The sequence below is a fragment of the Paroedura picta genome, chromosome 3 (assembly GCF_049243985.1).
Source record: "Paroedura picta isolate Pp20150507F chromosome 3, Ppicta_v3.0, whole genome shotgun sequence".
In the NCBI taxonomy this organism is placed as follows: domain Eukaryota; kingdom Metazoa; phylum Chordata; class Lepidosauria; order Squamata; family Gekkonidae; genus Paroedura; species Paroedura picta.
The window spans coordinates 170,025,107-170,095,114 of NC_135371.1; the positions used below are offsets into that span (position 1 = coordinate 170,025,107).

The 70,008-nt window shown below is 45.3% G+C and overlaps 11 protein-coding genes across 11 annotated transcripts in view; 3 read left to right on the top strand and 8 right to left on the bottom strand.

Moving 5' to 3' along the window:
- The first annotated feature begins 772 nt into the window (after nt 1-772).
- Nucleotides 773-1,714, top strand: LOC143831434 (olfactory receptor 1L4-like). The gene has a single exon (XM_077324425.1). It carries the CDS (start codon nt 776-778, stop codon nt 1,712-1,714), a length of 939 nt encoding a protein of 312 aa, XP_077180540.1. The 5' UTR covers nt 773-775.
- Nucleotides 1,715-5,933: 4,219 nt separating this feature from the next.
- On the top strand, nt 5,934-6,872 carry LOC143831435 (olfactory receptor 1468-like). Its single transcript, XM_077324426.1, has one exon. The coding sequence runs from the start codon at nt 5,937-5,939 to the stop codon at nt 6,870-6,872; it is 936 nt and encodes a 311-aa protein (XP_077180541.1). The 5' UTR covers nt 5,934-5,936.
- A 9,559-nt stretch (nt 6,873-16,431) lies between these two features.
- LOC143831436 (olfactory receptor 1E16-like) lies at nt 16,432-17,364 on the top strand. The gene has a single exon (XM_077324427.1). The coding sequence runs from the start codon at nt 16,435-16,437 to the stop codon at nt 17,362-17,364; it is 930 nt and encodes a 309-aa protein (XP_077180542.1). The 5' UTR covers nt 16,432-16,434.
- A 5,103-nt stretch (nt 17,365-22,467) lies between these two features.
- Nucleotides 22,468-23,405, bottom strand: LOC143831437 (olfactory receptor 1L1-like). Its single transcript, XM_077324428.1, has one exon. The coding sequence runs from the start codon at nt 23,401-23,403 to the stop codon at nt 22,468-22,470; it is 936 nt and encodes a 311-aa protein (XP_077180543.1). The 5' UTR covers nt 23,404-23,405.
- Nucleotides 23,406-32,302: 8,897 nt separating this feature from the next.
- LOC143831243 (olfactory receptor 1L1-like) lies at nt 32,303-33,241 on the bottom strand. Its single transcript, XM_077324304.1, has one exon. The coding sequence runs from the start codon at nt 33,236-33,238 to the stop codon at nt 32,303-32,305; it is 936 nt and encodes a 311-aa protein (XP_077180419.1). The 5' UTR covers nt 33,239-33,241.
- A 6,534-nt stretch (nt 33,242-39,775) lies between these two features.
- Nucleotides 39,776-40,714, bottom strand: LOC143831438 (olfactory receptor 1L1-like). Its single transcript, XM_077324429.1, has one exon. The coding sequence runs from the start codon at nt 40,709-40,711 to the stop codon at nt 39,776-39,778; it is 936 nt and encodes a 311-aa protein (XP_077180544.1). The 5' UTR covers nt 40,712-40,714.
- A 4,661-nt stretch (nt 40,715-45,375) lies between these two features.
- On the bottom strand, nt 45,376-46,314 carry LOC143831439 (olfactory receptor-like protein DTMT). Its single transcript, XM_077324430.1, has one exon. It carries the CDS (start codon nt 46,309-46,311, stop codon nt 45,376-45,378), a length of 936 nt encoding a protein of 311 aa, XP_077180545.1. The 5' UTR covers nt 46,312-46,314.
- Nucleotides 46,315-51,808: 5,494 nt separating this feature from the next.
- LOC143831440 (olfactory receptor 1L1-like) lies at nt 51,809-52,747 on the bottom strand. The gene has a single exon (XM_077324431.1). The coding sequence runs from the start codon at nt 52,742-52,744 to the stop codon at nt 51,809-51,811; it is 936 nt and encodes a 311-aa protein (XP_077180546.1). The 5' UTR covers nt 52,745-52,747.
- A 4,092-nt stretch (nt 52,748-56,839) lies between these two features.
- Nucleotides 56,840-57,778, bottom strand: LOC143831441 (olfactory receptor 1468-like). Its single transcript, XM_077324433.1, has one exon. The coding sequence runs from the start codon at nt 57,773-57,775 to the stop codon at nt 56,840-56,842; it is 936 nt and encodes a 311-aa protein (XP_077180548.1). The 5' UTR covers nt 57,776-57,778.
- A 6,119-nt stretch (nt 57,779-63,897) lies between these two features.
- LOC143831244 (olfactory receptor 1f45-like) lies at nt 63,898-67,567 on the bottom strand. Its single transcript, XM_077324305.1, is given in 3 exon segments — nt 63,898-64,660; nt 64,662-64,829; nt 67,506-67,567. Coding segments are annotated over 3 exon segments (993 nt in total).
- Nucleotides 67,568-69,903: 2,336 nt separating this feature from the next.
- Nucleotides 69,904-70,008, bottom strand: part of LOC143831442 (olfactory receptor 1L6-like) — an 8,054-nt gene continuing 7,949 nt past the window's right edge. The window contains exon 2 of the mRNA XM_077324434.1: nt 69,904-70,008. This exon is cut by the window's right edge and continues 2,118 nt beyond it. The gene's annotated coding sequence lies outside the window, so the exon portion shown is untranslated.

The window sequence follows — 70,008 nt, forward strand, 5'->3', positions numbered from 1 at the left end:
CCCTCCTTTCGTGAACAGTGGATACTGCTGTTATTTGCGTGGTGTTACTTATTTTAATTCATTATTTTTATTTCTTTTGATTTCTAACCCGCCACTCCTGGAATGCCGGCTTGTGGTAGATCCCAACAGCTTAAAATTATAATATAAGACAACATTAAAACTTTTAACAATCACCTCATATTATAAAATACATATCAGCAGCATTAATAACGATCCATCACCAGATGGGTGTTCTTCTTTGGCCATAGACGGCAGGGACTGAAACGGCCTGAGGTTGGAATAAAAGCTCTGTGCAGTTTACACCTAGGTTTCCTTGGTGACTCATGGCAGTCAGATCTGAAATAGTTTGCACTATAGGCCACTATGTGTTCTACAGTCGGTGAAGAAAACTAGTCTGCCGGAGGAATATTACATATTACATGCAACCGCAGCCAGAAATCCCAAAACTGTACTCAAAACGGCACCCTTTCAAATGGATGTGTTTGCTTGCCTGTTCAATTTTTCCTGTGCAAATCAGACAACTAGAATCATAGAATCATAGAGTTGGAAGGGGCCATGGAGGCCATCTAGTCCAACCCCCTGCTCCACGCAGGATTAGCCCTAAGCATCCTAAAGCATCCAAGAAAAGTGTGTATCCAACCTTTGCTTGAAGACTGCCAGTGAGGGGGAGCTCACCACCTCCTTAGATAACTAGATAATGGTGGGAGGATTTTGGGTCTAGGCACCTATCAACCAAAATGCTTCTTATTCTCATCCTTACAGCAACATCTCACTAATGAATCCAAAGAATATAACTCAAGTCTCCGAATTCTTCCTCCGTGGGTTCTCCTCCCAGCCAGAGGTTGACAAAATCCTCTTCCCTATATTCCTCCTGATGTATTTGCTCACTCTCCTGGGGAATGTAACCATCATCGTGTTGATCCGCTGTGACAGACGCCTTCTCCAAACCCCCATGTACTTCTTCCTCAGTCACCTTGCATTGGCTGATTTGGGTTTTGCCAGCTCCATCGTCCCCAAGGTGCTGCAGAACCTGGTATCTCAGAGAAAGACCATCTCCTACCATGGGTGCCTCATCCAGATGTTTGTTGCTATCTTCATCGGCAACGCGGACAGCTACATTCTGGCTTCCATGGCCTACGACCGCTTCGTTGCCATCTGCCGCCCACTCTACTATTCCTCCATTATGAGCCGCAAACGTTGCCTCCAAATGGTCACAGTGTCTTGGACCATCACCATGTTCCACTCATCAATTTATACATTTTTGATGTCCCGTGTTGAGTTCTGTGACCCTGGGGAGATTCCTCAGTTTTTCTGTGATCTTTACCCCGTTCTGGGGGTCTCTTGCTCTGATTCAACCACCATAGACCTAGTCTTGATGACCGAGGGGATAGTGGAGATCCTGGGGCCATTTGTGCTCATTATTGCTTCCTACGTACTCATCTTCTCCACCATCTTAAGGATCCCATCAGCTGGTGCAAAGCTCAAGGCTTTTTCGACATGCGGGTCCCACATTTGTGTGGTGGTCATGTACTTTGGTGGTATAAGCTTTGTTTATTTCAAGCCCAATTCAAATGTAGTGGAACTTCAAGACACCTGGGCTGCTATGATCTACACCATGGTCAACCCCATGGTGAATCCCTTCATCTACACCCTCAGGAACAATGAGATGAAGGCGGCCCTGAAGAGAGCTATCATTAGGAAGCGTTTTCATTAGTTCTGTGATTGGGCACCCCTTAAGGCAGTGGTCCCCAACCTTTTTATCATCGGGGACCACTCAATGCTTGACAATTTTACTGAGGCCTGTTGGGGGGGGGTAGTTTACTCCTCTACTCTCAACCACTGCCCTAACGCTCTCTGATCGCTATGGTAATGTTTAAACATCCCTTCAAAATAAGATACAGACACGCCACAACAATGAACATAAGGAATATTTTATTTTCATGGAAATTTTAACTCATGACAATGACAAATCAATGAGAACCCTGAGCTTGTTTCTCTGCAACGAGATAGTCCCATCTGGGAGTGATGGGAGACAATGACACCCGAAGTGTGTTGTAAAGGGCCAGGGGGGATGAAGTAAAGGGCCGGGGGGGGGGGGAGAAGGTGTCCTTTGCAGCCCACCTCCAATTAGTCAACGGACCACATGTGGTCTGCGGTCCACAGGTTGGGGATCGCTACCTTAAGGTACAGATACTACACCATATATAGCTGAGGGACTTTTTTTGTTTGAGGCTGACTCACTCAAAACATTTACAGGTCCCCCCACCCCAGACTGAGAGGTCAAACCTACCCAGGGATTGTCAAAGTTGTTTGTTGAAATGCTGTTCTAGTTGGTATGTGATTGTTATTTGTTGTGTTGACATTGTTCTATGCAAATGTTCTACAGTGTTTTATGTATACCGCCCAGAGCCGTAGGGAAGGGTGGTATAAAAATCCAAATAAATAAATAATGAATGAATAATAAACATTGGTCAACCAGTTCCTCTGGCAGCCCAGCAACAGGGTACAGAGGCCAAGTGAACATCAGAAAAGACCTGCTGGATTAGATCAGTGGTCTGTCTAGCCTAGCACCCAGTCAGTGGCCAGCCAGTTCCCCAACATCAGGGAAGAGAGGCTGAGGCCTTCTCCTCATAAGAACCTTAGAAAAGCACCACTAGAATAGTCAACAACAGGACACAGAGGTTGACGCCTTTCCCTGATGTTGCTAGGATTCAGAGGAATAGTGCCTCTGATTGTGGAGATTTCCTTTTGGTCACCATGCCTCATAAGTATTTGAAAGGTTGTCATTTGGAGGAGGGCAGGATGCTGTTCCCATTGGCTGCAGAGGAAAGGACGTACCATAATGGGTTTAAACCACAAGTACAACGATATAGGCTAGATATCAGGAAAAAAATGTTCACGGTCAGAGTAGTTCAGCAGGGGAATAGGCTGCCTAAGGAGGTGGTGAGCTCCCCCTCACTGGCAGTCTTCAAGCAAAGGTTGGATACACACTTTTCTTGGGTGCTTTAGGATGCTTAGGGCTGATCCTGCGTTGAGCAGGGGGTTGGACTAGATGGCCTCTGTGGCCCCTTCCAACTCTATGATTCTATGATTCTGTGATTCTATAACCACTGATAGACGTATCCAGTTCTCCTGCAATTACAACCAATCTCCTGATGAGAGGTCGGTTTCCAGAAAGGTAATGGCAGCTTTGAAAAGGAAACTGTTCAGCATAGAGTATATATAGTATACTGAGTGGTATGCCCTATGGTATATTATAGAGTCTAGTAAAAATGGAAGTCCTTTCCCTGGTACTGCCCTCAAACTCCAGGAATTCCCCAAATGAGAACTGCCAACCCTAGTTCAAGTGTGATCAAAACTATGTGACTGGCAGACCACCTTGCTTTTGTCAGGTAGGACACTTGACAAAAGTTTTACCTCCACCATCATTCCCAAGGCATTAGATAACCTACTGTCTGAGAAGAAGACTCTCTCCACCAGCGGCTTTAAGAGCATAAGAGAAGCCCTGTTGGATCAGGCTAATGGCCCATCCAGTCCAAAACTCTGTGTCACTCAGTGGCCCAAACCCAGGGGCCATCAGGAGGTCCACTAGCAGCCTTAAGAACCTAAGAGAAGCCCTGTTGGATCAGGCCAATGGCCCATCCAGTCCAACACTCTGTGTCACACAGTGGCCAAAACCCACGGGCCATCAGGAGGCCCACCAATGGCATTAAGAACATAAGAGAAGCCATGTTGGATCAGGTCAGTGGCCCATCCAGTCCAACACTCTGTGTCACACAGTGCCTAAAAACCAGGGGCCATCAGTAAGTCTATTAGTGGGGACAGAACTCCAGAAGCCATTCCACTGTTCCTCCCAAACACCAAGAATGCACAAATCACTACCCCCATGAAGCCCTAAGGGTTCTTGGTGACCCTGGAAAGGTTTCCCAAATGGGTGGGAGTTAATTAATTTGTAATATATTTTAAAACATTTATTGGGTGGTATATGTCCAGTGGCCAGTGATGGACCTGGAAGGGGTGGGATGGGGAGGGTATGTCCACCCTCCCCAACCATATTCCCAACCATATTCTGAACGATCCTTGCCACTTTTGGGGTTTCTCAAAGCCTGAAGAATGTTTCAAAGCTTTTTCAATGGTAAAAAAAATTGAAAAAGGCTGATCTATGCCTTGTGGCTAATGGACCTCTACTCAAGGTGTAGATCCCTTTTGAAACCCCCTGTGCTCGTGAATTCTACATATTAATGACTCTTTGCGTCTGGCAAATTACTTGTGGATCTCTTGCTACCATTTTATGGCAATTATATGTGTCTTAAAAAAAAATAGACGGTGCTGTAAACAGGCAAATTTTTTAGACCTTTGGGGGTTAGGTCTCTCAAAGCTATTCCTCAAGGATGACTTGCAAGGAAACCAGGCTGAGCCACCCTCTAGGTATCACAGGGACCCAAGGGCCCCCAAACATGAACAATAACTGGTGTTGTGCCATTGTCGTTTCATGCCAGGACAAACTATTTGTCAGATCTGCTCAGCAGAAGGAGGAGGTCTGAGTTAACCAGGAGGGAAAGGCCACATATTCCCTCCTTTCTGATTTCTCCATGTCATGCTTCCTTTGCTCTTCAGTGCCTACAGACCTTCACACTCTGCTTCTGCTGCTGTTGCAACAAAGGGAAAACAGCTTTCTGGAATAGCATTCAACAGAAGGGTAAGCAAGAACAAGTCAAGCACTGGAAAACGGCTACCTCAAATGAAAGCTTCATTATTGCTTCTTTAGGTGATCTCGTCAAAGGAAAAACCTCTTGAAATCTTCTCCTGAGAGCGAAGGTTTGCTGTGACATCCACAACAAAGTTCTGTTAATCATCGTTACGATCTTGATAAAGAAATTGGGGGAAGTTTAGTCTTTTTTTGTACATATGGGCTACGCATTCCGGGTCTGTGTCCTGCTTCATGAAGATGACATGGACACCATCCAATGCAAGACAATGATCTCCGCTGCATCCAGCATTTCTGAGACATCACTATGGTGAATGCAGAGGCTCTTCACACAGGGCATCCACAAAGGAATTTGGGGCGCCCTTTCCAGCTTCAGCTGCCATTTCCAAGGTATTTCCCCCCATCATGCTATTGGAGAGTTTTGTTTGGGATATTTTTTTTTAAGTTAAAAGTAAAAAATGAAAACTGGGTATCCAGAGTCAATCATGGGCTGCATCTAGCACTATTATGCCCCTCTGTTCAGCAAAATTGATTTATTTTGGAAAATATTTGTGGATTTCCTTGTGGCTCCAGCCTAAGGAGGAAGAAGTTAGAGGAAGCTCCACTTAAGATGGAGAAGGTCTCCTTAGGCTGATGGAAGGCTACCTGGGCGATGGTTAGAGCCACTTCAATAAATCAGAGCCGTAGATAGCTACAGAGAGAGACTCGGGATGCTACAAGGGTCAAGCTACAGTCAATAACATTTTTGGATCAAAAGAGATACGTTTAATACATGACATGCACAGTAAAATGAATACAAAAGGCCGGATTAATAGGCTACAGTATGCATTACATACAGACTGTTATAAGTTCTTATACAAAACTGATGAAAATGTCAAATACAACACCAGACGATATATGTGTTTTGGCCTCAAAGGCCTTCATCAGTGGTCAAGAGTATCTAACATAGTTAGATAGGCAGCAAGATTAGTGCTGGCTAGAAAATGGAAAACGCCTGAGCTACCGTCAATAGAGGACTGGCTGAGCAATTTGGCAGATCTCGCCAAGATGGCTAAATTGACATTAAATTGACCGAGAGAAAATTCATCATAAAAAGATTCTCCAATAGTTTGCTCATTGGGTAGCCAGATAACAGTGGCAAGGTGAAATGTGAATCTTGGGACATATTAGCCTTATGGTCTGTGGGCCTCTAACTTTGTTTTCTCCTCACTCCAGCAGCATCGGTCCAATGAATCCCAGGAACACAACACATGTTTCTGAGTTCCTCCTTCAAGGTTTCCCATTCAAGGTAGAATTCCAAAGACTCCTCTTCCCACTCGTCCTTTCCGCCTATCTGCTTACCCTCCTAGGGAATGTAACCATCATCTTGTTGATCCATTCCAACATGCAGCTCCTTCAGACACCAATGTACTTCCTGCTCAGTCATCTCGCCCTAGCTGACCTTGGTTTCACCTCCACCACCATTCCCAAGGCATTAGATAACCTGCTGTCTCAGAAGAAGACTATCTCCTACTCTGGCTGTCTGGCCCAGATGTATTTCTATATGTCTTTTGGCAACTCAGACAGCTTCCTGCTGGCTTCCATGGCCTATGACCGCTACGTGGCTATCTGCTGCCCATTGCACTATTCTATCATGATGAGCCACAGGCGTTGCCTCCAACTAGCCACGGTGTCCTGGGTTGTCCCCATAATCCACTCGTTGCTGTATACTCTCTTGATGGCCCGTGTTGAGTTCTGCGACCCTGAAGAGATCCCTCATTTTTTCTGTGACGTTTTCCCAGTTTTGGCTATCTGCTGTTCTGATACCAGCCTCATAGAACTGATTGTGATGACCGAGGGGGTGGTGGAGATACTCACCCCCTTTGTGCTCGTTGTCATTTCTTATGCCTGCATCTTCTACTCCATCCTGAAGATCCCGTCGGCCACCGGGAAGCTCAAGGCCTTCTCCACATGCGGGTCCCACATTTCAGTGGTGGTCTTGTTCTATGGAACTGTAAGCTGGGTCTATTTCAAGCCAAATTCCAAACAAACAGGCCTGCAGGACACGGTGGCGACAATTATGTACACCATGGTGACCCCCATGCTGAATCCCTTCATCTACAGCCTCCGGAACAACGAGATGAAGGCAGCCATGAAGAGGGTCATCAAGCGGCAGTTCAGGTAATTTCGCAAAGAGCCAAACTATATCAGTGAGTGTATGAATATCCTATGTATTCATCAAGAGCAAGTGGGGGAGTGGAGCTGGAGCCTCAGCACTTGGGAACAAACAAGCCCATCAGATCTCAGGAGCTAAGCAGGCTGCTATATGGATGGGAGATCTCCTATTTGGATGGAGCTCCTTCAAGGTACAATAGGGGGTCATGATGCAGAGGCAAGAAATGGCAAACCAAACATTCCCGTTGCCTGCCTGCCAGACGATCCTCTGATCTCCTGGCAATACTATGCATGCCGTACACTAAATACCTGTATTTGCCGGCATATAAGACGACTGGTGGCGCAGAGTGGTAAGGTAGCCGTCTGAAAGCTTTGCCCATGAGGCTGGGAGTTCAATCCCAGCAGCCGGCTCAAGGTCGACTCAGCCTTCCATCCTTCCAAGGTCGGTGAAATGAGAACCCAGCTTGCTGGGGGGTAAACGGTAATGACTGGGGAAGGCACTGGCAAACCACCCCATATTGAGTCTGCCATGAAAACGCTGGAGGGCGTCACCCCAAGGGTCAGACATGACTCGGTGCTTGCACAGGGGATACCTTTACCTTTACCTTTAAGACGACTGGGCGTATAAGACGGCCCCCCAACATTTCCACTCAAAATATAGAGCTTGTTACATTACAGTACAGTACTATGGGCCACTATGGGCAGCTATGTCTATCCCAACTAAAGTGCACCCAGCGTATAGGACAACCCCCCCACTTGGAGGCACGTTTTTCAGGGGGGGGGAAGTAGTCTTATACGCCAGCAAATACTGTAAATCATATCTCCCCTACTTAAGAATGGCTTTAATCAGCTCATTGCTCTTGTAGCACCAAACATACAGTGTAACAAAATCATTCTTGGCATTTCCTACCATGCTATGCAACTGGGGTGGCGTCACTGCAGGTTCAGCCTTGCCCTATGGGCATATTAGGCAGAGATCCATGGATTGCCCTATTGCTGCAATTGTAATTTTAATGGCCTGTAATATTGCAGTGTTCCCCAACCCCCGGGGCACGGCTCGGTACCGGGCTGTGGAGCACTCGGTACCGGGCCGTGGTGGGGGGAGGGAGGCGTGGGAGCCCGGTCTCTGGGCCTCCCTCTCCCCCCCCTAGTCCCCGGCCTGAAAAAGATTGGGGACCACTGATATAGGGGAACAGTTGCTGGACTGTAGAGGATTTGGGGAAAGATATAGTCAGAATAAGCCTGGTCTCTGAAGGAAGCAAGCCAAGAAGGTAGTCTAGAGATCTGGACTAGAATAGCCTTGAAGATCTGTAAGGAGAAAAAGGGACAACAACAACATCTGTGACGATGGAAGCTGTCTCACACTTTAGCAATAGAGGAAATTGGCCAGGGGCAGAACCGTCAAAGAATTCTGGGAATGCCCACTTTCACAAAAGAATGGAAGTATTGGTTAATATTCATACATCAACCTTGGTCGTATGGTGTACGACCAGGGCATGGAACCGCTGGGGGAAGTGATCCGTTATTCCGCCATCTTGAATATTTCTGGCTTTTGGATTTTCGGACCTATGGTACCAGAGGTTTTATTGTATTTTTAAAGATGTTTTTAGTGTATTGGTGTCTGTTGTGTTTTTATTGATTGTGAACCGCCATGAGCCAACTATGTTGGGAGTGGCGGTATATAAAACTTATTATAAATAAATAAACAAAAAATATCTATGAGAAAACAGTCATCCTTATATTTCAATCGACCTTGTTCAAATAAAAAAACTGTGAGAATGAGCTAAGACCTTTGATGTATATTTTACAAGTTATTATAAATAAATATAAGCTGGTGTGGTGTTTGAAGTCGTAAAATAATGCGTGCCCTTATCGTGGGTCAGTCACGGTTAGGAGATGATTCTGTTGCTACTGTTAGGTGCAAAGTCATGTCCGACCCATCGCGACCCCATGGACAATGATCCTCCAGGCCTTCCTGTCCTCTACCATTCCCCAGAGTCCATTTAAGCTTGCACCTACTGCTTCAGTGACTCCATCCAGCCACCTCATTCTCTGTCGTCCCCTTCTTCTTTTGCCCTCGATCGCTCCCAGCATTTGGCTCTTCTCCAGGGAGTCCTTCCTTCTCATGAGGTGGCCAAAGTATTTGAGTTTCCTCTTCAGGATCTGGCCTTCTAAGGAGCAGGCGGGGCTGATCTCCTCTAGGAGATTATTCTAAAATCATATAATATGGGAAGTTTTATAGATGGAGAGCTTCTACTCAGAAGGGACTCTTTGCCTGTGAACTGCTTACTTTTGGAATAAGAAACTCTTTTCTAATTGCTCTCCTTTGATTATCTATGATGGATACGATAATGGGTGGTAAGGCAGCAGACATGTAGTCTGAAAGCTCTACCCATGAGGCTGGGAGTTCAATCCCAGCAGCCGGCTCAAGGTTGATTCAGCCTTCAATCCCTCCGAGGGCGGTAAAAAGATTACCCAGCTTGCTGGGGGGTAAACGGTAATGACTGGGGAAGGCACTGGCAAACCACCCCGTATTGAGTCTGCCATGAAAACGCTGGAGGGTGTCACCCCAAGGGTCAGACATGACCCGGTGCTTGCACAGGGGATACCTTTACCTTTACCTTTTAAAACAAGCCTTAGACTCTAAACACAGATTTTCTATATCCAGAATGAACCTGTAGCTTTGCTGAGGCGTACCTCAGAGGGGATTGCTGAGGGGATAAATGATCTGATACAAGAAAACAAACTTGGAGCCTTGGGTTTCTTAAGTGCATGCCTATACTTGAATCGGACCTGACCAGAGTTATCAAGAGTATATTCTGATTAGATTATTTCTACACAATTTAACATATCATGTTTAAACTAGAGTCAAAGCCCGTTGCATTCAAGAATACAATGGATGCTAAAGTGGGGGGTGGTAAGATGGAAGAACTCTGCGGATGACCTCTCCCTCCCCACAGGACCTGGAAAGGCTGCAGGTTGGAGACCCCTGGGAAGAGAACTCACCGGCAGGGATAGCTCTCATGCGGCAGGGATCTGTGGCCTCCGAGCCTCGGAGGGAAGTGGAAGGAGGAGGGGGTGGTCAGCGGTGGGGGATGGAAGGCGATTGGCTGGTTGCTGGACAGACAGGCAAGCTGGTTGGAGGAGGAGGTGCACAGGACACACAGTAATGGGTTTAGACTACAAGTACAGCGATATAGGCTAGATATCAGGAAAAAAATTTTCACAGTCAGAGTAGTTCAGCAGTGGAATAGGCTGCCTAAGGAGGTGGTGAGCTCCCCCTCACTGGCAGTCTTCAAGCAAAGGTTGGATAGACACTTTTCTTGGATGCTTTAGGATGCTTTGGGCTGGTCCTGCGTTGAGCAGGGGGTTGGACTAGATGGCCTGTGTGGCCCCTTCCAACTCTATGATTCTGTGATTCTATGAAAATATATATTAAAAAATAATCAACTCGCACCCATTTGGGAAACCCTTCCAGGACCATTAAGAAATCCCAGGGTTTCACAAAAAGCCTGGTTGAGAAAGCCTGCCTTAGAGGATTAAAGAGTGTTCCATCTGGGATCCCTAACTGAAATCAGGGTTGCCAACTCTGGGCAGGGAAATTCCTGGAGACTTGGAGGCGGAGCCAGGGGAAGGCAAGATTTGAGAAACGGCAACACATTTGAGAGGATGACCACGAAGGTGCTCAGCAAACCAGAACAATTCATTATGTTTTTTTTTTATCTGGGACGTTTACATGGCACCTCTCTAGCATCTTTACAGATGGAATGAAAGGATTTGGGGGGTAACTTTGAAAACTGCTAGCTAACTTTTGGCACTGCAATTCCGTTGCCCTTAGACCTGAAACCACATGCAGTTCATCTACTTACTACATATTTACCACCCTGAAACCTTGCCTTTCTCCTTAACGGGGACTCAAAGCAGCTTACATAATTCTCTTCTCCAATTTAGCTTCGCCACAGCATGGAGTTTGCCAGTCCCCAGTTGGGGGTGGAGGATCCCCCAGTTAGAAGTGGGGGAATCCTGCTCCCCACACTGCAGGGCTATCAGGAAGTGGGGAAATGATTCTCTACACCAGGGGTCGTCAAACTGCGGCCCTCCAGATGTCCATGGACCACAATTCCCAGAAGCCCCTGCCAGCGAATGCTGGCAGGGGCTTCTGGGAATTGTAGTCCATGGACATCTGGAGGGCCGCAGTTTGACTACCCCTGCTCTACACCAGTGGTTCTCCACCTTCCTAATGCCGCGATCCTTTAATCCAGTTCCTCACGTGGTGGTGACCCCCAAACATTAAACTAGGCAAGTGTTCTTTCATGGAAATGGAACCCAAACTGACCAGTGGTGTGAAGATCCATTGTTCATGATTGTATATAAATTGTTCCCCCACCCCACCCCGGTGTTTCTCAGTTCAGTTCTGCCTCTTGCCCTACCATGCCGATCTTGTTCTTTTCCGCTGCTCCAGACAGACAAATACTCTGTCTCGATCTACCCTGCAAGGCTGTTGTGTGAATGGCGACCCCCCCCCCGGGCCAAGCTACTTGCCCTGTCGCAACCCCTTTGAAGGGGTCCCGACCCCCAGGTTGAGAAACCCTGCTCTACAACGAAGAAGACGCCAGAAACAGATGTAAACTAAGGAGGTTTTAAGCAGAGCAATTATCCAGGCATCTCAGGAGTAGGCAATAACGTATAGGGGTTATTCAACCATCAGAGTCTTTTCCTTTTGCATCATAGACTTCGTTTTCTTTCTTTTGGCTTTCGCGTATGCCAGGTCATTGGTCAATTTGACCGTGGAGTGGGTCTTTCCTTTCCACTCCAAGACCCGTGGAGTGGGTCTTGCCCCAAAGACGTTCAGCACAGTTTCTTGGATGGGAACTAGAATCCATTCCGCACACGTAGGATAACACGCTTTCAACGTTCTTTTGCAGCTGAATTCTACTTCTAAGATGCCTTGAAAGGGCATCATCCAACGTGTGCGGAATGGGCCTAGGCGGAGCAGATGTCAGCATCCTCTCTCTGGTGGTGGGAAGTCCCTTATGGGTCTCCTGCAGCTACTGCAAAGAAAATGTTCCCTCGGGGAGGGCATGGTGTCAAGGAAGAAGACAGTCAGCTACGTCCCTGTAGTTCTCAGGAGAATCTCCTGCAAGGGAAACCCGTGACCCATTTTGCCTTCCTCCGTTTCAGCTTGTCACAGCCTATGGGGTCCTGAAGGCATGGCCATAAGTTCATGGTGCTGGGGTATCACTAATGACTCCTGCAGAAGCAAGATTCGCACAGCAGACCCAGAAGCCCCCCAGGCCTTCCAGAGTTGCAATCCATTTTCCCTGCCTCCTGACCTGTCTGCGTGATGCTCACGTAATCTGCCAGAATCCCACCAACTCAGATTTTGCTAAGGCTTTTGAGCTGCAGTCTTCAGCCGGGTAAGTATGGAGGATGGAGCAGAATTGTTCTCCCTAGCCCCAGAGGGACAGACCAGAATGAATGGGATGAAATTAATTCAAAAGAAATTCCATCTCAACATCCGGAAGAAGTTCCTGGCAGTTAGAGCGGTTTCTCAGTGGAACAGGCTTCCTCGGGAGGTGGTGAGTTCTCCATCTTTGAAGATTTTTAAACAGAGCCATCTGACGGAGAGGCTGATTCTGTGAAGGTTCAGGGGGGTGGCAGGTTACAGTGGATGAGCAATAGGGTTGTGAGTGTCCTGCACTGTGCAGGGGGTTGGAGGAGATGACCCAGGAGGTCCCTTCCAACTCTATGATTCTAAATTCCGTCTAAAACTCCGGAAGAAGTTCCTGACAGTCAGAGCGGTTCCTCAGTGGAGCCGGCTTCCTCGGGAGGTTGTGAGTTCTCCATCTTTGGAGATTTTTAAACAGAGCCATCTGACGGAGAGGCTGATTCTGAGAAAGTTCAAGGGGGTGGCAGGTGACAGTGGATGAGCAATAGGGTTGTGAGTGTCCTGCACAGTGCAGAGGGTTGGACTAGATGACCCAGGAGGTCCCTTCCAACCCTATGATTCTATGATTCTAAGAAAGAACATTCCACACCCCGGAAAATGTCGAACATCAGGAAGCCTAATAAGGCCTTATTCCTTTTTGTTCTACTGATGTTGATGCTGAGCAAACTGGCCATTTGCAATAGGGGAAGTCCTCTTTAGGTTAGGTCTCTCCCTTTCCCTTTGACTGCAACTGAAATGTGAACCGGATCTACACAAATAAATGTAAGTTTACCCTTTTTTTTGCCGTATACTTCTTGGGAACTCTGTTTACTGCCTTCAGTATTACACTTCTGTGACTGGGCTTAATGCTGCTATGTGAGCCAAATATCCCAATAACACCTCACATTGACGTCACGGGTGCTATCCAGTCGGTGCTCATCCTCAGGATTGGCATAGGGAAGGAGGACCGGTCAGGTGTTTGTTTGTGTGTATGTGTGTGAGAGAGACACAGAGAGAGAAGTGCTTTCAAGTTGCTTCCGATTTAGTGCGACCCAATGAATCCACGTCCTCCTAAACATCCTATTGACACGGGTCCTGGTATCCCTCAAGGATTTCTTTTTAAGAAATGAAAATTGGCTATTGATTGATTGACTGGCTGGGCTTTGTCGGTCCAAATACTTCCTTCTGAAGTGATTTGGCCTGGATTTAGATTTGTAAAATGTTAATAAAAGCTGATCTTCTCAGAGTTTCGTCACCGTGTTGGTCTGAAGCAGCAGAACAAATTGAGAATCCAGGGCACCTTTGAGACCAAGAAAGTTTTGTTCAGGGTGTGAGCTTTTGTGTGCACACACACTTCTTTATATTGTATCTGAGGAAGAGTGCGTGAACATGAAAGCTCTTACTCTGAATAAAACTTTCTTGGTCTTAAAGGTGCCCGTGGACTCTAAGTTCATTCTCAGGGTTCTTAAGGAATCTCACCACCAGAAGCATCAGGAAGCCAACAAACGCAGGATTGTGGATTTGATCAAGAGCCAGCTTGGTGTAGTGGTTAAGAGTGCGGACTTCTAATCTCGCGAGCCGGGTTCGATTCCCCACTCCCCCACATGCAGCCAGCTGGGTGACCTTGGGCTCACCACAGCACTGAGAAAACAGCAATATTAGGGCTCTCTCAGCCTCACCCCCCTCACAGGGTGTCTCTTGTGGGGAGAGGAAAGGGAAGGCGATTGTAAGCTGCTTTGAAACTCTTTCGGGTAGAGAGAAGCGGCATAGAAGACTCCTTTGGGTAGAGAAAAGCGGCATCTAAGAACCAACTCTTCTTCTTCAGTGATATCAAGGCTCTCTCAGCCTCACCTCCCTCATAGGGTGTCTGTTGTGGGGAGAGGAAAGGGAAGGCAACTGTAAGCCGCTTTGAGACTCCTTAGGGTAGAGGAAAGCGGCATGTAAGAACCAACTCTTCTTCTTCTTCAGTCGCCTTCCCTTTCCTCTCCCCACAACAGACACCCTGTGAGGTGGGTGAGGCTGAGAGAGCCCTGATATTCCTGCTCAGTCAGAACAGCTTTATTAGGTCTGTGGCGAGCTCAAGGTCACCCAGCTGGCTGCCTGTCGAGGAGGAGAGGAGAATCAAACCCAGCCTGCCAGATATATTAAATTTGTCATGTACACAGCTCTTCTTCCCAACCATGTTCTGCATAATCATGCCATATCTGGGGTTTCTTGAAACCTGAAGAATGTTTCCGGGAATTTTCAAATGTAAAAACAAGGCTGACTTGATCTGTTAATGTATTTGCAGGCCCAAGAATAATAATAAGCTCAATATGTTTATAAAACTTATCAAAAAACTTATAAAAAATCCTCTTATTTACAAGAATACAGCACATTTAACCCTGGTCCTGCTTTTGCCATCACAATGTCCTTTTTTTGGACCAAGGAAATATGGCCAGCCTAGGTTTGGAGAGGGCAGGGAACTGAGCAGGGTTTAATACCTGTGAGGTAGGTGAGGCTGCAGGAGCTCTGAGAGAACTGCGACTGGCCCAAGGTCGTGCTTGGAGGACGGGTGTGGAATCAAATCCAGTTCCCCAGATTAGAGGCTGCCACTCTTAACCACTATACCGCGCTGTGTCTTGAGGAAAAGATTTTCTACTCACACCGACAAACGTACCCAGACATTGTGGCTGACAGCAGCAAGCTGTTTGGAGTGGTCCACCCCTACCACAAATGTGAGTTCTACCTGGAAAGTTTGAAATCATAAAAATATTTTTCTTCAGAGGTGACAATGAACGTTGGAGGGAAATTGAAATATATGCAATACTTACTTTAGTATCAAGCCTAATCTGCTTTTACTGCTTTGCCAGAAACTGCATCTTTTATAATTGTTTGGCATGTTTACTTAAAATGTCTTTGTTTTCTCTGAGAACATTGTAAAGCTAAGGCCATCACTTGAGAAAGAGGTACAGACTGCTTTGCCCCCTGCTAGCTACCACAGCATACGTGCCTTAATTTCTCACCACCTGAGAGGCAGGGAACAATAAAAGTTGAAGGGAAATAAAAGGAAGTGTATGATTATGAGAGAAATACTGGCGTGATCACAAAAGTTCAGCGCACCCACGTATTTTAATATTGTCAGAAATACCGCTCATTGTTATCGTTAAACATAACTTTTCATTATCTAATGATATAGATTTTCTAACATGAACAAATTCACGCTACGTGTTTTGAGTAAAATTTTGCCCTTCATTTCATACATTCTAAAAGGTAGAGAGGAATACCTTATAAGTGAGACATCACAGTGAGGGGCGGTATCTAAAATGAATGAATGAATGAATGAATGAATGAATGAATGAATGAATGAATGAATGAATGAATGAATGAATGAATAATTTTCTTTAGCATTCCCTCAGATTTCTGGGTTTTTCCACTGGAAAAACTGAAGAAACCCTCAGATTCCCCCCCACACACACACACACACACACAATTCCTTTCAAATGAGAAATACCATGTCTTAAATGGCATTTCACTCATTCATTATTTTGTGGCCCAGCCTATATGTCATTGTTGTATCTAAGAGAACTTTAACCGTATACAGACACACCCTTATGCTATGGATAGCTTTATAATTTATATTGCATTCTCCTTGCTATGAAGTCCATGCACTGGGTAGGAGGCAGTTGAGATACAGGAAAGTTACATGGCACATTGAATACCCATGGCTATGCTTATGAGAAACAGAAGCAGAGAAGAGACATGAGCATGAGACATTTTAATAAGATGCCAAGATAGGAGAGAAGGTGAAAAGGGAAGGGGAGTTTCTGCACCAGGGAAACCCAAAACACTTCTCCCATAGTCCACTGATGGGTTGGGCCCTGTCTCAGTGACAAAGCATCTGCTTCATGTACAGAACCCCCCAGTGAAAAGATCTGGTGGTCGGTAATGTGAAAAGCCTTTACCAGAGATCCTGAATAGCTGCTGCCAGTCTGAGGAGACAAGATCGACTTTGATGGACCATGAGTATAAGGTATAAGGTAGCATGATGTGATAGCTTTCATGGTGGCGGGAGGACTGTGTGGCTTGGAATCAACCAATCAAAACTGTGGCTGCGGCCATAACAGTTTTCCTGTCTTTCCATCCCCGCAGCGGCATTGAACTGATGAATCACAAGAATGTCACTCGGGTCTCTGAATTCTTCCTCCACGGATTCGGATCCGAGCCAGAGGTCCGGAGGCTCCTCTTCCCACTGTTTCTCTCCACGTATCTGCTTACTCTCTTGGGGAACGGAACCATCATCTCGTTGATCCTCTCCGATACGAAGCTGTTCCAGACTCCCATGTACTTCTTCCTCAGCCACCTTGCCCTAGCGGATTGGGGTTTTGCCACCACGGTTGTCCCCAAGGCTCTACAGAACCTGCGGTCTCAGGAAAAGACCATCTCCTATCATGGCTGTCTGGCCCAGTGTTATTTTTATTTCTTCTTCGGCAACGCTAACTGCTGCCTTCTGGGCTCCATGGCCTACGACCGCTACATGGCCATTTGTTGCCCCCTGAAGTATTCAGCGATAAGCTACAAGCGCTGTTTCCAGCTGGTGACTGTGTCCTGGACTGTTGCCTTCTTTCATGCACTGCTGTATACTGTTTTGTTGTCTCGTGTTGAATTCTGCGATCCCGGGGAAATCCCTCACTTTGTCTGTGAAATGTCCTCGATTCTCGACGTCTCTTGCTCCGATAACACGCTCATAGATCTGGTCGTGCTGACCGAGGGGGTGGTGGAAGTTCTAGGGCCATTTGTGTTCATCATCGTTTCGTACGTGTTCATCTTCTACGCCATTCTGAAGATCCCGTCCGCCACTGGGAAGCGCAAGGCTTTCTCCACTTGCGCCTCCCATATTGGTGTGGTCGTCCTGTCCTACAGCATTATCGCCTTCGTCTACTTCAAGCCAAATTCCAAAGACCCAGAGCATGACAAGTTGGCCGCCATGATTTATACTTTGGTAACGCCCACGTTGAATCCCTTCATCTACACCCTCAGAAACAGCGAGATGAACGCAGCTGTAAAGAGAATCTTTAGGAAGCATTTTCATTAGTTCTTCAATGGCCAATGCTTTGGTCATGCTGTGGTCACATGACGGTTCGTAGTCAAATCCAGTTGAGAACCAGAGCGGAACTTTGGAACTTAGTCACAGGTCTGAAACCAGCCAATCAGAGATCAAGTAGAAGGAGATCATGACTCTAAACAGCCAATCAGATTTAATTACAGGCAGTGATTTGCTGGTGTCTGAGAAAGCCAGTTCAGAGTGAGGGCAGTGTTTCCTGAACTGGCAGACATTTTAAGTAATCACTAAAGGGATCATCAAACTTTTGTGTCAAATGTTAATGAAAAGTATCCCGTCTTTTGGTTCATCCCAAGTTTAAATCTGTCTACATTTTAGATTTTAGAATGGAGCCTGGGGAGAACAGGGATCTCAGTGGGGTACAGTGTCATAAAATCCACCCTACAAAGCCTTTATTTTCCCTGGGGGAACTGATCTTTATAGTCTGGAGATGAGATGTAATTCCAGAGGATACCTGAGGGTTGGTCACTCTATCTTCAGACTACCAATATTAATTTGTCTGGAGAAAAAGGTTCCTTTGGAGGGTGGACTATAAGACATTCTCCCTTGCTGAATATCCCCCCTCCCCAAACCCCTCCCCCCAAGGCTGAATCCCTAAATCTCCTGGAATTTCCCAACCCAGATTTGGGAACCCTAGGAAATGTGTTGGACCTGCATCTGAGCTACACAGGTGTAAGGGGCTCTGGGGGGTGGGAAAGGGAGCAGCCAGGTACTGCTCCAGGCAAAAAATTTGGATCCTGAGCTGCCTTTTTGGTTTGTTTCAAGTGTGACTTCTGGCTACCCCCAGTGGGGTTTTTAGGCAAGAGACTTCCAGAGGCGGCTTGCCGTTGATTACCTCTGCATCACGACCATGGTATCCCTTGGAGGTATCCCATCCAAATACTGACCAAGGCTGACCCTGCTTAGCTTCTGAGATCTAATGAAATCAGGCTAACCGGGGCTATCTTGGGCTGATTCTGCACTTACTATGTTTTTTCTGTTGTGGGTCCTGCTGAATTCAGATTGACTTGAATTCCGGTCTTCTTCTACCCCCCCCCCCCTGATTGAAACAGAAAGTGTTCTGCATTTGATTAGGGAAGCTCAGAGCGGGGAGGGGAGCCAAGTGCATCAGGAATCTCTTTCTTTTCTTGAACGAGTGAGGGGGGAAGAGGATTGGAGACAGCACAGGAGGGGGGAAAACAAGAGTCAAATCTTTGCTGAGAGAAGTTAGGGCTTCTGGAGCGCAGTCACTTTAAGAGAAGCCTTGCAACCAGGAACCAGGAAGTCTTTGAACTGATGCCCTGGCCAATCAGGGAAGACTGCTTTGCTACGAAGCAGAGAGAAGAGAGTTAATTCAAGAAAAGCAAAAATCTACATACTTCCTGATGCTGGGTTTTCAAATATCGAGGGTTATATCCACTTCTGGATATCACGGCAGAAAGGTAGGGTCACTCCAGATCAATCATTTTGCAGAGGGAAAATTTAAAGCACCCAAAAATCAAAATGCTAATTGAAGTCAGTGTAGACAGGAGGGATTCATAAACTGGGAGTGGGTAAAAAAACCCTGTGCAGACTACACCCATGTGAGGGCCCAGGCTTCTTCCCACTCTCCCTAATAGAATTATAGCTATGTGGTGGTTATGCCGTAACCCTAGACTGCAAAATGAACAGCAATTCTAACAACACTTTAAGGCAAATTAGCTTCCCTGGATAAAATGGGGTTTTATTTCTCAGTTAGGGTTGCCAATTTCAAGTTGCAAAATTCCTAGAGATGGGGGGTATGGAGTATGGGGAGGGCAACGTTTTTTGGGGGGGCGTGGGACCTAATTAGGGCACAGGGTCATAGATTTCAACCACCAAAGCAGCCATTTTCCTAAGGGGAACTGATTTCTGTAGTCAGGAGGACATCCACCTTACTTCCAGGAGACCTCTAAGACCCACCTGGAAGTTAGTAACCTACTAAGCAGACTTCCTGGATTGTGCCCAGGATACTTAGGCACATTTCGAGCCCTTCCATCTCCTCTTCCTCTGTTCCTTCAGCCATCAATTTTTCCTAGCACTACTGTCTTTGCCACTGTGACATGTCTTCTCACAGTGTAACCCAAGTATGACACATTTTACTATCTGGCAGTTTAACATTTCATCTCTTCGCGGTCCAATATCTCTCTTCCTGGCTTGGGGAAATTGTCACTTTCCTAAAGCAGTCTGGTCTGGCTCCTGACAAGTTCAGAAATCTAGATAAGCTTTTCATCATGCCGAACAGTGTATTTTGGACATGGATTGTCACCAATATTTCTATAAACTCACAGACCTAATTTTGAGGCACTGCTTTATATTGGCCTAATGAATTTATTACCAGCAGCTTGATCAATAGGTTGATACAGACATACTCCTTACAACGAATGACTGTGCTCTTGTCAAGCTAATTCAGTTGAGTCGATGACTCATGTCCTCCTCTAGAGTTCAAAACGCTGAATCACTCGTGAGATATATCTTACCCCCGACTACGGAAGACTAAAAGGACATCCACAGTCAGAGCCATCCACAGTGAGGGACCAGTTGCTTCCAGGGCACTGCTCTGCAGGAGACAATTTACTGGAGGTCCGTGGACTGAGGGAAGGTCACCTGACCTTGACCTGGGCCAGGGCTTTTTCAGTTCTGGCCCCAGCCTGATGGAGTGAATTCCCAGGAGAGCCAAGGCCATGATGGAGCTCTCAAGGTTCTGTGGAGTCTATAAGATAGAGATATTCCACCAGGTATTTGGTGAAGCCAAGGTTGTTAAGATCTGGGATCCACCACTGAGTGAATAAGTTTGGGGCAGCTCCCTTATAACCCCCACCCCCATGAGCTGTTATGGGGGAGTTAGCTGATTACAACTTGGATTGTTTTATGTTTTATATATGTAAGGCGGTTTATGGCGGGTTATAATGTGGGATTTGATTTTGTAACTTGTTAGCTGCCATGAACCGGTCAACAGGAGTGGTGGGATAGAAACTAAACTATAAATAAATGCTGGATGGTAGATTCATTAAGTTCAGCAGCTGTAGCTTATTTTATATGTAATGCTTTTTTACTCTCATAATATAGATTATTCATATTGACTTCGTTCGGAATTACTTCCTTTAATTTGTTTTTATGACGCCATTAAAGGTACTTTGAATTTGACCCTCAATGGAGTCATGTTAGCTTCTTGGGACGCTTCAGGCTTGGATTGATCTGGAGTCCGTGTTATTTGCCCTTTTGGCCATTCAGGGTATCCAAAAAACATTCAAATTCACATCCATACATAGGAATGGGCAATACCACCGTCTGAATTCTTGGCTTCCTGCAACACTTCTTTACAGTTGAGGATCTTTTCTTTTTGTTGAAATTAAATTAAATGTTTTTATTTTGAATAGAGAAATAAGATTATAATAGAAAATTGGGAAGGATACAGAATGGAATGGTGGATATACATAACAATTCATAGACAATTTATTAGATAAACACGAACGTTTCTCTCCTCCTCGTCATCATAATTATACAACGAACCTTACTTTAATTAGTATAACCGATCTAGTTCACCATTATATTGTGCCACTATATTATAACTTTCATCATTACTCTATATCCCGTGTTACAGAACTCATAATATGGACTATGACTGGTAATACGTCAAAATCCATTACAATAAGAAAATCCATTCGATAGTTCATATTTAAAAAGTGAGTCAAAAATCAACAGCTCTTCGAATTTCAGTTCTTTAGACATTTATGTTCAAATTTTATTCTCATTTTGCTTTAACCGCTACATTTACAGTATAATTATATAATATTTTGAATTCTTTCTTGTTTTAACTTTATCTCCTGCTTTCATAATAAACTTTCAGTTTCTCAAACTTTGAGAGCTATCTGTTTTTCAAATATGACGTTAATGTCATCACTGCAGGATACTCAACCAGTTTATGGTTCCATTCTTCTAAACATGGACAGATATTACTTTGGGATCTTTTCAAAGGAAAAATATTAGTAGAGAATCTTGTCCCCATTTAAAAGAATGTGATAACCCCATCCATTATACACAGGTAATTAAATGAGAATGAATATTTGAGTCCCAATTATTTTATCCTGCCCCAAAGAAAGGAGGGCTCACCAGGAGCTTTTTCTAAGAATTTCTTCAAATGGGTATAAAATAGAAGGAAGAAGAAGAGTTGGTTCTTATATGCCACTTTTCCCTGCCCAAAGGAGGCTCAAAGCGGCTTAGTCGCCTTCCCATTCCTCTCCCCACAACAGACACCCAAGGACCCCAAATAATTTTTAGACTTATGGAAAACATTGGGATACCTGTATGGAGATTTTACTCCCCTACAAACTTCTGCAAAACATCATGGCGTGTATTGTGAGTATTTTATCTTGCCCCAAAGAAATGAGGTCTCACAGGAAAGGAGCATTTTCTAAGAATTTCTTCAACTGTTCAAAAAACACAGGGACCAAAATTACTTTTCACTCTTAAGGAAAACATATAATATCCTGAAGGCCATCATCTAAAGCAGTTATGTTCTCAAGGGGAATTGACATTTGTAGTCAAGAGACCAAGTGTAATTCCAGGAAATCTTCTGCTACACACACATTCACGCACAGAGTAGTTACCAATCTTAAGTGAGTATATCATTAATGTAATTCCACTATACCAACTAATTTATTTAAGCTAGTAAAGGAATCCCCTGTGGCAAAAGGAAGAACAGCAGGCACAATCACGAAACATGGGAAATGCCTTGTTTAGAACCTCCATTGCCTCTGGGAATACTTTCTACAGTTGCTGCCACAACGAGAGAAAAATGGGATATTGTCCATGTGAGTACCATGAGGACCTATGACTTTGCACTGACCTGGATAGCCCATGCAAGCCCGATCCTGTCAGATCTCAGAAGGTAATCAAAGCCAACTCTGGCTAGTATTTGGATGGAGTTCCTCCAAGGAACACAGGGGGGTGGGGTCACGACACAGAGGCAGGCAATGGCAAACTAACTCTTAATATCCCTTGCCTGGTTGCCAGGAAACCCTTATATCTCCTGGCTACACTAAGCACAACATAAGAAAAATAAATAAATAAATAAATTCAACGTAAATGCTGCCTCATGACTCTCCTCAGGGCTGCCTTCATCTCACTGTTCCTGAGGGTGTAGATGAAGGGATTCACCATAGGGATCACCATGGTATACATCACAGTCGCCACCATGTCCTGAAGGCCTGGGTTTTTGACATGTGGCTTGAAGTAGACCGAGCTTGCACCCCCATAGAACAAGACCACCACAGAAATGTGGGACCCGCAGGTGGAGAAGGCTTTGCGCTTCCCGATGGCAGACGGAATCTTCATGATGGAGTAGAAGATGAAGGCGTAAGAAACAATGATGAGCACAAATGGCCCCAGGATCTCCACTATCCCTTCAGTCATCAAGACTAAATTGATGACCCGATTGTCAGAGCAAGACACGTCCAGAAGAGGATTAATATCACACATAAAATGGCGGATCTCCCCAGGGTTACAGAACTCAAGGCCAGCCATTAAAATGGTGTAAAGCAAAGAATGCATCATGGGGATGGTCCAGGACATCGTGGCCAGTTGGAGGCAGCGTTTGTGGCTCATCAAGCTAGAATAGTACATTGGACGACAAATGGCCGCATAGCGATCAATGGCCATGGAGGCCAACAAGAAGCTGCCAGCATTGCCAATGTATATATAGAAAAATATTTGTGTCAGGCAACCGCTGTACGTGATGGTCTTTTTGCGAGACAGTAAGTTCTTCAGAGCTTTAGGGATGATGGTGGTGGCAGAACCCAGGTCTGCTACTGCAAGATAGCTCAGGAAGAAGTACATGGGTGTTTGCCGGAGCTGCATGTCACAGCGGATCAGCAGGATGATGGTCATGTTCCCAAAGAGGCTGAGTAAATACATGGAGAGGAGGAGCAAGAAGAGAACCCGTTGAACTTCTGGTTGGGATGAGAAGCCATGAAGCAAGAATTCAGAGATCTGCGTTGTATTCTTTTGAGTCATTAGAGTGATGTTACTGTAGGGAACAGAAGAACAGAAGAGCCTGAGAAGAGCACTGCCAGACCAGACCAGTGGTCCATCCAGTCCAGCATCTTGTTTCTCACAATGGCCAACCGGTTGGCCTAGAGGGCCATCAAGTGTATTCCCTCCTAGCACAGTGATTCATAGTTTTTCTGCCTTAATATATGGAAGCTTTAGGATCTATTGAGGGACCAATTATCCCTGTGTCTATCTAATTCACACTTCAAGCTATCTATGCTTGTGGCCATCACAATATTCACTGGTAGGGAATTCAACAGGTTAATTCCTAATCGAATAAAAAAGTATTTCCTTTCATCCATCCTGAATCTATCTACTGTGGCCCATAAAGTACATTGGGTGTCCCTGTGCTCTAGTATTTTTTGAGGAAGAGGAAAAGTGAATTTAAAAGCACAGGCACTTGTCTGTTTTAATACTGTGAGCTATATGGATCTGAATGTGTACTTCCGACCTGCATAATATAGTGTTTCTTGAACTGGTATTTTGGGACAAACCTTGCACACCTGGTGAAGAGGTCTTTAAACTAAATCCTAAGGAGGAGCGAGACATTCAGAACCTAGTGTGACAACAAGAATTGAAGATGAGAAGATTACAAATCTACAGGGAATGGCACATAAGCAGGGAACTACTAACCTACAAGGAATTTCAAAAACCATAACCATGGGGCACACAAAGGATGGATTATGATGTCTCTACACCAATGCTCAGAGTATGGGAAACAAGCAGGAGGAAGTAGTAATCCTAATAGAGGAAGGGGACTATGACCTAATAGGAATCACAGAAACTTGGTGGGATAATACAATTGGAGTACTAGAACTGAGGGATACAAACTATTCAATGAGGACAGACAAGTAAAGAAGGGGGGAAGGTATAGCAATATAAAAAGGTAAAGGTATCCCCTGTGCAAGCACTGGGTCATGTCTGACCCCTGGGGTGACGCCCTCCAGCGTTTTCATGGCAGACTCAATACGGGGTGGTTTGCCAGTGCCTTCCCCAGTCATTACCGTTTACCCCCCAGCAAGCTGGGTACTCATTTTACCGACCTCGGAAGGATGGAAGGCTGAGTCGACCTTGAGCCAGCTGCTGGGATCGAACTCCCAGCCTCATGGGCAAAGCTTTCAAACGGATGCCTTTCCACTCTGCGCCACAAGAGGCTCTTCTAGCAATATATGTTAACAAAATATATGTTAACAAAAAACAATATATGTTAACAAGTATATTGTGGAGAAATACAGGTACCTGAACATGAACAGTTCAGTTGAGTGTATTTGGATAAACATAAAAGAAGTAGTAAATGAGAATGGTATTATTGTCGGGGTCTGCTACAGACCACCAAGCCAGTCAGAGGACTTGGATGAGATACTCCTAGACCAAACTACGCAATTCTCAATGAGGGGGGAAACAGTGGTCATGGGAGAATTCAATTACCCAGATATCTGTTAGAAGACCAATTCTGCTAAAAATACAAACTCCGGTAATTCCTTAACTTGTCTTGCTGACAGCTTCATTTCCCAGAAAGTAGATAGGGGAACCAGGGGGTCTGCTATTTTAGACTTGATTCTCATCAATAGGGAAGAACTGGTAGACGAGTTGGATGTAGTGGCCATACTTGGTAGTAGTGACTGTGTGATTTTGGAATTTACAATTGTGGGAAAGAATAAACCTTTACATAGCCGGATGTATAGACTGGACTTCAGGAAAGCAGATTTTAACAGACTTAAAGGTATGTTGGGTAGAGTCCTGTGGTCATAAAAACTTAAATAATGGGCTGGGCGTTTCTTAAAAGTGAAATACTGAAGGCTCAATCACAAACAATTCTCTTGAGAAGAAAAGATGAAAGGAGGCTTCTTTAGTTATATTTCAAGTAAGAAAAAGAGTAGGGACTCTGTAGGACCCCTGCGAGGACAACAAAGTGAAATTATAACAGGTTATGATGATGAAGAGAGGGTTGAACTGCTTAACTCCTATTTCTCCTCAGTCTTCTCTTGTGAGAGAAATAGTGCTCAATGTGGCAAAAACGTAACACAACATGGGGATGGTGGCCTAGGATCACTGCTGGAATAGTCCACAAATACCTAGTTTCTTTAAATGAAACAAAGTCTTCTGGGCCAGATGAATTGCATCCAAAGGTACTAAAAGAATTTGCAGATGTAATCTCTGAACGTCTGTCCATTATTTTTGACACTTCTTGGAGTCTAGATGAGGTGCCAGAGGATTGGAGGCGGACAAATGTTGTCCCCAACTTCAAGAAAGGGGAAAAGGAGGATCCGGGTAAGTATCGACCTGTCGACTGGACATCTGTAGCTGGCAAAATTTTGGAACAAATAATCAAACACTCGGTCTTTGAGCAACTTAGAACAGAGAGCTGTGATTTCTAAGACTCAGCACAGGTTTTGCAAGAACAAGTCATGCCAGACCAACCTTATCTCTTTTTTTGAGTAAGTGACTACCTTGCTGGATCAGGGGATTGCTGTGGACATAGTTTATCTGGATTTCAGTAAAGCTTTTGATAAAGTTCCACATGATATTCTTTTTGACAAGCTAGTAAAATGCAGTATGGATCCTAATTCTGTCAGGTGGATTGATAACTGGTTGACCAATCGTAACCAAAGGGCACTTGTTAATGGTTCAGCATCTTCTTGGAGAAGAGTCACCAGTGGAGTGCCCCAAAGATCTGTCCTGGGGCCTGTGTTGTTCAACATATTAATAAATTATTTGTATGAGGAAATAGAGGGAATAGAGGGAATACTTATTAAATTTGCAGACGATACTAAACTGGGAGGGGGAGCAAACACAACAGAAGACAGACTCAGAATACAGGATGATAATGATAAGATCAAGAAGTGGGCAAAACTGAATAAAATGAAATTCAATAGGGACAAATGTAAACTTCTGCATTTAGGTAGGAAAAACCAAATACACCAATGTAGGATGGGGGAGACTTGTCTTGGCAGTAGTATGTGCAAAAAGGATCTAGGAGTCTTAGTAGAGAATACATTGAACATGAGTCAGCAGTGTGATTCGGTGGCTAAAAAAGCAAGTGGGATTTTGGGCTGTATCAAATGGAGTATCGGGTTCAGATCACGGGAGGTGATGGTACCACTTTACTCTGCTCTGATTCAGCAGAGTCCTGTGTTCAGTTTTGAGCACCCCAGTTGAGGAGGGATATAAACAAACTGAAGTGTGTCCAGAGGAGGGCAACAAAGATGGTGAGGGGTTTGGAGACCAAGATGTATGAAGAAAGGTTGAGGGTGCTTGGTCTGTTTAGCCTAGAGAGGAGACGACTGAGAGGGGATCTGATAACCATCTTCAGGTATTGAAAAGGCTGCCATGGAGAGGATGGAGCAGAGTTGTTCTCTCTTGCCCAGGAGGGATGGGCCAGAACCAATGGGATGAAACCAATGCAAAAGAAATTCTGTCTAAACATCTGGAAGAAGTTCCTGACAGTTAGAGCGGTTCCTCAGTGGAACAGGCTTCCTCGGGAGGTGGTCTGTTCTCCATCTTTGGAGGTTTTTAAACAGAGGCTGGATAGCCATCTGACGGAGAGGCTGATTCTGTGAAGGCAAAGGCGTGGCAAGTTACAGTGGATGAGCAACAGGGTTGTGAGCGTCCTGCATAGTGCAGGGGGTTGGACTAGATGACCCTGTAGATCCCTTCCAACTGTATTATTCTATGATTCTATGATTCTTGGAAGCACATTCATTTGAAATCTTGTGCTTTTGACCTGCAGTAGACCTGCAGAGGGAATTTAACACTTTCTCTGCTGCCCGTGTTTTTCTTCAGTCCCAAAGACATATACCAGCTGTGGCTTGGGCTTCTGGATGTATATTTATATCCTCATCATGGCGAATGTGGTTGCAGATCTTCTCTCGCCTAAGTAGGCTCCCATTATGTGAATTTTTTGCAGAGAATGAATGAGGTGGCACAAGAACAGGAGAAAGCTTTGGAAATTTCCTTGATGGCAAAAGTGTACCAGTGCTAAAAATGCTCTTACTATTAGCCTTAATATAGCAGAGGTTGTGCCCATGTAGAAAATTATGACATAAAGTTCAGGACATAAATCCTTCCAGAAATATATTGCAAGAAAAAAGAAGGAAAAGAAGCTAAACCCACATCGATTCAAGTAGATCCCGTACATATAAAGGTTGTGATAAAAGGAAGAGAAATAAGCCTAATCTAAAGAGTATTCTCCCTCTCACAGATGGCGATCTTGTCTGGCATCATGTATGGGGGAATAAAAGGGCATTGTCTCTGCAGGTCTCCCCATGTGTGTGTCCATGGAAGGCCATGTTGAGAGAGGGAGAAGACAAAGCAAGTGAGAGAAAGGAGGTATCAAAGGGCAGCTCCCAGGTAAGGCTAAAAGAGGCATCCCATTCAAGGACATAACACCTATACAAACATAGAGCAATGTAGGGCCCCCAAATAGCACGGCATGCTGAGTCCCTTACCCCAACACTTACTTGCCTGATTAATGAACACAGCAAAAAATAAAAATAAAAAATTCCCTTTGCAGCAGTAGCAGAATTTACGCATCTGCTACTGAGGTTGCCAGTCTGAAGGATACGAGGTACAGAGACATCAGAAGGCAGGAAAGATGATTTTCAAGTTCCTCCTGGGAAATGCACTCTTCCTCCTGCAGATCTGAGATGTACTTGACCAGAGAGAGCACCACTGATGGTAGCACCAGCTTTTGTTCATGCCTTCGAGCCCTTGGAGTTTTGGTATCCAGGTGGGAGGATAGCTCAGCCGGGCTCCCTCTCTGGAGATTCTCTAGACGCCAATTCTGAGTCACGTCCTCAAGGGTTTAACCGTGAGCCTCTGTTTACAGCATGCCCTCCTTAGGAGATAGCACAGGATCCACATGGAATCTAACCCAACCAGAGACAGAATGGGGAGGGGGGGTAACAGAGTTCTTCCCCATCCTAATTCCCTTTCAGGTGATGCAGCTTATCATGTTGATGCCCTGCGTATAGTCAAGAACTTCTGTTAATCTTAATTTTTCAAAAATGACAAATCCATTGCACTGAGATAAAGTTTAGTGGTGACGTATCCATGCCATAAGATCTCATGATCTCAACAGGGCATACTGTGATCATGTCCTCCTTCCTGTGGAACCTATCTCAGTAGTGTGAAGATCACTTCTTATTCTGGGAGAAGTCCAGGCCCCACCTAGGACCAGGGTTACGAGGTTCACCCTGGTCGCTGGTGGGGAACAGGTGTGTTGGGTGGCCAGAATCAGGTTTGGAAATGCTTAGAGATTTAGGAATGGACCCTGAGGAGAACAGGTACCTCAGTGGGGTACAGTGTCATAAAGTCTACCCTCCAAAGCCTTTATTTTCCCTGGGAAAATTGATCTTTGTAGTCTGGAGATGAAATGTAATTCAAGAGGATACCTTCAGACTAACGATATTAATTTGTCTGGAGAAAAAGGTTCCTTGAGGGTGGACTACAAGACACTCACCCTTGCTGAAGATCCCCCTCCCCAAACCCCTCCTCTCAAGGCTGTATCCTCAAATTTCCTGGAGCTAATTTTCTGCAGGAGCTAATTTGTCTTCTCCCTCCCTTAACTTGGCCTTCCATGTTGACCCTACCTACTGGAGGTCCCTGGCCTGAGGGAAGTTTGCCTGGACTTGAACTGGGCCAGTGATTTTTCAGTCCTGGTCCCAGCCTGGTGGAATGGACTCCTGGGGGAGCTGAGGGCCATGACAGAGCTCTCAAGTTTCTGCAGGGTCTGCATGATGAAGATATTTCACCAGGTCTTTGGTGAGGCCACAGTTGTTAAGAGGTGGACTCCACCCTAGAGCAAATAACTTCAGCACAGCTCCCTTATAACTCCCCCCATGAGATTGTTAATCATCTGTACGGGGGGGGGGGGGGGGGGAGTTAGCTGATGACAACTTGGATTGTTTTATGATTTTCATGTTAGGGGGTTTATGGCGGGTTATAATGTGGGGTTTTCTTTGGTAACTTGTTAGCCACCATGAACTGGTCAACAGGAGCGGTGGGATAGAAATTAAATTATAAATAAAAATAAAATAAATAAATCTTGGCACTCTAGTGTCACTGACTCACTATATGCTGGATGGTAAAGATTCACTAAGTTCAGGAGCTGTAGCTTATTTCATATGTAAAGCTTTTTACTCTCATAATATGGCTTAATCATATTTGCTTTGTTAGGGACTACTTTTAATTTGTTTTTATGATGCCATTAAAAGTACTTTGAATTAGACCCTCAGTGGAGTCATTTTAGCTTCTTGGAGGACTTCAGGCTTGGCTTGATCTAGAATCCATGTTATTTGCCCTTTTGGTATTTAGAATCATAGAACCATAGAGTTGGAAGGGGCCATACAGGCCATCTGGTCCAACCCCCTGCTCAACTCAGGATCAGCCCTAAGCATCCTAAAGCATCCAAGAAAAGTGCGTATCCAACCTTTGCTTGAAGACTGCCAGTGAGGGGGAGCTCACCACCTCCTTAGGCAGCCTATTCCACTGCTGAACTACTCTGACTATGAAATTTTTTTTCCTGATATCTAGCCTATGTCGTTGTACTTGTAGTTTAAACCAGTGGTCCCCAACCTTTGGGCCATGGTGCTGGGCCACGGCTCCCTCTCCCCACCCCCCCCCCGCAGTAAAAAACTTCCCAGGCCGCAAGCTTGCGACCCGAGAAGCTTCTTACTGTGGGAGGGCGGGCCGCGGTGTGGGCATGGCCCGCAGGGGCACGGCCCGCGGTCTGGGCATGGCCCGCGGTGTGGGCGTGGCCCAAGGTGTGGGCGTGGCCCCTGCGGGCGCGGCCCGATGCCCTGCCGGTCCCCAGCCTCATAAAGGTTGGGGACCACTGGTTTAAACCCATTACCGCTTGTCCTTTCCTCTGCAGCCAACGGGAACAGCATCCTGCCCTCCTCCAAGTGACAACCTTTCAAATACTTAAAGGATACATGTCAGTGTATCCATAAACCATTCAAATTCACATCCATACATACCAATGGGCAATACCACTGTCTGAATTCTTGGCTTCCAGCAACACTTCTTTGCAGTTGAGGATCTTTTCTTTTTGTTGAAATTAAATGTTTTTATTTCGAAAAGAGAAATAAGAATATAACAGAAAATTCAGAGGGGTACAGAAAGGAAAGGTGGATATACATAACTATTCATAGACAATTTAATAGATATATATGAAAGTTTCTCCCCTCCTCGTATCATCATTAGCATAACTGCTCTGTTTTACAATTATATTTTGCCACTAAATCATAATTTTCATCATAACTATATATCCCATGTTGCACAACTCGTAATATGAACTATGACTAGTAATATGTCAAAATCCATTATAATAAGAAAATCCATTAGTTCATGTTTAAAAAGGGAGTTAAAAATCAAAGATTCATCAAATTTCAGTTCTTTATACATTTATGTTCAAATTTTATTCACATTTTGCTTTAACCAATTGCTATGTTTACAAGATAATTACATAATATTTAAAATCTTTCTCGTTCTCCTGCTTTCAGTTTCTCAAACGTTGAGGGTTTTTTTTCAAATATGATGTTAATGCGATCATTGCAGCATACTCCACCAGTTTATTATTCCATTCTTCTAAACTTGGACAGATGTTACGTTTGCATCTTTTCTAAGGAAAAACATTAGTAGAGAATTTTGCCCCCATTTAAAAGAATTTTATAACCCCACTGGCTCTTTACAGATAATTAAATGAGAATGAATATTTTATCCTGCCTCAATAATAGGAGTTCTCACAGGCAAGGAGTCTTTTCTAAGAACTTCTTCAACTGGGTAAAAAACACAAGGACCCAAAATACTTTTTAGTCTTAAGGAAAACATTGAGATACCTATATGGAGATTTTAATCCCATACAAACCTCTGGACAATATCATAGTGTAGTTGTCTACCTTCTGCTTCTCTGCCACGGACCTCAGCAGCAAATTCAGAACAGGCAGAGCTCCGCATGTTTTCTCATGTTTTTTCATTCTGATTCTTCAAATATTGAGGGTTAACACCACTACAGGATATTGCAGGGGAAAGGTAGAGTCACTCCAGGGTCACTCCAGATAATGTTTGTTGCAGAGGGAAAATTTAAATTGGACAAAATCAAAATGGAAATCGACTTCAGTGGAGATGGCAGGGATTGAATCGACCTGGGATTGGAATCTCCCTGCAGATTCAGCCCAGGTGTAATTCCAGGAGATCTTCTGCTACACACACAGTCATGCACAGAGTGAGTATATCATTAATGTCATTCCACTACAGTGATATACCTACTAATTTTTCTTAAGCCATCCCTATGGCAACAGGAAGAACAGCAGACACAAACATGAAACATGGGAAATGCCTTCTTTGGAAGCTCCACTGCTACTGGGAATATTTCGACTGTTGCTGCCACAATGACCGTTTATGCACTGGAGGTTTCATGCTGTGCTGCAGGCTGGAGTTTTAGTCATAGCAGGTTGCCCCACCGCTTCCTGCACCCACATGAGGGAGCATTTGGCCCGGTGCACCTCATCTGCCGCAGATTTGTACTCCTGCATGAGAGCTGGGGCAGTGAAGTTCCCAGTGCATAAACGGTCAATGAGAGCAAAATGGGATATGGTTCGTTTGAGTACTATGAGAATCTATGACTTTGCCCTGACCTGGATAGCCCAGGCAAGGCTGATCCTGTAACACCTCAGAAGCTAATCAGGGCCACCTCAGGCTAGTATTTGGATGTTCCTCCAAAGAACACTGGGGGTTCATGATACAGAGGCGGGCAACGGCAAACTCTTAACATTTCTTGCCTGGTTGCCAAGAAATCCTTGTATCTCATGGCTACACTAAGAACACCATATAAGAAAAATAAATTACAAAACCTGTGAGTTTAACAGAAATGCCGCCTCATGAATCTACTCAGGGCTGCCTTCATCTCGCTGTTCCTGAGGGTGTAGATGAACGGGTTCAGCATGGGGATCACCATGGTATACATCACTGTTGCCACCATGTCCTGAAGGCCTGGGTTCTTGGCATGTGGCTTGAAGTACACCCAGCTCACACCCCCATAGAATAAGACCACCACAGAAATGTGGGACCCGCAGGTGGAGAAGGCTTTGCGCTTCCCGATGGCAGAGGGAATCTTCATGATGGAGTAGAAGATGAAGGCATAAGAGATGATAATGAGTGCAAATGGCCCCAGGATCTCCACTACCCCCTCAGTCATCAAGACTAAATTGATGACTCGGCTGTCAGAACAAGAGACATCCAGAACAGGGTTAATGTCACAGATAAAATGGTGGATCTCCCCAGGGTTGCAGAACTCAAGGCCAGCCATTAAAATGGTGTAAAGCAAAGAATGCATCATGGGGATGGTCCAAAACACCATGGCCAGTTGGAGGCAGCGTTTGTGGCTCATGAAGCTAGAATAGTACATTGGACGACAGATGGCCGCATAGCGATCAATGGCCATGGAGGCCAGCAAGTAGCTGTCCACATTGCCAAAATAGATATAGAAAAATACTTGTGTCAGGCAACCGCTGTACGTGATGGTCTTTTTGCGAGACAGTAAGTTTCTCAGAGTTTTGGGGATGATGGTGGTGGCAAAACCCATATCAGCTACTGCAAGATAGCTCAGGAAGAAGTACATGGGTGTTTGCCGGAGCTGCATGTCACAGCGGATTAACAGGATTATGGTTATATTCCCAAGGAGGCTGAGTAAATACATGAAGAAGAAGAGCAAGAAGAGAACCCGTTGAACTTCTGGTTGGGATGAGAAGCCATGAAGCAAGAATTCAGAGATCTGTGTTGTATTCTTTTGAGTCATTAGAGTGATGTTACTGTAGGGAACAGAAGAAAAAGAAGAGCCTGAGAAGAGCCGGATCAGACCAGTGGTCCATCCAGTCCTGCATCTTGTTTCTCACAATGGCCAACTGGTTGACCTAGAGGGCCATTAAATGTATTGCCTCCTAGCACGGTGATTCAGAGTTCTTCTGCCCTAATATATGGAAGCTCTAGGATTACCTGTGCTTGTGGCCATCACTACTTTAACTGGTAGTGAATTCAACAGGTTAATTCCTAATCGAATAAAGAAGCATTTCCTTTTGTCCATCCTGAATCTATCTACTGCAGCCCATAAAGTACATTAGGTGTCCCTGTGCTCTAATATTTTTAGAGGAAGAGGAAAAGTGAATTTAAAAGCACAGGCATTTGTCTGCTTTAATACTCTGAGATATATGGGTTTGAATGTGTACTTCCGACCTGCAAAATATAGTATTTCTTGAACTGGTATTTAGGGAGAATCCTTGCACACCTGGTAAAAAGGGCTTCAAACAAAATCCAAAGAGGGAGTGAGACGTGGATTCAGAACCTAGTGTGATAGCAACAACTGAGGATGAGAAGATTGCAAATCTACAGGGAATGGCACATTAGGAGAGAACTACTAACTTACAAGGAAGTTCAAAAACCATAACCATGGGGCACACAAAGGATGGATTCTCATCAATAGGGAAGATCTGGTAGATGAGGTCGAAGAAGCGGGCACACTTAGTAGTAGCGACCATGTGATTTTGGAATTTCCTATTGTGGGAAAGAGTAAACCTTTATGTAGTCGGATGTATAGGCTGGACTTCAGGAAAGCAGATTTTAACAGACTTAAAGGTATGTTGGGTAGAGTTCTGTGGTCAGAAAGACTTAGTCCAAGTGGGCTGGGAGTTTCTTAAAAGTGAACTACTGAAGGCCTTATTACCAAGGATGAGTATAAACAAATAACCAATGATTGTAGGGAGAGTGTTAGAAAAGCTAAAGCTCAATATGAGCTTAGGCTAGCAAGAAGTGCTAAACATATCAAGAAAGGCTTCCTTAGTTATATTTCAAGTAAGAAAAAGTGATGGACAAATTGTATTTCCTTTTGTCCATCCTGAATCTATCTACTCTGGCCTATAAAGTACATTGGGTGTCTCTGTGCTCTAGTGCAGTGGTCCCCAACCCCCGGTCCGGGGACCGGTACTGGTCCATGGATCAGTCGGTACCGGGCTGTGGCTCCTCCTCGTCCTTCTCCCCAGCGGCTGCCTCGAGGGCTGTCCTGCCACTCTGCCACCGGCTCACCTTTGGTGCTCTCCAGCAGCCACCATGGCTGGGGGTCCCCCTCAGCCTGGCACTGTGCAGCTGCTACTGGCAGCGTCCCCCAGTGGGTGGTGGGAAGTCAGGGGCGCCAGCGGGAAAGCAAGTAGAGCAGGGGCTCAGGCGCCGACGTCCCTCAGCAAAAGAGTACCCCCTCCCCCGGGCCTCTGTAAAATTGTCAAGCGTTGACCGGTCCCCAGAGATAAAAAGGTTGGGGATCTCTGCACAGAAGAGTTAATTTACTCCGCAAAATTGATTTTGCTCTGCATGGTGAACTGCCTCTTCGGTGCTTTAAGCGTCCTTTAAGCGTTGTTTCTGAAAGAGGCTTTTCACTGATTCATTTCTCTCCTGCCTGCAGAGAAGTTCTTTAGTTATGCAGATTAGTGACTGCATTAGAGAAGAAAGTGGAGTTGGCAAAACTACAGGAGGCAGGGCTATGAATTATTTCATGCAGAGAGCATTGCAATGTAGATTTTCAACAGACTATATTCAATGCAGAACAACAACTGTAATATAATAAAGTGGTCTAAACTGGTTGTTTTTTAAACTGCTTTATTTGGCTCCATGCAGAATACCTCAAGGACATAACTCCTATACAAACTTAGAGCAAAGTAATACCCCCCTCCCCCAATAGCAAGGCATACTGAGTCACTCACCCCAACACTTACTTGCCTGATTAATGAGCACAGCAAAAATAAAAAAAAGATTCTGTTTGCAGCAGGAGCAAAATATACGTACCTGCCGCTGATGTTGCCAGTCTGAAGAATACAGTCTGAAGGGGTACAGAGAGATCAGAAGGCAGGAAAGGTGATTTTCATGTTCCTTCTGGAAAACACACTCTTCCTCCTGAAGATCTGGGGCGTACTTTACCGGAGAAAGCACCATTGATGGCAGCACCAGCTTTTGTTTGTGCCTTCAAGCCCTTGGAGCTTTGAGATCCAGGTGGGAGGATAGCTCAGCTGGGCTCCCTCTCTGGAGATTCTCTAGATACCAATTGTGAGACACATCCGCAAGGGTTTAACCATGAGCCTCTGTTTACAGCAAGCCCTCCTTAGAAAATAGATGTTGTCCATGGAATTGCAGCACAGGATCCACATGGAATCTACCACAACCTGGAATCTACCCCCCTGCCCCGTGAAAGCCCACTAAGGCCTGGAGAGTCCATGTTGGACCTCTTTGGGATTGGGGAGAGAGGAGGGGAGTCCCCACCAGTGCTCACCCCCAGCTGGAAAAGGCCTTGGTGGCCCTGCCCGGGGGGGGGGGGAGGCTAGTACCCGTCGTATTTTTAAAGTACAATGGGCTTTTCTGCTAGAATATCTATAAAATCGCAGACCTAATTTTGAATCAATGCTTTATGTTGGCCTGGATAAAAATTTATTACCAGCAGCCTGATCAAGAGGTTGATATAGTCATACTCCTTGTAATGAGTGAGTCTGCTCTTGTTAAGCTAATTCAGTTGAGTTGACAACTCATGTCCTCCTATAGAGTTCAAAATGCTGAATTGCTCATGAGATATATCTTACCCCGCTACTGAAGACAAAAAGGCCATCTGCAATCAGGGCACTGTACTCTGCAGAAGCCAATTTGTCTTCTCCCTCTCTCAACATGACCTTCCATGTTGAGCCAGTTTACTGGAGGCCCCTGGCCTGAGGAGGTTCACCTGGCCTTGACCCAGGCCAGGGCTTTTTCAGTCCTGGCCCCATCTGGTGCAATGAACTCCCAGGAGAACTGTTGGCTGTGATGAAGCTCTCAAGGTTCTCCAGGGCTTGCATGATGGAGATATTCCACCAGGTCTTTGGTAAGGCCAGGGTTGTTAAGATCTGGGCTCCACCTTTGAATGAATAAGTTCAGCACAGCTCCCTTATAAGCCCCCTATGAGGCTGTTGAAAAGCCTCTTGTGGCGCAGAGTGGTAAGGCAGCCGTCTGAAAGCTTTGCCCATGAGGCTGGGAGTTCAATCCCAGCAGCCGGCTCAAGGTTGACTCAGCCTTCCATCCTTCTGAGGTCGGTAAAATGAGTACCCAGCTTGCTGCTGGAGGGTGAACGGTAATGACTGGGGAAGGCACTGGCAAACCACCCCGTATTGAGTCTGCCATGAAAACGCTAGAGGGCGTCACCCCAAGGGTCAGACATGACTCGGTGCTTGCACAGGGGATACCTTTACCTTTACCTTTTATAAGGCTGTTATTCTTCTGTAGGAGCTGGGCATGAGCTGACGACAACTTGGATTGTTTTATGTTTTAGATGGGTTTTATGACTATATGGGGTTTTATGGTTATATGGGGTTTATGGTAGGTGGGGTTTTGTTTAGTAACTTGTTAGCCACCATGAACTGGTCAACAGGAGTGGTGGCATAGAAATTAAATTATAAATAAAAATGAAATAAATCTTGGCACTCTGGTGTGACACTGACTCGCTATCTGCTGGATGGTAGATTCATTAAGTTCAGCAGCTGTAGCTTATTTTATATGTAAAGCTTTTTACTCTCATAATACGGATTAATCAAAATCGCCCTGTTCGGAATTACTTCCTTTAATTTGTTTTGATGATGCCATTAAAGGTATTTTGAATTTGACCTTCAGTTTTGACCTTTAGCTTCTTGGGACGCTTCAGGCTTGGCTTGATCTGGAGTCCACGTTATTTGCCCTTTTGGCATTTCAGGGTATCCATAAAACATACAAATTCACATCCATACATAGCAATGGGCAATACCACCGTCTGAATTCTTGGCTTCCAGCAACACTTCTTTGCCGTTGAGGATCTTTTCTTCTTTTGAAATTAAATGTTTTAATTTTGAAAAGAGAAATAAGCATATAATAGAAATGCATAGGGATAGAAAGGAAAGTTGGCTATACATAACAATTCATAAACAATTTTTTAGATAAATAAAGTTTTTCCCCTCCTCCTCGTCATCATTATACAATGAACCTCATTTTAATAACATCTATTTTACAATTATACTTTGCCACTATATTGTAATTTTCATCATATATATATATATATATATATATGATGAAAATTACAATATAGTGGCAAAGTATAATTGTAAAATAGATAAGTTATTAAAGTGAGGTTCATTGGATATATATATATATATATATATTCATTGTATATCTATATCTATATCTATATCTATATCTATATCTATATCTATATCTATATCTATATCGATCGATATAGATATAGATATAGATATAGATATAGATATAGATATAGATATAGATATAGATATAGATATAGATATAGATATAGATATAGATATAGATATAGATATAGATATAGATAGATAGAGAGATAGAGAGATAGAGAGATAGAGAGATAGAGAGATAGAGAGATAGAGATAGAGATAGAGATAGAGATAGAGATAGAGATATATACACACGTTACACAACTCATAATATTATCTATGATTGGTAATATGTCAAAAGTCATTACAATATGAAAATCCATTAGATATCTCATGTTTAAAACGTGCATTAAAAATCAATGATTCATCAAATTTCAGTCCTTTATACCAGTGGTCCCCGACCTTTTTTTCACCAGGGACCAGTCAACGCATGACAATTTTACTGAGGCCAGGGGGGGTACTCTTTTGCCAAGGGACGTTGCTACTGCCATCTGAGCCCCTGCGCCACTTGCTTTCCCGCCAGTGCCCCTGACTTCCTGCCGCCCACTGGGGGGGCGCTGCCAGCAACAGCTGCGCAGTGCCATGCCGAGAGAGAGCCCCAGCCATGGCGGCCACAGGGGAGCACCAAAGGTGAGCCGGCGGCAGAGTGGCAAGGCAGCCCCCGAAGCAGTAGCCAGGGAGGAGGAGGAGGAACCGTGGCCCGGTACCGACTGAGCCACAGACCGGGACCGGTCCCCGGACCGGGGGTTAGGGACCACTGCTTTATACATTTATGGTCAAATTTTATTAACATTTTGCTTTAACCAAATGCTACATTTACAATATAACTACATAATATTTAAATTGTTTCTCATTCGAACTTTATCTCCTGCTTTCATAATAAACTTTCAGTTTCTCAAACTCTGTTTTTCAAATATGATGTTAATGTCATCATTGCAGTATACTCAGCCAGTTTATGATTCCATTCTTCATACTTGGACAGATATTACTTTTGGATCTCTCTAAGGAAAAATATTGGTAGAGAATCTTGCCCCCATTTAAAAGAATGTGATAACTCCATCCGTTCGTCACAGATAATTAAATGAGAATATATATTTTATCCTGCCCTAAAGAAAGGAGGTTTCACAGGCAAAGAACCTTTTCCAAGAATTTCTTCAACTGGGTAAAAAACACTTCTTTAACTGGGCAAAAAACACAGGGAACCAAATTACTTTTTACTCTTAAGGAAAATATTGGGATATCTATATGGAGATTTTCCTCCCCTACAAACTTCTGCACAATATCATAGTGTAGCTGTCTACATTCCAGTTCCCTCCCGCCCCCGCCACCCCCCAAAAAGTATCAAAGTCTTTTCCAAGCCTGCTTCAAAATGGATTTTTTGGGACAATCATACTCATAGTAGCTTTGAACTTTGTGGACCGAAAGAATTTGTATACCTTCCAAACTACATTGGGTGAAGATACTGGGAATACATTCTACAGTCACTGCCACAATGGCCCATTATGCACAGCCGCCGAAACGGCGATTTCGGGTCACATGGAAAACGCGGAGGGGGAAGACGCAACGCACACCGGTTACGCACGGGGCGGGGCGCGGCGGCGGCAAAACCCAGAGTAACCGATTATGCACGCGGCGATCCGGGCGCCGCTTCTGGTTGCGCCCCGGTCACCCGGAAGCTGCGCTTTCTTCCGCGTTTCACTGACGCGGCTTTTTCGGCGGCATGCACCGAAGCTGCGGCCGGTTGCAGTCGGCTCCGTGCGTTATCGGTGATTTTAGTCGCCGCCATTCCACCCCGAATGTGCGTTATTTCCCCCGTGCATAATGGGTCAATGAGAGCAAAATGGGATATTGCCCGTGTGAGTACCATGTGGACCTATGACTTTGCCCTGACCTGGATAGGCCAGGCACCCCGATCCTGTCAGATCTCGGAAGCTAATCAGGGCCAACCCAGGTTAATATTTGGATGCAGTTCCTCCAATGAACACAGGGGAGGTCACAACACAGAGGCAGGCAATAGCAAACCACCTCTGAATGTCCCTTGCATGGCTTCCAGGGAAACCGTGGACAATCCGCTACAGAACACACACCATGCAATAAATAATAACAAAACCGGGAATTCAATGGAAATGCTGCCTCATGACTCTCCTCAGGGCTGCCTTCATCTCGCTGTTCCTGAGGGTGTAGATGAAGGGGTTCAGCATGGGGATCACCATGGTATACATCACAGTCGCCACCGTGTCCTGAAGGCCTGGGTTCTTGGCATGTGGCTTGAAGTAGACCCAGCTTATACCCCCATAGAACAAGACCACCACAGAAATGTGGGACCCGCAGGTGGAGAAGGCTTTGCGCTTCCCGATGGCAGAGGGAATCTTCATGATGGAGTAGAAGATGAAGGCATAAGAGATGATAATGAGAACAAATGGCCCCAGGATGTCCACTAGCCCCTCAGTCATCACGATTAAGTTTATGACTCGGGTGTCAGAGCAAGTCACCTCCAGAACAGGGTTAATGTCACAGATAAAATGGTGGATCTCCCCAGGGTTGCAGAACTCAAGTCGGGCCATTAAAATGGTGTAAAGCAAAGAATGGATCGTAGGGATGGTCCAGGACATCGTGGCCATATGGAGGCAGCGTTTGTGGCTCATCAAGCTAGAATAATACATTGGATGACAGATGGCCACATAGCGATCAAAAGCCATGGAGGACAGCATGTAGCTTTCCACATTTCCAAAATAGATATAGAAAAATATTTGTGTCAGGCAACCGCTGTACGTGATGGTCTTTTTGTGAGACAATACGTTTCTCAGAGTTTTGGGGATGATGGTGGTGGCAAAACCCATATCAGCTACTGCAAGACAGCTCAGGAAGAAGTACATGGGTGTTTGCCGGAGCTGCATGTCACAGCGGATCAACAGGATGATGGTCATGTTCCCAAAGAGACTGAGTAAATAAATGGAGAGGAAGAGCAAGAAGAGAACCCGCTGAACTTCTGGTTGGGATGAGAAGCCATGAAGCAAAAATTCAGAGATCTGCGTTGTATTCTTTTGAGCCATTAGAGTGATGTTACTGTAGGGAACAGAAGAACAGAAGAGCCTGAGAAGAGCCCTGCCAGGCCAGACCAGAGGTCCATCCAGTACAGCATCTTGTTTCTCACAATGTCCAACCGGTTGACCTTGAGGGCCTTCAATTAGATTGCCTCCTAGCTTGGTCATTCAGAGGTCTTCTGCCCTAATATATGGAAGCTCTAGAATCTACTAAGTGACTGATTATCCATGTTTCTATCTAAATCACACTTAAAGCTATCTATGCTTGGGGCCATCAGTACGTTCACTGGTAGTGAGTAAAAAAGTATTTCCTTTCATCCATCCTGAATCTATCTACTGTGGCCCATAAAGTACATTGGATGTCCCTGTGCTCTAGTACTTTTGGAGGAAGAGGGAAAGTGAATTTAAAAACACCGGCATTAATCTGCTTTAATACTGTGAGATATATGGATTTGAATGTGTACTTCTGACCTGCAAAATATAGTGTTTCTTGAACTGGTGCCTTGGTGAATTAAAAAGCACAGACAATTGTCTGTTTTAATACTAAGATACATGTTTGAATTCTTATTTGTATGTGTGTGTGTGTCTGGGAGAGAGGGAGAACAAACACAGAAATTTACTAGACATCCTAGTTTTCTGGAATTAGAAAGGGATCATAGACTAAGACCCCTTTCTGCTCAGGAAGCACATTCATTTGAAATCATGTATTTTTGACTAGCAGGTCAGTTGACCTGCACAGGGAATAGAACGCTTCCTCTCCTGCTCATGTTTTTCTTCAGTCCCAAAGCCACGCCCCAGCTGTGGTTGCAGGTTTTCTCTCACGTTAGTAGACTCCCAATATACAGATGTTTTAATGGAACGAATGAAGAAATATAGTGCGAAGGAAGGAAGGAAGGAAGGAAGGAAGGAAGGAAGGAAGGAAGGAAGGAAGGAAGGAAGGAAGGAAGGAAGGAAGGAAGGAAGGAAGAAAGAAAGAAAGAAAGAAAGAAAGAAAGAAAGAAAGAAAGAAAGAAAGAAAGAAAGAAAGAAAGAAAGAAAGAAAGAAAGAAAGGAGAGGAAGTGTCAAAGGGCAGCTCCCAGGGTAAGGCTAAAAGAGGCATCCCATTCAAGGACATAACACGTGTACAAACTTAGAGCAATGTAGGCCCCCCCCAATAACAAAGCATGCTGAGTCCCTCACCCCAACACTTACTTGCCTGATTAATAAACACAGCAAAAAAGAAAAAGAAAAAGAAAAAAAGCTTCCATTTGCAGCGGTAGCAGAATTTATGCTCATGCCAGTTTGAAGGATACGAGGTACAGAGACATCAGAAGGCAGGAAAGGCAAGCTTCATCTTCCTCCTAGGAAACACACTCTCCCTCCTGCAGATCTGAGGCGTACTTTGCTTTGCCAGAGAAAGCACCTCTGATGGACCATTTATGCACTAGGAACTTCACTGCCCCAGTTCCTGTGCAGGAGCACAAATCAGGGGTGGATGAGGTGCACCAGGTCAAATGCTCCCCCATGTGGGTGCAGGAAGAGGTGGCGCAACCTGCCAGGACTAAAACTCCAGCCTGCAGCTCAGCATGAAACCTCCAGTGCATAAACGGTCATGGCAGCACCAGCTTTTGTTCGTGCCTTCAAGCCCTTGGAGTTTTGATATCCAGGTGGGAGGATAGCTCAGCTGGGCTCCCTCTCTGGAGATTCTCTAGATGCCAATTCTGAGTCACGTCCTCAAGGGTTTAACAGTGAGCCTCTGTTTGCAGCATGCCCTCCTTAAGAAATAGATGTCCGTGGAATTGCAGCACAGGATCCACATGGAATCTACCTCAACCAGAGACAGAAGAACTACTGTTAAACTTAATTTTTCAAAAATGACAGATCCATTTCACTGAGATCAAGTTTAGTGTTGACATATCCATGCCTAAGAGCCTCTTGTGGCAGAGAGTGGTAAGGCAGCTGTCTGAAAGCTTTGCCCATGAGGCTGGGAGTTCGATCCCAGCAGCCGGCTCGAGGTCGACTCAGCCTTCCATCCTTCCGAGGTCGGTAAAATGAGTACCCAGCTTGCTGGGGGGTAAACGGTCATGACTGGGGAAGGCACTGGCAAACCACCCCGTATTGAGTCTGCCATGAAAACGCTGGAGGGCGTCACCCCAAGGGTCAGACATGACTCGGTGCTTGCACAGGGGATACCTTTACCTTTTTATCCATGCCTAAGACAAAACGATCTCAGCAGGGCATACTGTGATAGCGTTCTCCTCCCAATGCAACCATTATCTCCAGGAGATACTCATCACTATAATCTGGACATTGTTCAGAGAGATCTCGTTTTTCCATTTGTTAGCAGGAACCCCATCTTCTCACTCAGGGGCAGTACACCCCCATAAACATCCTTCCTTTAATATTATGGGCAATATGCGGTGAATACCATAGCCTTGACTAAATGCACTTTTGTTGACAGGGTGATGTCTCTGCTTTTTAGGATGCTGACTAGATTTGCCATAGCTTTCCTCCCCAGGAGCAAGCGTCTTTTAATTTCTTTGCTGCAGTCCCCATCTGCAGTGATCTTGGAGCCCAGGAAAATAAAATCTGTCACTACTTCCATTTCTTCCCCATCTATTTGCCAGGAATTGAGAGGGCCGGATGTCATGATCTTTTTTGATGTTGAGTTTCAAGCCAACTTTTGCACTCTCCTCCTTCACCCGCATCAAAAGGCTCTTTAGTTCCTCTTCGCTTTCTGCCATTAGAGTGGTATCATCTGCATATCTGAGGTTGTTGATATTTCTCCCTGCAATCTTGATCCCAATTTGTGACTCATTTAACCCCGCCTTTCTCATGATGTGCTCCGCATACAAGTTAAATAGGCAAGGCGACAGTATACAGCCTTGCCGAACTCCTTTCTCAGTTTTGAACCAATCAGTGATTCCATCTTCAGTTCTCACTGTTGCTTCTTGACCTGCATATAGGTTTCTCAAGAGACAGATAAGATGCTCTGGTATTCCCATCTCTTTAAGAACTTGCCACAATGTGTTGTGATCCACACAATCAAAGGCTTTAGCATAGTCAATGAAGCAGATGTTCTTCTGGAACTCCCTAGCTTTCTCCATGATCCAGCGCATGTTGGCAATTTGATCTCTAAAATACTCTATGGACAGGTTCAAAAGGGGAAAAGAATAGAACTTGTCAAGTTCATTCTGGGAATTGTCACACATACTCAGTACAGCTAGCATTAAATGAAAAATGAGCTTATAATTGCCCAGGTTGCATTTTCCTCCAACATATTTTTTTTTAATTCCTTTTAAAGGAAGCATTATTCCAATAAGATAGGTTAAGTACCATCATTTGGGTTCTTTGTGTGGGAAATGTCATTCCCATGTTACCCATTTTGTGGGTAAAATTTAAGTCCTAAAAGAAATGGTTATTACTGATGTACGCAAACCTGAGCCTGCATGTTTTCCTACAACCTGCGTGTTTTCCTACAAAATATAGTTTATATGATTAAAAAAAATAACTTGCTTCATTTTTTCCATGTTAAAAAGCAACAGACGGGGACAAATTAAATATAAATCACATTGCATTTTGAATGCATTCTCTTTCCAGTGAAAAAATAGGTCATCTTTACTGATGATATGGGTTAAGCAATGTTGGAATAGACAATGTCTGGTGTACAAAGATGAGAGGAAGATCCTGCAGGGGGCAGCAAGAAGAGTGCTACATAGGATAGTGAGGCCAGGACCTTCTTTCCTGTTAAGTGTCACTCTTTGTCTGTCTCCAGATAGCTACTCTTAGGGGCAATTTCCTCCTTCTTCTCAGATACCGCATCTTCAAGTCTCTCTCTCTCAGCTAGGCATGTAGTCAGGCTCTGTCTCTGTCTCTCCTCTGCACTATCAAGTATGGTAATTCTTTAATAAATCCTTTTTCCTGTTCATAATACAGTGTGTGCAACTTCAATGACTTATTTACTCTGCCAACAAAGGGTTATGGGCCCAGGATTAAGTACATACCTGTATAAGATAGGAGAATCGCCAGGGGCTCGATGTGAGCAAGCGAGGACAAAGGACCAAAGATGGCCACATGTGGAGTATGGCGCAAGCAGAAAGGTAATTCTCAGTTCCGCAGGGCCTGCAAGATGGAGCTCTTCCACCAGCATTTGCTTGTAGCCAGGTCAAGGAAGAACTTTGGGCTTCCCCCCCCAAGACATTGGGTTTATGGGAACTACTGGGTTTTTAAGGGTGTTGGGGCTAGGGAGAATTTGTTGTATTGTTTTTATACAATTTTATTATTATTATATTGTTGTACTCCTCTGCAAGTCAGTAGGCTAAGAGCATGTGGTTAATAAATACAATAATAAATTAAAAAAAATAAAATTCAGTTAAATGGAGAGGGAAACTCCTCATGTATATGGGAAAACTTCTGTACTTCAAGACCTGGCTTGGATAGCACAGGCTAGCCCTATCTCATCAGAACTCAGAAGCTGAACAGGGTCATCTCTGGCTAGCACTTGAAAGGGCGACTTCCAAAGAATACCAAGGTCATGAAGAAGATGCAGGAAATGGCAAAGCAGCCTGGCTGCCAGACAATCTTAGGAACTCCTGGCAGCATAACACACATGCCGTACAATAAATAAATAATAACAAAGAATAAATCTTTACTTTGGGGGATCTCAAATCTCCCAGAAAACACTATTTCAAAATCAATGAAAATACTTCCTAATGACTCTCTTCAGGGCTGCCTTCATCTCAGTGTTCCTGAGGCTGTAGATGAAGGGATTCACCATGGGGTTGACCATGGTATACATCATAGCAGCCCAGGTATCATGGCGCTCCGCCAAATTCGAATTGGGCTTGAAATAAACAAAGCTGATCCCCCCAAAGTACATGACCACCACGCAAACGTGTGACACGCATGTGGAGAAGGCTTTGCGCTTCCCAGTGGCCGACGGGATCTTCATGATGGAATAGAAGATGAGCAAGTAGGAAATGATGATGAGCACAAATGGCCCCAGGATCTCCACTATTCCCTCCGTCCTCAGTACTAGCTCTATTAGGTAGGAGTCCGAGCAAGAGACATCTAGGACAGGGTAAAGGTCGCAAAAAAAATGAGGGATTACCCCAGGATCACAGAACTCAACACGGGACATCAAAAACGTATATACCAAGGAGTGGAACATGGTGAGAGTCCAGGACGTAGCTGCCAGTTGGAGGCAACGTTTGGGACTCATCACAGTGGAATAGTTCAGCGGGCTGCAGATCGCTACGTAGCGGTCATAGGCCATGGAGGCCAGAAGGTAGCTATCTGCATTGCCAATATGGATATAGAAAAACATCTGGGCCAGGCAGCCATGATAGGAGATGGTCTTTCTCTCAGATAACAAGTTCTGTAGCGTCTTGGGGACAATGGTACTGGCGAAACCCAAATCAGCTACTGCAAGGTGACTGAGGAAGAAGTACATGGGGGTTTGGAGAAGGTGCCGATCGCAGCGTATCAACAAGATGATGGTTGCGTTCCCCAGGAGGGTGAGCAAATACATGAAGAAGAAAAGGGGGAAGAGGAGTTTTTCAACCTCTGGCTGGGAGGAGAATCCACGGAGGAAGAATTCGGAGACCGGAGTCGTGTTCTTGTGATTCATTAGTCCGATGCTGCTGTAAGGGTGGGAATAAGAAGAGAAGTAGATAGGCCTACAGCCAAAGTTGGCTGGCAGATTTCCCCTCCCCTCCCCCTCCCCCCGCCAATCATCTAGGTACCAATCTGCATAGGAGAAACTGAGCTGCCAAACAAACACATCCCATTTGAAAGGGTGCAGTTCTGAGTAAAGAGTCAATGAGTTATCACAGGGGGGTAATCACTTCCCTGCTACTCCCACTTTTTGCTCCCCCATACCCTGACCCAGTATTCCAAATTCATATTTGACTACTCCTAACACTGCCCGCCTGAACTATTAATAGCACATTTTGTAGGCTGGTCTGATATCATTGGTTTGTTGGTTTCAATGTGCTGATAAGTGTATACTGGGTTGTGGGTTACGTGTACTACAAAGTGTACTACTGAGAGTTTATTGCATTATACGTAATGTGTACTGCCCAGTGTCTGATCTCTGTGGCCTAAAGGCCCATTTCAAAAGTACAGTGTCCTTTTAAAGTATACTGTATTATTAAAGAAATAATTTGTTAATTTTTTAACGTATTTTAAGCACCCTAGGCATTCTTCCTTCCTCACTCCACTTCCAATCTCCCTCCTTCCTTCCTTCCTTCCTTCCTTCCTTCCTTCCTTCCTTCCTTCCTTCCTTCCTTCCTTCATTCCAAGAAGTGGCAGGTCTGTCCCAATAAATTGAACAGGAGAGACTTGAGGCTCTGGCAGAAACAAATTAAGTCAATAATTAGGCAAGCAAAAAAAGCAAGAAACTAGCCACAGAAACAGTGGGGCCTTTGGATAACCAAGGAATCAAGGGGTTGCTAAAGGAAGATAGGGAGATAGTAGAGAAGCTCAATGGCCTTTTTTGCTTCTTTATTCACTGTGGAAAGTGTGGGGCAAGTGCCCATGCCATTGTCCATGTTTTCAAGAAGGGAGTGTGAAGAACTGAGAAAAAAATGAGATGACCAGAGATGAAGACCTAGACATACTGGGGAAATTAAAAACCAATAGTCTTCCAGGTCCTGATGACATATATATGACAGTCCTTAATGAACTCAGATGTGACATCGATTCAGGTGGTTAGCCATGCTGGTCTGAAGTAGCAGAGCAAATTTTGAGTCCAGTAGAGATACTGGCAGCTGGGAAGTGCCAGAAAGGGTCGGGAGGATGAAATAACTGGGAAGGTACATTGCCTAAGGAGGTGGTGAGCTCCCCCTCACTTACAGTCTTAAAGCAGCAGTTGGACAGGATCCTGGATGCTTTAGGCTTATCTGGCATTGAGCGGGGGGTCGGACTAGATGGCCTGTCTGGCCCCTTTCAACTCTAGGATTCTATTATTCTAAGCAGCAGCTGGACAAAGACTTATCCTGGATGCTTGAGGCTGATCCTGCATTGAGCAGGGGGTTGGACTAGATGGCCTGTCTGGCCCCTTCCACCTCTATGATTCTATGGTCTAAGACTACAGAGCCTGTGAGGAACTGGGAGGGAAGCTCCTGGACCACATCCAGTATGACAGGCAGTATAGTCTTTCTGAATATCACCCGTAGCCTAGACCTAAAGACCTCCTTTGCCTTAACTCTCTCCTTTCTCCTTAATCATTACAAAACATTCAGTCACCAACAGGATTTTGCCAAGAACGTTGCAAATTTCTCCTGTCATCAGAACATTCCGAGAGGCTGTTCTTTGTAGCGGCAACATTAGGTGGCACTCAGAGAAGAAACACCATGGTAGGTTTGTTGACGGTAGAAACCTTTCCGTGCACAAAGTTTTCTGACTTACCCAGCTGATTAATAAAGCCCCAAATACACTTTTGGTTTGCCGAAGCAAGAGATAGAATTGCCTGCATTTAGTTGATGTTGCCAGTCTGAAGGATGCAGGGATCTTTTGTTGGGGAGTAGAGCCGGCCCATTGTTTGTTGCAGTATAAGGTGATGCAATGGTGCCGCCAGCTTTTCTTAATGTCTTTGGACTCTGGGGAGCGATGGTACCCACAACGCAGGGATGGTGCGACTGGGTTCCCTCTTGAGAGATTCTCTTGGGACTAGCTTGAAGACACCAACTCAAGGGCTTCACCAATTAGCCTCCTGTTTACAACAAGCCCTCCTGAGAACGTTGTCTGTGGAGCAGCATTAAAGGACCCACAAGGGACTTGCCTCACGCAGAGAGAGGACGTCAGAGCGTTGCAGATGTGCCTCCTCCCTTTGCTTCCCTACCAAAAGACCACAGCCATTCATCATGAGAAGAATCACCACCCAAGTCATGTTGGCCAATGACCTGGCAAGGGGACAACCATCAAGTAAATTCAGTCAGATAGATAGGATCTGCATAAGGTCAACTGGTTGTGCTGCAGTTACGCTGGAAGTTTTTGAGGTTCCTTGGCCACTGCAGGCACAATGGCCCTCTCATTTACTGAGCAGGTCTGAAGGCCCAAATCCCCAGATTCATTCATTCATTCATTCATTAGATGTCTAGTCCACCTCCTCCTTAGACTCAAGGCAGATTCATTCATTCATTCATTCATCCATTTGATTTCTAGTCCCCCTTCCTCCTTAGACTCAAGGCAGATTACAAGATAAAACCCAATAAAACCCCACAGAACCCTATTCTTAAAACCAAAACCTCAGATGGCAGAAAAATTCTCCAGTCCTCCCCACGGCCATCAGAAAGGGTCGGCTGATGACGTAAGATAGCCTGAGGGGGGCCCAGTGGTCTTAAGACACCCGGTTGCTGGTGGCAGTTATGAAACAACCTTTGGCAGCAAACTAAAAACAGCAGTTCAACAATACTTCACAGGGAGTAAACCTCCTTGGATAAAATGGAGATTTACTTCAGTTGGAAAATTCCAGGATATTTGGGGGGGGGGGAGTGCAGTATGGGGATGGCAAGGTATGGGGAGGAGAGATCTAATAGGGCAAAATGTCAGAGTCTACCCTCCAATGCAGCCATAGTCAAGAGCAGAGGTAGTCAACCTGTGGTCCTCCAGATGTTCATGGACTACAATTCCCTATCCCAGATGTTCATGGACTACAATTCCCATGAGCCCCTGCCAGCAAATGCTGGCAGGGATTCATCGGAATTGTAGTCCATGGACATCTGGAGGACCACAGGTTGACTACCCCTGCTCAAGAGGACATCAGATTTAATTCCAGGAGACCTCCAAGACCCACCTGGAGGTCTAAACCCTACTCTAACTCAATCTCCAGGATTGTGCCCAAGAGACTTAGACACATTTCGAGCCCATCCATCTCCTGTTGGCTCTTCCTCTGTTCCTGCAGCCGTCAACTTTTCCTAGCGCTGCTGTCTTTGCCACCATGAGTTATCTTCTCATGATACGACCAAATTATGATGCCCTCTGTTTAGTCATTTTAGCTTCTTGGCAGACTTCAGGCTACATTTGCTCTAGAGTCCATGTTATTTCCCCTTTTGGCAATCCAGTGTATCCATAAAACATTTCAAATTCACATCCATATATAGTAATGGGCACTACCACCATCTGAATTCTTGACTTACAGCAACACTTCTTCGCAGTTGAGGAGCTTTTCTTCTTTTGAAATTAATTGTTTTTATTTTGAAAAGAGAAATAAGAATGTAATAGAAATATTGGAGGGATACTGAAAGGAAAGTTTGTGACACTTACCAATACATACACAATTATTTAGATATATACAAGAAAGAAGTTTATTTTCTTCTTTTCCTCCTCGTCATACAATGATCATTATTTTAATTATTATAACCAACGAATTGTACCATTATATTTTTTCATTATATCATAATTTTCATCATTACTACATATCCCATGTTACACCTCATCAGATATTTACAACTGGTAATATGTCAAAATCCATTAAAATGTGAAAATCCATTCGATACATCAAATTTAAAAAGAAATTTCAATTCTTTATCCTTTTATGTTCAAATTTTATTCACATTTATCAAAGTCCTATATTTACTATATAACTGTATACAATTTTAAATTGTTCTAAATTTTTGTCCTGCTTTCATAGTAAATTTTCCATTTCTCCTTAAGCTTCTAGAGTAATTTACTTTTCTGAGATGACGTTAATTTCATTATTTTTGTTTACTCATTTTATTATTCCATTCTTCTAAACCTGAACAGATATTACTTTTGGAACTAAGGAAAAATATTAGTAGAGAATCTTGTCCCCATTTAAAAGAATATGATAAACCCATCCATTCTACACAGATAATTAGATGAGAATGAATATTTGAGTCCCAATTATTTTATCCTGCCCCCCCAAAAGGAGATCTCACAGGAAAGGAGCCTTTTCTAAGAACTTCTTCACATGGGTAAAAACATAAGGACCCAAATCACTTTTTACTCTTAAGAAAAACACTAGGATACCTATATGAAAATTTTCCTCCCCAGCTAACTTCTGCACAATATCATTGTGCTGTTCTCCCCCTTCAGGTCCATCCCCCCTTAACTTCTCTGAAGGCTTTCCCAAATCTTCTTTAGTATGAATTTTCTGCAAAGATCACATTCAAAGTGACTTTGAACTCTGTGGACAGGAAGAATGTTCATACCTTCCTAACCACATCTTGTGCTATTTCATTGTAGATCCATCATCCCCCCTCCCCCAGTACACCATCAGACTCTTTGCTGGCCACTTTTAAACAATTGCCATAGGGTTGCCAGCTCTGAGTTGTTAAATCCTTGGAGTTTTGAGGGTAGAACCTGGGAAGGAATCTCAGCAAGATATAATATCCTGAAACCCATCTTATAAGCATAGAATCATAAAATCATAGAATCATATTGTTGGAAGGGATCTCCTGGGTCATCTAATCCAACCCCCTGCACTATGCAGGACACTCACAACCCTATCGCTCCTCCACTCTAACCTGCCACCCCTTGAACCTTCACAGAATCAGCCTCTCCGTCAGATGGCTATGATTCTATGATTCTATGATTCTACCTACTAATTAAAGCTGGGAAAATGATCTCCCATGGCAAAGAGGAGAGCAGCAGGCACCATCACGCAGCCTGGGGAATGCCTTGCTTGGAAGCTCTATTGCCACTTTCTACAGTTGCAGCCACAACGAGAGCAAAATGGGATATTGTCCCTTTAAGTACCAGGAGGACCTGTGAATTTGCCCTGACCTGGATAGCCCAGGCAAGCCCAATCCCGTCAGATCTTGGCAGCTAATCGGGGCCGACCCAGGCTAGTGCTTGGATGGGAGACCTCCAAGGATTTGGATGGAGTTCCTCCTAGGAACACTGGGGGATCATGACATAGAATCATAGAATCATAGAGTTGGAAGGGGCCATACAGGCCATCTAGTCCAACTCCCTGCTCTACGCAGGATCAGCCCTAAGCATCCTAAAGCATCCAAGAAAAGTGTGTATCCAACCTGTATATGGCAGTAGGTAATGGCAAACACCCTCCGAATGTCCCTTGAGTGGCTGCCAGGCAATCTGCAAATCTCCTGGCTACACAACACACACCATTCAATAAATAAATAACAAAAATGGGGAAATCAGTGGAAATGCTGCCTCATGACTCTCTTCAGGGCTGCCTTCATCTCACTGTTCCTGAGGGTGTAGATGAACGGATTCAGCATGGGGATCACCATGGTGTACATCACAGTCGCCACTATGTCCTGGAGGCCTGGGTTCTTGGCATGTGGCTTGAAGTACACCCAGCTCACACCCCCATAGAACAAGACCACCACAGAAATGTGGGACCCGCAGGTGGAGAAGGCTTTGCGCTTCCCGATGGCAGAGGGAATCTTCATGATGGAGTAGAAGACGAAGGCATAAGAGATGATAATGAGCGCAAATGGCCCCAGGATCTCCACTAGCCCCTCGGTCATCAAGACTAAATTGATGACTTGATTGTCAGAGCAAGACACCTCCAGAACAGGGTTAATATCACACATAAAATGGCGGATCTCCCCAGGGTTGCAGAACTCAAGTCGGGCCATTAAAATGGTGTAAAGCAAAGAATGCATCATGGGGATGGTCCAGGACATCGTGGCCAGTTGGAGGCAGCGTTTGTGGCTCATCAAGCTAGAATAGTACATTGGATGACAGATGGCCGCATAGCGATCGAAGGCCATGGAGGCCAACAAGAAGCTGCCTGCATTGCCAATGTATATATAGAAAAATATTTGTGTCAGGCAGCCGCTGTACGTGATGGTCTTTTTGTGAGACAGTAAGTTCTTCAGGGCTTTGGGGATGATGGTGGTGGCAGAACCCAGGTCAGCTACTGCAAGATAGCTCAGGAAGAAGTACATGGGTGTTTGCCGGAGCTGCATGTCAAAGCGGATCAACAGGATGATGGTCATGTTCCCAAAGAGGCTGAGTAAATAAATGGAGAGGAAGAGCAAGAAGAGAACCCGTTGAACTTCTGGTTGGGATGAGAAGCCATGAAGCAAGAATTCAGAGATCTGCGTTGTATTCTTTTGAGTCATTAGAGTGATGTTACTGTAGGGAACAGAAGAAAAAGAAGAGCCTGAGAACAACCCTTCCGGATCAGACCAGTGGTCCATCCAGATGCTGATCTTCTTTCTCACAATGGTCAAGCAGTTGATCTAGAGGGCCATCAAGTATATTGCCTCCTAACACGGTGATTCAGACATCCATTGCCCTAGTATATGGAAGTTCTGGGATCTATTGATCTACCTAATTCAATCCTAGCAATGCTTGTGGCCATCACTACCTCCACTAGTAGTGAATTCAACAGTAATTCCTCATTGAGTAAAAATTAGTTTCTTTTGTTCATCCTGAATCCATCTACTGTAGCCCATAAAGTACATTGGGTGTCCCTGTGTTCTCATATTTTGGGATAAAGAGGAAAAATTACAAGGGTGGCATGGGAGATACCAACAGCACCAAGCTGTTCGGCGCAAAGTACCCTTTACTCTAGCACTGGCCCCGACCGTAAACCTGACAGTAGAGGTCCAATTTACAGGCTCTATGGAATGCTGAAAGCTTTCAAATTCCATCAGCAGATAGTTATTGTTCCAGTTGAGCATTGTGCTACACTTACCTGTTCTAAACCTGGTTTCTGGATCCTCGTAGTTACCCATGCTCCCAGTAACAAGAAAACAAAGTTCAGACTGTTCAGTTCCAAGGCAGTGAATCTGCCCCACCCCTCAGACTGAGACAATCCCTGTTTGTCCCCAGTGCGTGTCCTCTCTGCCATTTTTGGTAGAGAATGAATGAGGTGGCCAAAGAACAGGAGGAAGCTTTGGATGTCTTCTCAATGGGAGATGTGTGCCACTGTGGGAAAGTCTCTTACTATTGGGAGATTAACTTAATATAGCAGAGGTGGCCCAGTCACAGAAGAATGATATCAAGTTCAAGAAATAAATCTCTCAAGATGTACATTGTACAAAAACAAAATTAAAAGGCTAACTTGCATTGATTCAAGTAGATCTGGTTCACATTCTGGTTGTAGTCAGAGGAAGAGAAAGAAGCCTAAACTAAAGAGTATTGTCCCTATCACAAATGGCCAGCTGGCCTGTAATCATGTGTGTGGGAGCAGGAGGGCATTGTCTCTTCAGATCTCTCCATATGTGTGTCCTTGGAAGGCCATGTTGAGAGAGGGAGAAGACAAAGCAAGCGAGAGAAAGGAGGTATCAAAGGGCAGCTCCCAGGTAAGGCTAAAAGAGGCATCCCATTCAAGGACATAACACCTATACAAACTTAGAGCAATGTAGGGCCCCCCAATAGCAAGGCATGCTGAGTCCCTCACCCCAACACTTACTTGCCTGATTAATGAACGCAGCAAAAAATAAAAATAAAAGATTCCCTTTGCAGCAGTAGCAGTATTTATGCATCTGCTACTGATGTTGCCAGTCTAAAGGATACAAGGTACAGAGACATCAGAAGTCAGGAAAGGTGATTGTCATGTTCCTCCTGGGAAACGCACTCTTCCTCCTGCAGATCTGAGGCGTACTTGACCAGAGAGAGCACCACTGATGGCAGCACCAGCTTTTGTTCATGCCTTCGAGCCCTTGGAGTTTTGGTACCCAGGTGGGAGGATAGCTCAGCTGGGTTCCCTCTCTAGAGATTCTCTAGACGCCAATTCTGAGACACGTCCTCAAGGGTTTAATCATAAGCCTCAGTTTACAGCATGCCCTCCTTAGAAAATGCACGGCTGACAGATGCACAGACTAGCTGATACCCAGCAGGGTCTCCTCAACATCATTACTCTTCTCCACCTGGCCACCCAGACCATGACCATCTGAAGGTGCAGAGAGGCTGGAGGTGGTTATGCTGTGAGCACTCATGGGAACCCTGAAAGAAGTGTCACAGGGTCCTCTGTCACTAACATGGGGCGTGGATGCACAGTCATGGGTTTTACAGCTTCCGTGATGATCCCTGTGGGAGAGGTGCTCAGAACATGAGCATCCATAGTGGTGGTGGGGTGGTGTATGGAACATGTTGGAGGGCTCCTCTCCTGTCTTCAATGGACATTTTTTGTGCCATCTTGCTTGCGGCTTACAAAACAGCACATTGTGATGGATTAAATCTTTGTTCGCTTAGTTGTTTCCATGAGTTGTCTGGTCGCCATGTTCATGGAGTAGGGTTGGGTGCTATCTACCTGACCCTATGAAGTTCCACCTCATTGGGTTTTCAGAGCAAGAGAGGAGTGGAAGTGGTTTTCCATGGCCTTCCTCTGCCTCGTGTCAGGATTTATGTTGGCACCTATATTTTGCCATTGGTTGCTGAATGCATGTTTTGCTTTTCTATGTTCCCAGCAGGAGCAGGGTTGGTTATTAGTTTCATGCTGCTCTCTGTGTAGGCTTCTTATGTTAATAGGCGGCCGTTGGGAGGGGAGGAGACTCTGATCTTATCTGCAAAGCCCTGCCTTCAAAGACAGGGTGTCCAGAGTTTGCAGTTTGCACCTGGTTTTGAGAAATGGGTCTGGGAAAGTGGAGAGGTTACTTTCCAAGGAGATCCAGCATGGAGGTGGAGTCGATAGAGATCATATCGATCTGTATTTGTATTGGCGTTCAGCCTTAACAAAGGTTTTCACAGACTTAAGACATCACTTTTGCTGAACAAACCAAACCTGTTTATGGGGAAGTCGACTGAGAACCTGACATGTAGCAGTCCAGGTCTTTCTTGTTGGTCGTCCATCCAAGGACTTTCTGTGACCAAGTTAGCTTAATTTCCTAGCTCTGTTGAGTTTTAGCTAATCTGGGCCATTAGAGATGCTAGGGACAGACAGGAAGAGTTCAGCTGTAATGGGGAAAAGCTTGAAAAATGACTCCCCACTTAATTGGGGGGGGGGGGTTGCAAGAGGACTGGAGGGCTGAACTGATGATCCACACAAAAGAACTGGTGCTCCTGCCCTCCCAGCCAAATGGAGAAGCAAGAGGAGAGACCACTTGGGTAGCCAAAGGGTTAACATTTATTTTGCTAACAAAAGGAAGAAAAGGTCCCTTTACAGTCAGACAGAAAGCAGCTTGCTGGGAACAGCGGTATATAAATCTAATAAATAAATAAATAAATAATTTTTATTCGATGAAGCAAAGATAACCACTTTCTTTTATACATTCCGTTCCATTCCTTATCCCTGTGTCTAATTTGATTGGTTACAAAGTTACGACATAACCCAAGGCGTGACCCAAGTTAACGATGCATGTGTGAGTTTCTATATTACATCAGAGCAGTTTCTTAGTGGAACAGGCTTCCTCGGGAGGTGGTGAGTTCTCCATCTTTGGACATTTTTTAACAGGGGCTGGAGAGCCATCTGACGGAGAGGCTGATTCTGTGAAGGGGTGGCAAGTTACAGTGGATGAGCGATAGGGTTATGAGTGTCCTGCATAGTGCAGGGGGTTTGGACTAGATTACCCAGGAGGTACCTTCCAACTCTATGATTCTATGATTCTAGGTGGTTTCTGATTGATCCCTGATCTTGCATGTTCCATCTCTTTGTGCAATCTGTCTTCTGCTGGGAAGATAGCCAAACCTGGGGACATTCTCCCTCCAACCCTGCTAGGAAGTTGACAACTCTATGCAAGTGAAGTCATTCCCGCAATCCTACATCCTATAGTGCCTCACATACAACACTGAAGAAGGGGTCCAGGCATAAAACTGAAATCAAGGGCCAGAGAAGTGTGTCGCCATATGAAATGTGTTGGTGTGGTTATATCTTTATTGATGTCAGTGAACCCTGGTCTATGTGTTGTCATGAAAACTCAACAAAGCTATTATCTTGGTGAATAGTAAAAATATACATATTTGTTTATTTCATGTTTGATGGCAACACATTGAAAATATTTTAGACTTTCAGGCCTCTGACCAGACCAAGAGCTCACCATAAGGTGAACTGCTCAAGCAGCCATCTTCCCCGCCCCCAATCACACTGAATTTTTTTTCAATATTTTCCCTGCAGTTAAAAAATGCCTATGTCATCACGAAGTTATGGGTTCCGAGAGTTGGTGGCATGTCAAAATGGGAGGGGTAACAACCCAGGAGGATACAGAGAAATAACCAATCCTTGAGAAACCTGATCATAGATCTCCAGATACCCCTAGCTTGGTCCATCATGGTCAATGAAAACGCTTCTTAATGACTCTTTTCAGGGCTGCCTTCATCTCACTGTTCCTGAGGGTGTAGATGAAGGGGTTGACCATGGGGTTAACCATGGTATATACCATAGCGGCCCAGGTATCTTGGCGATCGGCAAGGTTGGAATTTGGCTTGAAATAAACAAAGCTGATACCCCCAAAGTACATGACCACCACACAGATGTGGGATCCGCACGTGGAGAAAGCCTTGCGCTTCCCAGTGGCCGAAGGGATCCTTAGGATGGTGTAGAAGATGAACGCATAGGAAATGATAATGAGCACAAATGGCCCCAAGATCTCCACAACCCCCTCGGTCAGCAACACTAGATCTATGACTTTGCTGTCAGAGCAAGAGATGTCTAGAATTGGATAAAGGTCACAGTAAAAATGCCGGATTTCCCCAGGGTTGCAGAACTCGACGCGGGACATCAAAAAGGTATAAAGTGTGGCATGGAACATGGTGATAGTCCAGGACGCTGTGGCCAGCTGAAGGCAACGCTTGTGGCTCATAATGGTAGAATAGTTCAGTGGGCAACAGATGGCCACATAGCGGTCATAGGCCATGGAAGCCAGAAGGTAGCTATCTGCGTTGCCGATGTGAATGTTGGCATACATCTGGACCAGGCAGCCATAGTAGGAGATGGTCTTCTTCTGAGATATTATGTTCTCAAGAACCTTGGGGGTGACGGTGCTGGCAAAACACAAATCAGCTATTGCGAGGTGGCTGAGGAAGAAGTACATGGGGGTCTGGAGGAGTTGCATATCAACATGGATCAACAAGATGATCGTGATGTTCCCCAGGAGGGTGAGCAGATACATGGAGAGGAAGAATGGAAAGAGGAATTTTTCAACCTCTGGGTTGGATGAGAAGCCACGGAGTAAGAATTCTGAGACAGGAGTGATGTTCTTCTGATTCATCAGTCTGATGCTGCGGAGTGGATAAGAAACACAAGAAAACAATTCCTAGTTATGCAATTCTCCCACCATGATCTAACTGTCCGTTCTGGGTAGTAGAAACTCATGTGCCTGGAAAAAGGATAATTTTGTCACGGTACACTTTTGAGTAATAGAAGAAGAAGAAGAAGAAGAAGAAGAAGAAGAAGAAGAAGAAGAAGAAGAAGAAGAGTTGGTTCTTATATGCTACTTTTCTCTACCTGAAGGAGTCTCAAAGCGGCTTACATTCGCCTTCCCTTTCCTCTCCCCACCACAGACCCCCTGTGAGGGAGGTGGGGCTGAGAGAGCCCTGATATTCCTGCTCGGTCAGAACAGTTTTATCAGTGCCGTGGCGAGCCCAAGGTCACCCAGCTGGTTTCATGTGGGGGAGCACAGAATCAAACCCGGCTCGCCAGATTAGAAGTCCGCACTCCTAACCACTACACCAAGCTGGATTGGTGTAGAAAAGGAGAACAATTTTTTACACCCCTCTTTCCTCTACTCTAAGAAGTCACAGAGCAGTTTACACTCCCCTCCCTTTCCCTTCCCCACAACAAGCATCTTATGAGGCAGGTTGGGCTGAGAGAGTACTGAGGTAAAGTGACTGGCTCGAGGTCACCCAGCATGCCACATGTCTCTCAGACTGGCATACAATTCCTTTCCCTTGCTCTCTCCACAGCAGCCACTTTGTGAGGCAGGTGGGGCTGAGAGAGCTCTGAGAGAACAGTGACTGGCCCAAGGTAACCCAGCAGGCCTCAGGTCTCTCAGAGCGGCAAGAGGGTGGGCTATAACAGGCCACCAAGAGAGCCAGTTTGGTGTAGTGGTTAGGAGCGTGGACTTCTAATCTGGCGAGCCAGGTTTGATTCTGCGCTCCCCCACATGCAACCAGCTGGGTGACCTTGTGCTCACCACAGCACTGATCAAGCTGTTCTGACTGAGCAGGAATATCAGGGCTCTCTCAGCCTCCCCTCCCTCATAGGGTGTCTGTTGTGGGGAGAGGAAGACGATTGGAAGCCACTTTGAGACTCATTCAGGTAGAGAAAAGTGGCATATAAGAACCAACTCTTCTTCTTCTTCAAATAAACTGGCGATCCTCTAAGTTAACAGCATAAGAGGCACCACAGCATCACCAAATGTCACCCATAGTCCACACAGAGCTGCAAATTCCTTTGCCTTCTAGATCTCACAGCAGTGTTTGATCTTGTAGACCAGGGGTAGTCAAACTGCGGCCCTCCAGATGTCCATGGACTACAATTCCCAGGAGCCCTTGCCAGCATTCGCTGGCAAATGCTGGCAAGGGCTCCTGGGAATTGTAGTCCATGGACATCTGGAGGGCCGCAGTTTGACTACCCCTGTTGTAGACCATGAGCTTCTGGCTCACCATCTCAACAAGGGGTCAGCCTTACAGTGGTTGGTCTCCATTCTCCAAAATCAGGTTCAAAGGGCAATCCTTTGGGGAGGAACTGTCACACAGCTGCCAACTCCATTGCAGAGTTCCTGCATATCTTAGAGACTGCCTCTCTGAGTATGTCCCCCAAAGAGCACTCCATTTGGCTAACACCAACTTACTGCTGGTCCCCAGCCCCAGAGAAGTATGCCTGGCCTCGACTTGTAGCTCCTGTCTGGTGGAATGAGTTTCCAGTTGAGGTCTGGGCCCTTTTGGAATGGTCAAATTCTGAAGGGCCTGTAAGACGGTGCTGTTCCACTCGGCATATGGTTGAGTCCCAGGCTAAGCAGTAAGTGATATCTGAATGGGGACCCCCTGCCATCCCCTCTGTTTTCCACCTAAGCCTGTCCCCAGGTCTAGTTTATCTGTCCCCAGGTCTAGTTACAGAGCTTGGTATGTTGGGTTTTGTCTATGGTCTTAACAGATTGTTTTCAATCTATGTGCTTTTATCTTGTACAAAGTTTTCATTGTTGTGAGCTCCCCCAAGACTTTCACAGGAGAGGGGTAGCCTAGAAATTTAAAAAAATGATGATGATGATGATGAAGTCAAAGAAGAAGAAGAAGAAGAAGAAGAAGAAGAAGAAGAAGAAGAAGAAGAAGAAGAATTCGGTTGGCTTACTTGAAACCTTAGTGGTGCAAAATGGCTTCAAGTCACAGCTGACTTATGGCAAACCTGTCAGGTTTCCAAGGAAAGCGTCATTCAGAAGTGGTTTGCCCTTGCTTGCCCCTGTCAATCCTGGACTTTCTTGATGGTCTCTCATCTGAATACTAACCAGGGCCAATGCTGCTTAGCTTCAGAAAGCTCAGGTTGGTCAGTTCCATCCAGGCCAGAGCAGAAACAAACAAAGGTGGTTGGCCATTGTCTCCTGCTGCATAGCTAGCTTGGTTTTCCCTTGGTTCTCCCATCCAAGCACTAACCAAAGTCAACCTTGCTTAGCTTCTGAAATATCAAGAGATCGAATTAGCCTGGGCTATCCTTACATTGCATGAAGTATTCTTACTTACCGAGTTGATGTATACAGCCCAAAATATGTTTTCCGCTTGAGGAAGAAAGAATAGAAATTGGGCAGGTTGTTGCCAACGTGAAGAATGCCAAGGAGATTGTCTAGCCGAGCAGATCTGGCACATTATACAGTAGGTGCAAAGGCACCACCAGCTTTTCTTCATGTCTCCAGCTCCTATGGGGCTGTAATGCCCATAAGGTAAGGATGAAGGATGACTCAGCCTGGTTCCCCCTTGAGAGGTTCCCTAGGGCCAAGCTTGGAGACACCAAGCAACTTAGCTTTTGTTAACACAAGCTCTCCTGAGGAAACCGGTGGAAGGAAATTTGAGTCCCTTGCTGCAACCATCAAAGGCACACATGCAAGATAGAAACCATACGCACTCCAGTCATATCACCCGTAATTAAGAACATAAGAGAAGCCTTGTTGGATCAGGCCAATGGCCCATCCTATCCAACATTCTGTCACTCGGTAGCCAAAACCCAGGTGCCATCAGAAGGTCCTCCAGCAGGGCCAGAACTCCAGAAGACCTCCCACTATTGTCCCCCAAGCAACAAGAATTCAGAGCATCACTGACCCAGACAGAATGTTCCCTGTGGCTAAGAGTTCTGCTCCATATGTTTAGATCCCAAGTCTCCTGTCTCGGTTCCTTGTATGCCTCCCCCAGTTCCCAGTCACTCTTCCCTGCCTCATCCCTCTGAGGGCTCGAAAGGACATCCGCTCACCCCACCCCTGTCTCTGAAGTCTAGCTGCCCTGCCCCTGTGCCTGCATGTTTGATTGGTGGGGTTGGGCTTACACTGCCCAGGTAGTCAGGGTGTCATGCCTGGGGTTTTGGTTATTGCTGGCTTGTTCTAAGGGTTGTCTGGACTGTAACAGTATAGAAGCCACATAATATGTCTCTTTGAGGACCTTAGATCTGGTAGCACAGGAGGAAAGAAATTGGGGAAAGGCTAGTGATGGACAAGAGGAGGAGCTTCCTTGTGCTGATATCAGCCTGCCATGAGAATGACCATCTTCTGCTCTGTTTCTCCTGAAGACGGACCTGTTGTATCAGCCTCATGATGGACTCCTTCGTGGTGGAAACATGCATGTGTTTGCCGGGAGGGCCCTGGTGGATGGGAAGGCCATGCCTAGTATATTAGATCAGGAGTAGTCAACCTGTGGTCCTCCAGATGTTCATGGACTACAATTCCCATGAGCCCCTGCCAGCAAACGTTGACTACCCCTGTATTAGATAATAGCTGCTAGAAGAGTTACTATTTGCACCTAATCAGGTTTATTTAAAACATGGTGGTGGAAAGTGCCGTCCAGTCCCAGATGGGGACCCTATATAGGATTTTAAGGCAAGAGACATTCAGAGGTAGGGATTTGCACTTGGAAAAATCAGTACTTTTCAGATTTGAGGTTTTCTGAATCAGTACAATCTCCAGGAATCAGCTGCTTGGTATGGGTTATTAAATGTCAAACCCAAATCGATTCAGACTTCTCTGATCCCACTGGTTTAAACTCATGGGATATTTGATTTCGCTTAAACCAGCATTGATTTCAGGATTTTGGGGCTTATCCAAGTTGAATCTCCCATCCTTATTCAGGAGCAGTTTGCCATTGCCTGTCCCTTCATCATGACCCTTAGAGTTCCCATCCAACTACCAACCAGGCCCAGCCCTGCTTAGCTTCTGAGACCTGATGAGATTTGGGTAGCCTGGGCTGTCCAGGTCAGAGATTTTAACCACTGGCACCCATATACTGCATCTAGAATTGGATAGGAAAAGAAAAAGTAGAGATCGAACAGTGCCTTGTGAAGCTCCTGGGAATACACAGAGCCACACTGAAGCTATCGCCATACGTAAAACTCCCCAAAGTGATTAGAAATCTCAGGGCTTGCTTCTCTGTGCATATTAGGAATTGGCCTGTTTTGTGTTTAACTAAACTCCTGAGCATTTTAAGCTGATGAGGACACTGAGAGTTGTCGGGAGATGCTTATTAAATTGTAATTGCCCCTGATTTTCCCTCTACCTTGCATGTTTATTATTATGGAGTTCGTTTCCTTTATTTTTTTTCTTCTTCATTTGCTGGAGTAACCACCTATGCACACAAACACGCACAGGGAGAGATAATAGGTCTCTTGGGAATCCCCTTGTAGAAAGATGTATTTTAAGTAGCAGTGGTCTAAAAGAAGCCGTACTTTTCCGGAGTAGTATTCGGTGATGCCTTCAGATAGCCTCCTGGTGATACCTGGGTGTCTGATCTTCACAGAAAAGAAATCCAGTCCCCCAGAGGAAAATGGCTACTTTGGAGGGCCGACTCTGTGCCCTCCCCATCCCCAGGCTCCACCCCCAAAACCTCCAGGAATTTCCCACCCACACGGCCATGTTGTTGTTATCTGTTCAGTCGTGTCCGACCCTCAGTGATTCTATAGGAAAGTCTCCACCATGCACCCCTGTCTCTGACTGCTTCTTTATAATAAGCAGTATTCTGCAATAATAAAACAAGAGAGTAGGGATGGACACACATCGGGAAATCCCAGATTGCTTTGCGGGCATGTCTTGAACCCGAACACAGTCACTTTGCCAAACTGAACTGATTTAGGAAGTTTGGGCTGTGGCAGGGAGCCCCTCCAAAATCACAGGTGACATGTCTCTACCTGCCTACCTCATTGGGTGAAGATTGCATTGGGAGAGGGAGCTGAAGCACAGACGCCCCAAACAAGGTGCTACCAAGAATGTTCTTTTTGGGGAAGATGTCAGGTGCAGGTTCTAGAGCAGGGGTAGTCAACCTGTGGTCCTCCAGATGTCCATGGACTACAATTCCCATGAGCCCCTGCCAGCGAATGCTGGCAGGGGCTCATGGGAATTGTAGTCCATGGTCATCTGGAGGACCACAGGTTGACTACCCCTGTTCTAGAGTGCATAGAATGGACCCTGTGTGAGCTAGAAGCATCAAACACACGGCAGGCTGTCCCAGAATACCCCAGTTATCTGTGGATTGGACATGGGGGGGGGTCCAAGTTAAAGACAGCCAAACAAGGTGCTCCCAGGAAAGTTCTTTGGGGGAAGATGTCAGGCATGGGTTTAGGAGTGCATAGCATGGTCCCTGTGTGAGCAAGAGGCATCAGACTTGACATGGACTGCCACAAAGTGTTCCCATAGATGTCCCTCAAGTTACGTGTGGATTGGACTGGGGGGGGAGAGGTCTGAGGCATGGACACCCAAACAAAGTACCCGTAGACACCAAGAAAACATAGCATCACTGCACCAGGCAGAGTGTTCCATCTATACCACCATCTGTAGTCCAGATGTCCATGGAGTACAATTGCCATGAGCCCCTGCCAGCAGGGCTCATGGGAATTGTAGTCCATGGACATATGGAGGGCCACAGTTTGCCTGCCCTTGATCTATACCTTGTGGCTAATGGCAAACTTGGGACCTCTGCCCTTTATGTTTTCATAACCCGCTCTTCAAAATTAAAAAGCACTTCTTAAATTAATGGAAGGGAAATTGCACTGCTGTAAATATTTGCCTCCTAAATAGACAGTCCCTCTTGAATAAATAAACAAAGAGGCTTAGTAGTGGAGCAGTTTATTAAAATGGGATGGGAACTCTTCTGCAGCCCTTGAGATACTCAGTCACAGATCTCCCAGGTACCTCTAGCTCTACCCTTAATGAAAATACTTCCTGTAGACCCTCTTAATGGCCGCCTTCATCTCATTGTTCCGGAGGGTGTAGATGAAAGGGTTCAACATGGGGGTTACCAGGGTAAACATGATAGCTACCACGGTGTCCTTGTGCTCGGGATGTTTGGCGCTCGGCTTGAAGTTGACGAAGCTTACGCCGCCAGAGTACATGGCCACCACACAGATGTGGGACCCGCACGTCGAGAAAGCCTTGCGCTTGGCTACGGCTGACGGAATCCTGAGGATGGTGTCGAAAATGAATATGTATGAAATGATAATGAGCACGAACGGCCCCAGGATCTCCACTAACCCCTCGGTCATCAAGACGAGATCTATGAGGGTTGAGCCAGAGCAGGAGACATCCAGAATTGGGTAAAGGTCACAGAAAAACTGAGGGATCTCCCCAGGGTCGCAGAACTCGACTCGGGCCATCATAATGGTATAAAGCACAGAGTGTAAGAAGGGGATAATCCAGGACACTGCGGTCAACTGGGCGCAACGCTTGTAGCTCATCATGGTAGAATAGTACAGTGGGCGGCAGATAGCCACAAAACGGTCGTAGGCCATGGAAGCAAGGATGTAACTGTCGGCGTTGCCGGTAAAGAGAGCGAAGAAAAACTGGGTGAGGCAGCCGTGGTAGGAGATGGTCTTTTTCTGAGACAGGAGGTTCTTGAGCGCCTTGGGGATGATGTTGCTGCAAAAGACCAAGTCGCATCCCGCAAAGAAGCTCAGGAACAAGTACATGGAGGAGCTGCGCATCAGAGCAGATCACGAAGATGATGGTGACGTTCCCCAGGAGGCTGAGCAGGTACATGAAGAGGAAGAACGGGGAAAGGATCTTCTGGACTTCTGGTTGGGATGTGGAACCACGGATGAGGAATTCGGAGACCGGGGTAACGTTCCCGTGATTCCTTGTTCTAGGGATGAGAAAACAAGAAATGTAGAGGTCTGCCACCAAAGTTTTGGCTGGTTATGACAAACTCGCACACACTTTCCCACTTAGGCAAGTTTTCCCCTCCAATATAAAATGTTGTTCCCTCACCGGCTGAGCAGCCCTTGTAGCCTAAATTCTGTGTTATAAAATAAAGTTGATCATCACTCACTGATCTTTTGGGTTTACCCAGCCCTGGAATATTTTGTGGAGGTGTAGGGACTTCTTTTGAAGAAGAAGAAGAGTTGGTTCTTATATGCCGCTTTTTTCTACCTGAAGGAGTCTCAAAGCGGCTTACATTTGCCTTCCCTTTCCTGTCCCCACAACAGACACCCTGTGAGGTGGGTGAGGCTGAGAGAGCCCTGAGATTACTGAAGAAGAAGAAGAGTTGGGTCTTATATGCCACTTTTCTCTACCCGAAGGAAGCTCAAAGCGGCTTACATTCACCTTCCCTTTCCTCTCCCCACAACAGACACCCTGTGAGGTGGGTGAGGCTGAGAGAGCCCTGATATTCCTGCTCAGTCAGAACAGCTTTATCAGTGCTGTGGCAAGCCCAGGGTCGCCCAGCTTGCTGCATGTGGGGGAGCAGGGAATCGAACCCCACTCGCCAGTTTAAAAGTCCATGCTCCTAACCACTACACAAAGCTGGCTCTTAAAATCTTTGTCAGAATGACACTGAAGCATTGTCAACAACTAACAAAGAAAAGACCCCTTCGGGTAGAGAAAAGCGGCATATAAGAACCAACTCTTCTTATTTTATTTTGACATAGAATTCCCTGCACTCTCCTGATTTCTAGAAGGCAAGTACCTTCTGCTGGTACCCCTAATTTTCCTTTCCTAGAATTAATAGTATCCCTCTTATTCTGTGGAGTCTGAAGCAAGCTTTCTTTCTTACACAAGTCTAAGGAAATCCTCATACCTGATTTCCCCTCTTTAACTGGGGAGGGATCCTCCTTCTCTCCTCAGAAGAATGCTCCCCTCTCCGTTGGCCTGAATTGGGGTATCATCTCATGGCTCAAATTCTCCAAATATCTGTCCCAGTTCTCCAGACACTAGGTAAATCTACTTTCAGTTTTTTAGCAAAGATTCTTCTGTCTAAAATTTCTCCTCGGAACCGATGTTCAGCTGAGGTTCAGGCTGGTTCTGTCAGACCGCTCTCTGGAACAGGACCAGAGTCAGAATAATCCCACTCCAGCACATAGCTACCGTATCAATTCCTTCTCAACTGTTGCTGGCCAATTACAGTGCTTGGAGCAAGCTGTTGCTCTAGCTCTCTCTTAGACCGTTTATGCACTGGAGGTTTCATGCCAGGCTGCAAGCTGGAGTTTTAATCGTGGCAGGTTGTCCCACCTCTTCCTGCACCCACATGGGGGAGCACTTGGCCTGGTGCACGTCATCCGCCCCTGATTTGTGCTCCTGCACAGGAGCTGGGGCAGTGAAGGTCCCAGTGCATAAATGGTCTTAGTGAGGAACTTTAACCCTTCACTCATTAGCTTTTGTTAGTTCAGCACTTCTATATTGCTGTCTGTCACACTGGTAGATTTCAAGGCATACATTCCTTTCACTAGCTACACATTCTGTGTAGTAGGAAGTTGGAACAGATCTGTTCAACAAGCCTAGCAGTTTGGTAGGATGTAACTTTGGGCAGAGATGCAGTGTAAAAAATACATGGTCTCCGTTGTCTTCTCTGCTTTGTCTATCTCTTTTTTGCTCCACCTCCTCTTCCCCCATGCTCTGAACCCAACATTCTGCGGGTTCAGAAATGCAAAACATTGACCTCCTACTCATTATTGTTTTAATTAGTTTTGGGGCTTCCGAACAGCATTCATATGCAATGTATGATTTTTCCACCCAATCTGCTTAATGCATTGACTTGGTAACAGGAGGATGTCTAGATTGCAGACTTAAATTTATTACCATGAGAAACCCAGAAAAAATATTATTTGACATGACTTGGGGATTCTGAGTTTCTTCACAAGAACACAATAGTCAGTGGAATCATTGTGTCACAGGGAACCACTGCAAGCATCCAAAGTTATAAAGTATTTATTAAGAAGAAAAAGTTACAGCTTACTTTTAGCACAGAACCAGATTGAGCAAGGAACCAAAAGAACTGGGTGAAACACAAATATTTCTGTCTATCTCTGTACATGCTGTATAGATTCTCTCTACCCCCCCCCCTGCTTTTGCCAGGTTTCAGCCCAAAGAGAAAAAAACGGATAAAATGTTCATCCACATCTCCATAGCAAAAACCTAGTTCTTGACAACCAGTCCCTTTACAAAAGAATAAATAGACATACATCTGACATTAATCAGCTTTAGGATGCTTAGGGCTGATCCTGCGTTGAGCAGGGGGTTGGACTAGATGGCCTGTATGGCCCCTTCCAACTCTATGATTCTAGGATGCTAGGATGCTAGGATTCTAGGATTCTAGGATTATAATCACAGCATTCAGAAAGCACTGGGAGAACATTTTAATTTTCCAGGGTGCCGCATTGCTGACCTAATAGTGACAGAAGCTTCATAGGGAGAGTACAATGGGAGACTGCTGGATTTTACTCACAACTTCAGAACAATGGACCTCCAGGGCTGAATAGGGAGAGGAATTTCTCTCTCTAGAGATGCTCATTTGTTGCTTCTAAGCATTATTCCCCTGTTCTACTCAAGCTGATTACACTTCACACTGCACTTTTGCATTCCGGTACCCTTCTTCGCAAAACCCATCTCGCCTTCTGATAGGACTGTGCATAAAGAAATTCCCAACTTACCGGAAATAGGTCTTCTGTTTTCTGGACTAAGAGGTGGAATTATTGTATACGTTGTTGATATTGATGACCTGAAAGATGCAGGGAGCTTCACACAGGGAGGTAATGTTGAGCAGATTTATTGAGCAGATTTGGTGCATCATTTGCTGGATCATGAGAAGGCAGTGATGCAATGGTCCCTTCAGCTTTTATTCATGCCTCTGGACTCTTGGGAGCTGTGATATCCAGAACTGAGGGATGAAGGATGGCACAGCCAGGTTCACGAGAGATTCTCTCGGGACTAATTTAGACACCTCAAGGGTTTAGCAAATTAGCCTCATGTTTATAGCAACCCCTCCTGAATTTTCCCCATGGAGTGACTCTAAGACCGATTATGCATGGGGAAGGTAGTCCAGGGTGGTGGCGGCAGGGCTAATCCCGGATTATTCATGACGCTGCTACCAACCCAGCCCTGGCTTGGCGCAGCACCCCGGATAGCCCATGGTATGTGAATGCAGGAACTCCCACATTCCCCGTGATACCGCAGGTGCCATCCACAGACCTATGGTGCCAGCCCTGTGTATAATCAGAAGAGCCGGGCCTTTGGTCCCGCTCCACCCCCTGCAGGGACACCACACACCCCTGTCAGTTCTGCAGAGCCACGGAGCCGTAAAGGCATTCCCCCACCACCATCTTAGTGAGAGAGTAGCATGCTGCCCCCCTGCCATTGTGTAGTGGGGGGCCCTGCCCTTACTCCCCCCCACTGCCATCATCACCACATAGCTCACTGGGCACTTCCAGCCCTGGCATTATGTATGCTCACACAGTACGCCAGGGCAAACTGTGTACACCTGGGGATTCCCAGTGTGGCAGCTGCCATGCATAATCGGTCTAAGAGGCCCACAAGGGATTTGCCACATCCAGAACAAGCATGCAGAGTTGCGCCCCTCTCACGATTCTCTCTTGGAAGACCATGCTCAAGGTCACTGTCATTTGGGTTGAAGAAAACTTCCAGTATTTCCAAAGTCCAAGAAGAAAAACGTCTGACTGAGGATATGTCTTTGATACGATTCAGTAGGTTATGCAGCATCTTGGGAACACCAGAGGAGGAAAACCCCATATCAGCCAACTGGATATTGTAGAGGAAGAAATACATGGTTGACATTGTAGTGGATAAGGAAGGCAATCAGCAGGCTGTCTAGTCAATCCATCAGATATATGAAGAAGAAGATGGGGATAAAGATATGCTCATGCTCTGCCTTGTTGGAGAGACGTTGTAGGATCAATCCCCAAAGCAAAGGGACACACCATGGACATTTGATAAGCCAAGTCGCAACAAATCAGCATCCAGGTATAAAAGACCAAGCCTGGCCCCATGGTCCACCAACCATTGGTTGCCCCACCTAAACACTGGAACTTCATAACCAAAGTCACTGCTACCCACATCCCATTCGAAGAAGGATCTGTCAAGCTGTCAAATAATGGGTGCATTGATTCAGACTATATGCTGTGCCCTGAGATCTATGGAAGTCCTCCAAACCATCTAAACCTTATGCGATACCAATGAGTTGGAACTGTGGCCTGGGAAGGAAGACAAGTTGCCCTAGAAAGGAAGACAAACTGCCCTGAGAATTAGGAGGACTCTGTTGACTTGCTGTTCCACTGCCTATGCAGCTCTCCTGGGCCTAGTCTGCATACAATAGACTTTCAATGTGCTTTCCTGGCTGGATTTTACTGTGCAGAACAGGAAAATCTACTTCTAAAGTGCATTATCTCATGTGTGCAGACTAGGCCCTGGAATCACTGTGCCAGGCCTTTGGGAGAAGGGATAGCCCCACAACAGTCCTTCCCGGAGAGACTGCCTGGTCCTTTTTAACTGGAGGTGCTGGGAATTGAACTTGGGGCCTTCTGCGCACCAAGCATAAGTTCTACCAAGAAGCCATGGTCAGAGTATGATTCCCATCCCCAGGGATTGATCTGGTCTTTTGGGCATCCGCAAATCCCCAGGTAACACAGTAGGACGGGGGAAGTGGTGTTTTCATTACTAGAAAACTCCCTTAAGCCCCCTGGAAAGTACTCTGGAGAACAGCTGCCACCACCCAGGACCTCTTGAGAACTTCGACACTGACCTGCTGAGAAGGTGATGCTAGAGCAATAACAAAATGACTTGTAACCAATCCAGTAGCACCTGTGCAGTCTAGGACATGGGGAAGAGAGTAAGAGAAGTATTGCATGGAAATAGATTGTACAAAGAAGCCCCAAAAAAGTATTTATTTTAAAATTTTATTATAAAAGAAAGGGAAGAAGAAAGAATGGTCTGGTTCAAGAAGGGGTTGGGAAACGGTGAATCAAAATACAGAGGAAATCACTCTGCAACAACAGCATAAAGGTATCCAGATGAAAGGCAATACAGTTATGCTA

Bases quoted from the DNA above. Each gene is read 5' to 3' on its own strand.
- LOC143831439 (XM_077324430.1), bottom strand. From the start codon at position 46,311: ATGAATCACAAGAACACGACTCCGGTCTCCGAATTCTTCCTCCGTGGA.
- LOC143831441 (XM_077324433.1), bottom strand. From the start codon at position 57,775: ATGAATCAGAAGAACATCACTCCTGTCTCAGAATTCTTACTCCGTGGC.
- LOC143831440 (XM_077324431.1), bottom strand. From the start codon at position 52,744: ATGACTCAAAAGAATACAACGCAGATCTCTGAATTCTTGCTTCATGGC.
- LOC143831435 (XM_077324426.1), top strand. From the start codon at position 5,937: ATGAATCCCAGGAACACAACACATGTTTCTGAGTTCCTCCTTCAAGGT.
- LOC143831243 (XM_077324304.1), bottom strand. From the start codon at position 33,238: ATGACTCAAAAGAATACAACACAGATCTCTGAATTCTTGCTTCATGGC.
- LOC143831436 (XM_077324427.1), top strand. From the start codon at position 16,435: ATGAATCACAAGAATGTCACTCGGGTCTCTGAATTCTTCCTCCACGGA.
- LOC143831437 (XM_077324428.1), bottom strand. From the start codon at position 23,403: ATGACTCAAAAGAATACAACGCAGATCTCTGAATTCTTGCTTCATGGC.
- LOC143831438 (XM_077324429.1), bottom strand. From the start codon at position 40,711: ATGGCTCAAAAGAATACAACGCAGATCTCTGAATTTTTGCTTCATGGC.
- LOC143831434 (XM_077324425.1), top strand. From the start codon at position 776: ATGAATCCAAAGAATATAACTCAAGTCTCCGAATTCTTCCTCCGTGGG.